At 35.3% G+C, this 72,089-nt stretch overlaps 1 pseudogene; it reads left to right on the forward strand.

Annotated features, from left to right (window-relative positions):
* Positions 1–16,623: 16,623 nt before the first annotated feature.
* LOC113352789 lies at positions 16,624–49,730 on the forward strand (annotated as a pseudogene).
* The last annotated feature ends 22,359 nt before the right edge of the window (positions 49,731–72,089 follow it).

The raw sequence follows: 72,089 nt of genomic DNA on the forward strand, positions 1-72,089 counted from the left end.
AAATAATATAAGATGAGATTCCTGCAAGTTAGTGGTTTTGTTTACATGTCCCCTTGCTATTACCACCCCTTAAAGTTTTTTCTTGGTGGCTGTATCTCTTTCCATTGAAGCATTTAGTATCGTTGTAGGGATGTTGTTCTCTTTAGTGGTTTTGTTTACATGTCCCCTTATGTCACAAGTCCGCAACACCCAATGTTACAGTATTGTAGTTTTGAAAGTGGTAGTAAAAGTTCGTTGCTCGGACTTGTAAAGATAATGGATTTTTAGATTTAAAAATATATATACAAAAATATTAACAATGGGTGCGAGAGGTAACCAAGACACTAGGTTCCACTATTAGGAAAAATTACTTGATAAATATTTCAAATCTCTATTCAATTCTTAAGTCCTCTTTTATCTTTAATTCACTATCAATCATACAGATTCTCAAACATTATTTGTAAACCTTAAGCATAGATTATCAAGATATTAAACCAAGCATAACCTATCAAACTGAATAACAAATAATTAAAACAATCATTCAAACAATTTAAAACTCTGCAAAAGCAGCGATTAGGTGAATTATATAATTAAATGAAATAGTTACCCATTTATGTTGCGTGGATAGCTTCCTCCATTGCCTTGATTACGAGGGAATTAACTCATCATAGTAAAAATGCTCTCAAAGAATTTCATTGATGCTCAAAAGTGTTTTACAATGAAGAGAAAGATAAGTAAATAGTATAAAACAGGATTCTGCGACCCACCGAAGGCGTCCAGAATCAACAACACAAATATAGTGTTGTTGGTACAACGACTCAGTCGCGGAAAGGAGTGGAAAAGTGTCGCAATAAAGCGACAGTTTTTAACGACTTTCCTGCCTCGTCCAGTGTTCTTCGTGTTCTTCAGTTCCAGCAGCAGCAGGAACTTCTTCACAGCGTCTGGTTCTTTGATTTTTACGTCTCTAACTCTCTCCGAACTCTCGACATCCTCTTCCCAATGACCGATACTTGTATTTATAGTGTTTTGGAGCAAGAAATCCGACCATTGATTGCGTATATTTTCTCTTTAATTCGATTATTTTTTGCTGCCCAAAAATGAGAATACTTACCATTTATAGAATTTCCACACGTTAACTCGCTCCCAAAACGCTCCAAATTGGTTTCTTCATGCCTCGGAAGCTTTCCCGCACCTCCACATCACTCCATGCACAGCAGAAACACACTTTAGCTCGCTTACAGTGCGTGTTGCTCTGTTTGGTTTGGTGAATCGAACCAGGAATTTTAGCCAAAATTGACCGATTCCGTCACCCATACTGTGTTCCTCAACCTATATCACATCTCTATACCAAAATTGAGCCATTGAATCGACCTAACACTACTTCATTTCTTCGATCGAAAATTCTCCTGTGCTGTGAACATTTTGCCCGCCAAAATCGATATTCAAATGAAGAAGAGGGGTGTCCCCCTATCCTGTCTTGGTGTCCCCTTAGTAATTTGGGATGAAATAGTAATTCTTGGGTTGAAATAGTAATTTTTCTTGTTTCCTCCGGGACATTTCTGGGACGTTTCCGGGACATTTCTGGGGTGCCTTTAGTACTTTTCTCCGGGGTGTAAATCATCACTTTTTGAGCAACTCTTTCCATACAAGGGTATTTTCTCCAAAAACACCTAAACAAACATAAAAACACCATAATGAGAACAAATGGGTACTAATAAAATACATAAAAGAGATCAAAATAGACACATAAATGCGTCTATCATAATCCAACCTTGATAATGACAATTATGCTCTGCAACACAATTTCAGCCAATTTGCGCTTAGCCAATACTTCAACTTCTTGATTAAAACTCTATTCAGCCCATACTAAATAGATGTTCTGTTCACAAATATTTCAAGCCTTCAACCAATTACACACACTCCTCTTGATGTATAAACAATAAGTCAAAACAAGGGACAAATACACCAATAGAACTTAGCTTTATATTAGGCCATGGACTTTTATTTATTGTACACTTAGCTAGGGTTACACACTCTTCTTGTTCCGAATTACCCAATTCCTTCACAAGATCAGGCTTATATAGCCTTACAAAAGCTATAGACAAGTAATTGACTGGAAGTTACGTTTTACTTTACACAAGACAATTAGTCAACTGTTGCTAACTTGCCAAACCGCTCTCCTAAAGCCAAACAGGCCCTACCTATCCTTTAAGAAAGCATAAAGTAACAAACTTCCGTGTAACCAACTTCTAACCGTCAAGGTCATGTTCCCGGCACATGTCATCAAGTCTTGTTGCATAACGATTGCGTCTGCCAGCCAAAGTCGCACAATCATTGCTGAGCATCATTCTCCCAATGATGCAAGTGTGCTAATAGAAGTCTGGATTGCATGCCTGCACGCCTCATACATACAATTTACTTTCCAAACTCATTTGGCATCTCTTGATGCTAATCTCGCATGATTGTCCATGACCAAACCCTATTTTGCACATGCCATTGCCTAGCTGCAACTCAGACATGCACTCCGCATATCTGAACTTGGTCAAGTCATTGATAATGCACTACTGTTGTGCATCATCACTTGTCCACTTGACAGACATGCACTCGGTCGAACTCGCATGCGTTGCTATCTCAAGCATGTTTTTCAATGTTAGTGATCAAAACTATAAGTCTTGATTTCTATCCTATTTATAGATGTCTCGGACTAGGACATAGATTGTGTAGTTGAGCTTAGACTTCACGGCGTTCATCATTTGAAGACGAAGAACTACTAAGGGGAGCTTGTGTAACTTCATCGACAAAAGGTATGTGGAGACTGAAACTCATCTATCACTTGGAAAGTCTATTTCTACTCTATCTCCTATATTGAGACATAAGTCGTATTACGATATAGTTTTCTATATACACATTTGAGATTTCGACCTGAGTTTATATCGCTTACATATTTCCTAAAATATGTGTTGGCAAGCTTTCGCTTCGACCAAGTTCAACTTGTATCATGTGAAAATTTCCGAATAAGATCTTACATGGTTTGTGTGATACAATCATTTGGTGTAGTCTTGGAATGTTTTGTTATGATTATTTTAATATTTTGAAAATTGCTTTGATGCTAATAGTGTGTGAAAACGGCTATTGTCATCATCTAAGAAAGTTTCAATAATTGAAAAAAAGAGCTAAGAATCATGTAACCATGTTTGGATATAAAAATAGTGTGTTCTCACATTTGTGTATAAGTCCAAAACCGGGAACCTGAAGTATGCGTACCCGTACGCGTACTAGCGGTTGTTGGATTCTGGGCAAGTATGCGTACCCGTACGCATACTGGCGGAAGTCTCACGTCCGGCTACTTAAGTATGCGTACCCGTTTTTCATATATACTTGAGTTGGTTACTTTTTAAAATCGGCTATGTATATGAACTTAAAAATTTATAAAATAAGGAATACAATCTTTGCAAACCGTGGCTATAATGTTCATGTACTGATTCGACTTCGAGTGGATCAAACCGATTTTGCTTCAATTGTGTTCTTGTATACTTCTATGAAAATATAACAGTTGAACGGTTCTTTAACTAGTTTCATTTGACTCATTTGAACTAGTTATGGTTAAGATGAATAAGGTTGATATGAGAGTAATCATATGGCTAACTTCGGTTAACTATTGTCGAGCCAACATGGTGTACACGTTTGGGTACGGTTACATAAACCTAAATGAGGGTACATTTCATTTGTGTGTAACAAGATAAGTTCGATCCAACGGTTAAAAGATATTAGCTTGGTTGAATCAGGTTTTTTATCTAACGGTGAATATTGAATGCTTTGTTACCAAAGTAACTTGGATTGTAAACCCTGATTTGAAAAACTATATAAAGGAGAACTCTAGAAACTGGGAAACCTAATTCCCACACCTCTCCTGTGTTACTAGTTGCATAAACTAGATTTTATTCTCCTTTAACCTTAGGTTTCTTTGGGACCCTGTAGGTTAACGAATTCAAAGACTTCATTGGGATTGTGAAGCCAGACCCAACTATTTTCTTTGTAGTTGCGTGTTTTGGTCTTGCCCGATTCTATTGTTTGAGTACTATCTTCTCTGAGATTTACTCGAGATTTAATTTCCAATAGGCAAGATAAAAAGTAATCACAAACAACTTCGTCTCATCGTTTGTGAATATCTAGTTTCGCCATCATACGTTTTAGATTTTTGTGAGGTGATTGATAATACTAGGATGTTCTACGGTAATATAAGTCTGGGTTATCAATTGGTTCTTGTTCACCTTGATTTATCAAAAGACGGAACAAAAACTCTTGGGTCTTTTTTTGGGAGACAGATTTATTCAATCTATAAACTTTTTTGTGTGATACATATTTGTTTATCAAGTCTTCGACTTTGGGTCGTAGCAACTCTTGGTTGTAGGTGAGATCATCTAAGGGAATCAAGTGCGTCGTATCCTACTAGGATCATAGACGTAAGGAAAAAAACTATACCTTGAATCAATGTGAGATTGATTAGGGTTCAACTATAGTCCAGTCCGAAGTTCATTGGTAGTAGGAAAGTGTCTGTAGCGGCTTAATACAGTGTGGTGTTCAAACTGGACTAGGTCCCGGGGTTTTTCTGCATTTGCGGTTTTCCTCGTTAACAAAATTATGGTGTCTGTGTTATTTCTTTTCCGCATTATATTTTGTTATGTAATTGAAATATCATAGGTTGTGCGTTAAGATCAATCAATCAGATAATCCAACCTTTGGTTGTTGATTTAAATTGATTGACACTTGAACGTTGGTCTTTGGTACCGTTCAAGTTGCTCCTCATATATTCAATCGGGCTCGCAAATTTCTATTTGCTAATTGCAGATTGAATTAAGAGTTAGAGATACAAACTCGTTGATATACTTTACTCTAGATTGAGTCCGACTATCTAGGTGATTCTCTAGAAAGTATATTGCAGTAAGTCCTCTCAGATTGCCAAACGAATTGTTGGATGTGGTTGTTAGACCCCCGTATTTTCAAAGCCAATCGGTTAGAGATTCTACCTATGTTATAATGCTAGCTCGTTCAAACACTGGTAAAAACATTTTCTAGCATCTATTCTTCGTTTAATATCTAAGACGTTATTTCTTCAAATAAACAAAATCTAAGACGTTAAGAAAACGAAAATCAAAGGTATATTTGCGGATTAAGAAGGAGAACAAAATCTAACGAAGATCACAGGATCTATTTGCGGAATATCCGAGACGTGAGTTGAAACAAATATAGGAATCTCTTTCAGGTTAGGAATCTATTTTTATCCAGAGATAGCGAGTGCTAGAAATTTCTCAAAGTTATCTAGGAATCTAGGTCTTTACTGAATTAGCGTCAACGGACGTTCGGATTTGTCCCACACCTTTTGGACGGCCGATCTGTCTCCAGACAGAGGCAACATTTTCTTATAATATATATATTAGAAAATAGAAAAAACATAACCTCTTCCATTAATAGTTTTTAAAACCAATGATTTTCCCCGTTCAGCATTATTAATACTTTGGTTATCACGTTCTTCAAACTCAAAGGATTGGTTGTTTTGAATCCGAAAAGGGTTTAACATTCTGTTATAATGTCTTCATAGTATGCGTTTGAAGATGGAGCATCCATTAAATTGGAGACAACAAGAAGGGGGAAGATAAGGAGCAGAGAATAGGTAGAAAAAATAATAACACACAGAAGAAAATAATGATAAAAGGCATAGAACCAACAATCCACCTGATAGAAGAAAAGAATAACCAACAACGGTGAGGGTAAGATTGAACCGGAAAGGTCAACAAATGATGATCCGGGTAAAAAAAAAATGACACTGTCAACTGATGGTTATGGTGTTTAGTTAAGAAATGACTAACTAACTAACTTACTTTTTTTTTTCTTTTCTCTTTTTCATTTCTTCGTGTGAAACCTATAATTCCTCGGAGCGTTGTTATGGCCGGTATATACAACAAAGGTTGGTTAACTATCCCATACCAAAACAAAATGTTCAGGAAACTCCTTACATTTTTTTTTTGACCAAGTGCCCCAGGAATATATTAGGCAATGTGAGGTTGTTCCATTAATTGGTAATCAGATATAATAAGGAAACTCTATATATATGCATATTTTTTTATTAAAAACTCCATCCACATACGATTCGTTAATACATAGAATTTGTTTTCGATTCCAATTAGGAAATTTTGTAACTACAATTATAAAATTTCTAACAAAGTGCAGAGTTTTTTATTCGTATTTTTGCATATAGCCAATGAGAAGGCTATTAATTGCAGGCTTTGCAAACAACATGACAAAACGAAAATCTACAACAATAAATTCAAAAAAAAAAAAGTTAACGAGAAATTATTCACCACCATGTTCTTCGACAAGATCAATTAATATATGTTCAGAGGGTGTATTGTATGAGATCTTTCTTGGTCTTCCGTTAAAATATCTATACATATTCTGGTGCGTTTCCAAGTTACGGATATTTCTTTTATGTGACCGGTCTTTCATGTACACGTTCCTCAAATACAATAAAACTACTCCTCCATGGACACTGGTTTATCATGAAAGTGAAAAAGGAAGAACCTCCTTTGACATTCCCACTTTCTCGAAATTCACAACAAATTCATAACCTATAACGATGGCTTTTCTTTTGACTTTCTTTTAGATTCAGACCCATTATTCAGAAAAAAAAAAAAGTAACTTATACCTTTTAGCTTCGTGCAACAATGTTTTAGTTCTTTATTCAAATCGTGGAAAAGATTCTAATCCGTATAGGTTCTTCGTATGCAAATAAAGGGATGCATAACTCAAATTCATGTTTTTTTGCCAAATTGTAGACACGTCTTCACAGGAACCAATAATATATTTCAAACATTGGGTTTAAAAGGAAGACATACAACTTATATCACCATTGATTTATTGATTTATTGTATGTTTAACACATAAGACATATTTTTATGATTAAGTTAGTATTATTGTATATAGTATTATTGCATAAGACATATTTTTATGATTAAGTTAGTATTATTGCATATAGTAGATACATCGTGGTAATATAAATTTATCCCAAAGTATTATTATTTTATGAAGTTTTATTTCGATATGTTTGTCCTTGTTAAATATATTTTTTGAGTTCATCTTTTGTTTATATTACACTTTCAATCATGATCCAATAAAATAAATTATTGCTTAGTTGTGTTAAGAAGATGGCCTAAAAAGAAAATTCTATTTTTTTTCTCTTCTTCCATATATAGCCTTATATAGGGACAACAAACAATATGTCTCACTCCCTTTTCGACCACTTCATATTCATGATTCTTCACTAATTCTTGGGATAGGTAGATTGGTAAGTGAATCATTCACGGATGGCTCAGTTAATAATTCTACATATAACTACAAGGTGATTTACAATTCTAATCCAAATCCATTAAAGAGTCCCTTCAATATACAAATATTCTCTTCTGAAATAGGAAAATGGGATACCTATGAAATTTCATGTAATACAGAAATTGGTCAATATTTTTATGTCATGTTTATCCACAATGGAGTCTTGTATTGGACTGATAAGAAAAGAAAAACTAGGAAAATGATCCTCATAGATTACACTCTCGAAAGCAATCGGTGCAGGTTAATCAACGTGCCATATCAAGTATACCTGAACCATTTTCGTGCGTTTTTAGGAGAGTCTGAAGGGTCAATCTACTATGGCCTTATCAATCAGGCAAAAGGCATGCCGACTTTCTTAAGTGTGTGGCTTCTGCTTGAGGACGGATATAGACGGTTTTGGAAATTGGTAAACAACAACATTGAATTAATGGTTACCAACTCATTCACTAATTTAGATAGTAGTTGGAAACGTTTTAATCCGATAGACCGAAATGTTGTCATCTTTATAAATGATAGTCGCTCTTTGGATTACAATTGTAACTGAGACATCTGAGCTTCTTCAAAGTTATTATGCCCCTTCGCTTATCAGACATACTAGCAATCCACCATTTCTGATTACACTAAAGCCAACAATAATTCCTCCATTGCCATCTGATCTTGAATATTAAGGGGTCATCGAGTTTCTCTCTATCTCTGGTTGACTCCAAACTACCTCGAGCAAGTACTCGGTCATCCTCAACTTCAAGGCACAAAAAGTTCAAATAAGTATTTATATGATATGATGAAAATTCAATACTTAACTTTGCACACGAATTCTTTTTAGGTGTGGTGTGGTCGTTTTTTTTTTTCTTTTGTGCAAGTTACGTAGAAATGTTGCCAATAAGGTTACCAATTTGCTTGGGGGTTTAGTAATATAATGCTGAGAGTTGTCTTGCATTATATGGATTTCGATACTGTGACGCCCCATTTACTAAACCTGCTTAGATAATAGGTTTACAACCTAATTGAAGCATCAATTTCACATCAAAGATTTTAGGAATAATAATTACATTAAATGAACTAAAGCCAAACCTTAACTGTTAAACCCAAAACACTCTGATATCAATATATGAAGAACTCTCGAATGATATAATATATTTGTGTGTTGTTTTGCAATAAATAAAGAAAACATTTATATAATAGATACATGATCATAACTTAGTTCGGTAACGCTTTAAAACTACGAAAACGGATATCTTCACTGCACCCTTTCTTCTCATAACTGAAAACTAGACTGGGAACAAGTGAGCACATCATCCCAAAAGGGTGCTCAATGTAAACACGTAATTCTCAAGTAATCACTAGTATGCTTAGCATTTCTAAGGGAATATAAATTAAAAGAATCAAGAAGAACTAATCTAGTTCAGCAATTCCTGAAACATGAAGCAAGTGTCACTCTAACCTCGCCAAACTCATTGGAGAAGACGACGTGAGAGCAAATCTAATCAATAATAATAACATCGTCCACACAGAGTTCCCATACAAAGCATGATTCAGAATATTACCATTAAGATCAGGAAGTTATACAAACAAGTATAATATGCACACGAGTGATTTCCCTTTAGTAAAATAGTGTATATAATATCAAGACAGATGGCGTACCGCCCTACTAGATACTATTGCCGACGGATGGCGTACCTCCCTACTTTCTTAATAAGCGATAATATTACAACTGATGGCATACTGATCTACTAAATGAAATAGTTATAATAATATTACAGACGGATGGCGTACAATCTACTAAATGAAATAGTTATAATAATATTACAGACGGATGGCGTACCGCCCTACTAGATACTATTGCCGACGGATGGCGTACCGCCCTACTTAACTTAGCTAAGAACCGTGGGGAAACACAGACACTCCTCACAGGGAAATCTTACAATGCATATCATAGATAAACACATCGTAGCAAACATCGTACATGCAGATATAACATACATTGCATACAAAAGTAACACATAAGTAATACATGAAGTACACACAATCATGCACACAGATAGTAAAGTCTCATCATGCTCGCAGATAAAGAAGAACTTAATGATTACAAGAAGGTTACATAGTTCCCACCTGTTTTTGATGACAAGCCATGCCTACCTCGAGATCCTCAATCCACTGGTTAATCCTTTGAATCGATCGTTGTTAATAAAGACTAACTGTTAATCAGACAATCACTTTACGAGTTTATCCAATATGCTCAAACAAGGTTCATAACATAATATCTTACAAGTCTCCAGTTATGGGTTAAGTCAAATAACTAATGGTTTTAGTTTTATTAATCGTTCTATAACAACATGGTATTTAATGTTCTTGACATGAATCAATATCTACTTATCCAAATAGGGTCAAATTGGGTGTCGTCGGTTTGCAGAAGAAACTGAAAACTAATTCGGACCTTAAGTGGTCCAAAAACTCAAAATAAGCTTTCTGGCCCTAAGCCCAACCCATGGGCCTAACCCGGCCCGACACACTGACCTGATCCGCCAACCATTCGGGTCAACACATGACTCGACCCAATAACCGGCCCATGACCCATACAGTATATCTCATGAGTTCTGTCAGACAATTCAACAAACAACTGATAGGCAGTTTTGTATACTTATTTTCAAGTTCTTACACCTGCTTGTACGCAGCAAAAGCACCCAACTTTGAGGGTCTTTATACTTCTCAATTTTGATCCAAAAAATGCTTAATGTCTCAATAGAAAGGTTACGATCTCCTCTACAACATTTTAGTTATAACCAGAAGCTAATTATGATCCGGAGATACCTAGAAAAGTGTATTTAGTCGCTAACTCACTGCTGTTTCCAGAAATTCAGTCGCATTTCTAGGATTATCCAAATCGAGCAAACTCAGTATCTATAAAAAGATAAGGGACTCACCTAAAAGTCTCATGTTATGATCGAATTCTAATTCATAACCTAAGTTGATCATTTTCATTGCACAAAACATGGCAGTGACCAAGATGTATTCACATAAACTCGTGATTTTCACCAAACATTCAAACATAAGATTATTTGTATTTCATCATATAGTGCCAACCCAAATCGTTAAAATCATATTGGAATCGATTAGAAACATTACCTGGACTATATATATATATATATATACAAGCTTCATCATCCTCATGAACAATTCCTATATCATCAAATTTACTTCATCATCAAGAACTTCAAGAACACTTCCTCCTACTTTCCTAATTTGTTTATTGTAGCTTCTAATCGCTCTAACAAATTACATACTCATTTTATCATAAACTTTGACATAACATCTAAATCAGCGGCGGAGCCAGGAAATTGGAAAGGGGCTAATTTTTTTTCTAATCTTTTAGCCGATTTAGCACCTAGGCAACAAATTCTTTCATCTTTTAGGCTGCTAATGACTAGTTAGTAAACATTTTAACTTGTAAGCACCAAATTGACAATTAACGATATGAAATACTTACTTAGATTACCAAATATTGCAATTATACTTCCCTTGATTGTTGATTATATTGAAGTAGAGAAGGGAAAAATAGTTAAACACGTAGTTGGGCTAGGACGCTGGGCTTGGAGAGTTGGGAACTTGTTCTCTTGACAGATTTGGTGGACTAAATTGATTGAGGTGGTGGACTAAATTGGTCTGGCAGGTGGACTAAATACAAATTTTTTCAAGACTAAAGGGTAAAATTGAGTACCTGTGATGATTTTATCAGAAAAAGGGGGGCTACAGCGAGGGTTAGCCCCCCTTTGCTTCCGCCCATGCATCTAATCCAATTAACTACCTCTTTATTGATTTCTCTCTTATTTTCCATCTTACCCTAGTTATCTATCTCTTTTTTTCTTAGAACTATGAATGGAGTCATATAAGAAGAGGACTAAGATAGATTTCTAACATAATTCCTATTTTAGAAACTTAGCTGTAGGTGTCCTGTTTTCTCTCTCTCAAATACACCTCCTGATATTAAAAGGATGAGAATGAAATCTATATGTATATCATATTCCATTAAAATTTACATTAAAATAATTTACTATCCGATATATAGAAAACTCCTAAGGGATGACCTTTTACAAACTAGAGGTTCGCTCAAATTTAAAGGCATGGTCAACTGTCCAGTCCTGTCAAGTCAAAGGAACGGTGCCGGTCAACAGTGAATGGTCAACGATCGAGTCAACTCCGGTCGACTTTGGTCAAACCTTGACATCCAGATTTCCGAGTGCCATATTTTCTTCGTCCGGTATCCGATTTGCACATTATTGCAGTACGCACAACTTTACGAGACCTATTTAATGGTACTAATTGTTTGTCCAAATTATTATTTAATTAATTTATTATTCATATTTAATTAATTATATCATTATCGGCTAAATCGTCTCTTGACCGATCAAATAGGGGTGAACCAACCTGAGAGAGATCCCCAAATGATACCTTCAGGATCATAGGGATTTTATTAGATTTGTTTGAAGTTGAAATTAGAGCTTTATTGATTAGAAAATAAAAGGGTGTTTAAATAACATTTAAAAAAATTCGAAAAGTTATAAGTTGGTTTGGTTATAGAATTTCAGAATGACATTTAGAAGTAACAATTTTTTTTGTGACGCAAACAGTGTAGTCGATTTCGGCCATCTCGGCCGAGATCTCGGCGAAATTTCGCATTTCGTCCCAAGACCGAGACGATTCTTAATATATCGTCGATAAGATATTTTCCAGGAAATCTCGGACGGAACCGGGTTGACCGGTAAAAACCGGTGTGTCTGGGACGATATTTCTTTCTTTTTTGTTCTTCATTAGGATAACTACTCTGACATTCATATACAATAATTAAAGAGAACCAGTTTTGTTGATTTCACATACAAAGATTAAAGGAACCATTTCTATTAATCCATCCTACATGTAGAACCCAAAAAGTCCACGAAAAGATCTAGTCAACCAATACTGATTAACAAGCTAAGAAAATCAATCACAAAAAAATGGGTTTGTGAAAAAAACATGATTATACTTGAGGAGGCAGAGGAACTACTAGATCAGGAAAAATATAACTTGTCGGTGTTGAAGAACGCCATGCATCAGTTGTTGTTGTTGAAGAGCTCGTTGCATAATGGCTGTTGTTGCCCATCCTCTGGTGATGTTGAATCATTTGAAATTTGGGGATTAAGTTAGAGTTCCCAAACTATACAAGAAAAATAGAGTAACAAAAGATGGTGACATTATGGAGTATATTTATCCAAAATTAAACATGCAGCAGACAGATTTGAAAAACGGAGACAATGAGAAAGAGACCGGCGAAGAAACAGAGACATTATGGAGTATATTCCACGTTTCTTTACCCTTCTTAAGTATAACATATTTACTCGTGTCCAGTGACTCCAGTCCACACCATTAACTCGTGTCCACAACATTATATTCCATGTTATATTATATTTAATTGTTAATGACCATTTACTTATGTACATGTACGCACCTAGGCTTTTCAAAGATTCATCAGTGATGCATTGAGTTCGCGTTGTCGAGTCCTTGTTGGTGCCATGTATCCACGAAGAAATGTCAAGTGTACGTGGTATTTTAAAAATTTAAGTATTTTGCGTGGAGAAATGTTTACTATAAAAATATATTTATAAAATTTGGAACCGATATTACAACGATAATATCCCAATATAAAATTGTATCGGTGTATCGGTCTTGGCCGAGATAAACCGATATCCGATATTAACTACATTTAACACAAATCTGTTTTTAAACACCAATTAATAAGTCACTTTCCCACCAAAATCGAAAAGCCAGAAATTAATTTAGAAGTATAAAATTCCAGCACGTTTTACACCTCCAGGAGTGGGTGGTTCTAGAATGAGGATTTCAAGATCATTCCGTTTGTAAAAGGTTTCCAGTCATCTTTCTACTCTGCGAGAGTATACTTACGCATTGAAGTTTGGAGTCCCTACATGTTGTTGATAGCCATTACATAGTCCATCAAAGTTAATCATCCAATCAGCATTGCAGATTCAAAATTCAAAATACAAAGAAAAAGAAGTCTCAGCAACAATTAAGTGATTCATAAGTAAACCCATCAGAATTGCAATTCGTTGAGAGTGATTAATCGGATAACAAAAGCATGCAGATATCGCGACAAAGTGACCCGAATAGATGACCAAAGCAAGCACTTGCTCATTAATTCCAAAACACCGAAACAGAATCGAGCACCACTTGTATTTCGTCATGGGGTTTCCGTCCTTTAGATATGTAGCTGAAACATATATGGAGCACCAAGATACCTTGTTTATGGTTACTTAGCGTTTGCAAGTCAGTATTCTTCACAGATAAATTCAACCTCTCTCCTGCGCTTTACTCAAATCTTTTCATCTCAAATCCACAGATCATAACGCCGGTCTTTTTCTTTGAATTCTTCCAAAATGTAGTGAAGGTAGTAGCGTATAGTAGCAGGATCCTCAAGATCAGAAGACTTCCATCCACCCTGCTGTATGAACGTTTCCGGGGAATCTACTATGCCTTTCAATATGGATCTCCAGTATGGTTTTTCAGCATTGACATAGTACTTCACTTCCTTAGAGTCAAGGCATTCTTTTATGCCATCGAGTAAGTGCAAGGGAATTGAGTTGATTTAAAGCAGGTCATGCTTGAAGTCCTTAAAAACGACAGTGATATTTTTAGTTCATGAATATGCAGTACGTATATGGTGTACTGATAGAAATTTCTTTTGATTCTGTTTTATTCAGTTTTGCCACTTTTTTATTTCTTTGATCCATGAGTACGTATGTGAAATACTGAAATATGTGCTAATTTTGTATAGCTTTTTCTGTGTTTACAGTGCATATAAAGGTTTTCTTTTATTTTTCCTATGATTTAATATTATATTAAAGAAATATTAGAGATTAATTGGTATGATCCTACAATATATGTAAAACATTTTCTAATTCATAAATCATTGATTCTAATAAACATGTACTTTTCCTGTAAGCAGTGCAGCAGGTACATACTTGAATTTGTAAGCAGCAGATATATACTCGAACTTGTAAGTAGTTTAGCGGATACGTGTTCTATTTGTAAGCATTGCGGCAGATATGTACTCAGATTTATAAGTAGTGTAGAAGATATGTACTCGAATTAATAAGCAGTGTAGCAGATATGTACTCGAATTTATAATCAGTGTAATAGATATGTACTCGATATAATGAACGCGTAAACACACACGTTCGGTAACAATGGGTATTATAGTCATTTCAATGTTTTAATTAATTTTGGACCTCAAGATAAAAAAAACGGTTGGGCCCTAATATAAATAACCTTATGGGCATAGGACAAAACAAGAAATTTTCCAATGGTAAATCCTTGTGCTTAGGATTTTGGTCTCTTTTGTGGGGAGGATCGTGTGTTACCGTGAAGGTCAATATTGGTGTGAGAAAAAAAAACTTATAGAGAGGAGATTTTGGTATTCTAGTGTTTAGGATTTGGGTCTTTGTCGTAAAACAAGTTTCTAGTGGTTCCATGTTTCTCATCTGTTACAGGAAACTATGAAGATGGTGTAGAAGAGAAGACATGATGCTGGTTTGAGAAATTGTTAGACAATTGATTTTTATGGTTTCTTCGATGGTGTTCTCGAGTATGTCTTGTTAAATCTTGATCTTGTCTTAGGTTGCTGAAAGAGCATGTAATGGTCTTTGTTTAATAGAAGTTTTTCTGGTGGTTTTGGCCGTGGATGTAGCTTGTAAAGGTGAACGACGCATATAGTGTATTGTGGTTGTGTGCGCTTCTTTATTTTTTGTCACTCTTATTATTTCTCCCTTATTTGGCTCAAATCACCAATTGCCCTTTGTGATCCTGCGTTCATCTACGCTCGGGGTGCCTATTTCCCCACACTTACAAATTTGCAATACACATGACACTCTTCAAGAAGGGCTATTATAATCAAGGTAAATTTTAGCTTCCCATTGAGCCACCGCATTTTGAAATAACAAACCAGCAAACACTTTTGTTGGTATTCCCGGTGATACACTAGGGCCTTGACTGCTGTAATTGTATCTCCTACGCTTTGCAACTTGTTATGAAAACAACTTTGGTTTCTCTCCAGCCAAATATCCCACCATATAGCATGAGGTAGATGTTTGTACCATGAGTAAAAATACCACATAGTGGGCCAGAATATTGTTTTGGGCCACCATTCAGCTTCCACCAGTCAACAGAAGCAGCCCACCAGCTTTCCCAATATTACGATGACCGGTCAATGGTCAAAGTCAACAGTCGGTCAACAGTCAAAGTCAACCATTGGTCAACTGTCAAAGTCAGGTTGCACGTCGCACCTCCAGCCAATTTTTAGTCTTGTTGCCAACAGTGATGCCAACCAATTCCCATCCAAGTGCTCTGCCTCACTGCCATCCAGTTTCTAGCCATGCTGCCAGATGTGCTGCCAGCCAGTCTCTACCCATGCAGTCAGTTATGCTGCCAGCCAGCGTCCACCCATACTGCCATCCATTATTCATGCAAAATTTAGTCAAAGAAGCATGCAAACAGTTTCATGCAGAATTGAAGATGGAGGCATGCAGAGTTAATTCCAGCAGTTTCATGCAGAATTCATCATGGACACATAATTGAGCAGTTTCATGCAGAATTCGTCATGGAGGCGTGAATGAGCAGTTTCATGCAGAATTCATCATCGAGGCATGAATGAGAAGTTTCATGCAGAATTCATCATTGAGGCATGAATGAGCAGTTTCATGCATAACTCATCATGGAGGCATGAATGAGAAGTTAATGCCATTTAATGTATATTGAAATTAGAAATTCAACTGTATAAATAGGGAGGTAGCAAAGAGAAAAGGGGGAGGCCAAGAGAGAGAAAAAGACTGTAATTTCATTATTAATGAAACACTACTCCCCAAGGGGATTCACCTGTGGATGTAGGCAAACCATGACGAACCACGTAAAAACCTGTGTCTCTTTTATTTCTTCTTCAATCCGCCTCCAACCCTAAATACACACTAAATCATCAATTCAATCATGTTTCGTGCCCAAATGTAATTTTGGGTACAAACAGTAGAGAATTCAACATGAAGTTGTGAAGAATATTAGGCCATTTTCTCTTCCACCCACCGAGACACAAGCCTGTCGTATAGGGCCTTACTCTGCGGTCTCACACACTTTAATCGAAATGAAATCGAACTTTCGAATCACCTCCCCTAATCTTTTTTTCGTCTTTTCTCTTCTCCCATCCCCATTTTGTATTTCTATTCGATTGGTCGATTGAGAAAGGCAATCAAGTTGGCTTCACTTTTTGCGAAGTTGTGTATGGTCAAAGGAGATTCCAGGACATCACCAGAAGCTGAGGTGCATACTTTTTAAGTCCTTTATGCCTTTATTTTATTGAACTTGTGTTAATTTCACCTCTTCTTGTTGGAAATTGCATCCCTATGCATCTTTTATGAAGGGTACTTTTCTCTTTGAACTCGAACAAAATCGGGAAACAACATTGATGAGCAACTTGGCAAGTACGGTGGCATAGAAAACCAAGTCTTATGCCGTGAGCTTGTTCTAGAGCTGGATCCCAACATCAATTACTGCTCAATCAAAGCTGGTAAATAGAACATAAAGACTACTGAACTCGCAGATATGGGCCAGATGGAAGGACCTGCGTTGGACCTCTTCAAAGGTAAGATCGAGGTAATATTAGTTTTACCAACAGTAAACTAATCATGTTACTGGATGTTCCTACAAGATTTGTGCTCCAATGAGAATACACATGTGTTTCGTTTTTTCCTTGTTTCTTGGTCTCCAGGCCGTTATGGATGAGGCTCGGTCCCAACAGGCAGCATCCATGACCGAGTTTAATTGGCTTGGTCACCGATTTCCATTGCAAATGCCAAGACTCGGGTCTCGATTTTGGAAGGTGAGTGATAGTTGGATTATATGCAACTTGTATTCTCTGCTCAGTGATGTTTCCTAACAAGAGAAATTTGATCAGCCCAGGAGCTGGAGAAAGATTTGCATGGTTCTGCAAAAGTTACTGCTGAGAAAAAAGTAGTCATGTATGACAATTTTTGCTGCATATCATGAAGCTAGGTTCTGCATTCGCAAAGACTTGGTATAACCTTTATATTTTCTGGATCTGTAGCATGCTTCTACATTGTGAGGTTTTTTTGACAACTCGTACATCGTTGTTTTAACACTTCACCGTTTTTAGGTTAATGTTGGTGATACAGAAAATGTAAAAGACGATTTAAGTGGCTTAGACAAAGCTGTTTCTGCTGTCTTAGGACAACGAACGATTGAGCGAGATAAATTGCTGGTTAGTATTGCAAAAAGCAAGTTTGCAAGAAATTGTGATGACAAGGTTGAAAAAGCCACAAAGCCTGAGGGACTTGTTCGCTTATTCGATCTTTTAATACAGGTAAATGGGGTCTTCTAATCCTTGATGAAGGATGTTTTTGTTACAGTGTTTGCACTGGATCTTGTGTTTTAATAGTAATAAAATTTGGTTGTATCACTGTGGTTTGTTGTAAATAACCCTGTACATGGTATAACATGGTGATTGTTTTTGATGTTATCTTCTTTCGTTATTTTTTTATTGGCAGAATACCAGTGATCTGTCTGACTTAGTAACCTCTAGGAGAGATACAACTCCAGAAGAAGTGGCATTTGCTGAAGAATTTGCACTAAAAAATCAGGTGGTTCGGGAAGAGAGGTTTGTTTTCTTTAGTAGATGTTTTCTTTGTGGACTTTAGTTGCATGATTCAACCATGTTAGCATTGTATGAATTTTCTAACGTCGAGTGACACTTGGAGTTCAATTTGAGGTCTCAACTTTATTTTATTTTTTATGCATGTTTGCGGGTGCTTATACTTGGCAAAGTCTTATAGCTTGGATGGAAAGAGGGCAGAATCATATGTTTCGTACAGCCGTGCTCGATCCCTTGCTGAAAGCACCCTCCTGAAATTTAAAGCCACGAGTAGCTTCGATAAGGTTTGCACTATATACTCTAGCTGAACTTCTGTTCAAGTTTGTAATTAACCATTCATATTACGATTTTCGAAAGTGCTTCTTTCAGTTTGTTGCTAACTTTCTAGTTTCGTCTGACAGGACATGATCCAAGACCTGGAAGTATTGTACAACAACAGCAGATCAAACATTTGCATAGAGCACGCTGCATGGAATTATGGAGGAGGAGAAGGCTCCAAAGAAAATCACAAAAGGAGTCTCTAGCATATCGCTGGCTGAAGGTGGCAACAAGGTAGAATCAACAACTATTTGGTTAGTTTGGGATCTTACCAAGATTGAGTTTAAATCTTATTTGACATGTCTCACTTTTCACTATCAAACTTGTAGGCCGAGGTATTACTTCTAGAGAAACTTGATGTTGCTGATCCTAACACCAAAACAGTTCCACATATTGAACCCTTCTCTCACTGAAAGTACCTTTTTTTCTGAAACAATATTGCAGATGGCATCATCACTGTAATTCTATTGGTTTTGCAGTTGATGTTGTCTAATTAAGCGATGGCATCCTCACTATGTTATCTAAGCAGTTGATATTGTAAAGGCAAGTATAACCATCTTTCATTTTCCCTTCATTCTCTTTATGAGAATAGTGAACTTCTTTACTTTTCTTGGTTCCCAATATGATTCATTTGCTGACCGTGTACTTCTTTGAGTACTGGTGGCTATGACAAAAACCCAAAACTACTGTTTGAATCTTGGTTGAGATTATTTCTCTTGCTTGAAGACAATGCCTCCCAGTTGTTGATTGTTGAGCTAAAAATTGACATGTTAGTTTTTTTTGCTTGCAGGTATGCGGAACCATCCTCAAGGAGTTGTTCTGGCAATATTTAAAGATACATATGATGGTCACAAGTGTACAGAGCTAATGAATGGAAGATGGTAAGTGTTGCAACACATTTGCATCCAAAATTGTTTTTATTGTTGTGGTTGTTAGAGTTCGACACTAAACTAAGTTAGCCTTATTGAAATCAAGAGTACCTCATATGTATACCTTGTGCAGATGCTCAAATAGTTGTTTACTTCTCTTCTTCTGTGATTATCTTAAATGTTTTTCATATGTATGATTGAAAATATTCAGTAAGGAATAGTGCATATGAGTATTTGCATAATATGGTTGCTCTTCTAGTTTTTCTTAAAGAGTTATTTGCATAATTGACTGATGGATTGAATCTCTGGGTCATAGGTAATCGCAAGATAAAATAGAATGGGGGGAAATTTTGGTGACCAGGTCAACAAAGACCTGCCTATTTTTTTTGTTGCAAAACATTAGCAACGGATAATGGCTGTTGCTAATTTTGTACGAAGTCGGTCATGGTTGACTTAGTCCAACACTTTCGCAACTGCACTGAAAATTCGCAACTGCTGAACTCTGTTGCCATTTCTTTACCGCGACTTTATTTGGTCAGTCTTAGTTGACTTAGTCAATATTTATCAGCTAAAAGTAAAAAATTAGCAATTGCTCTATTGCTGTTGCGAATTTTTTCCTCGCAACTGCGAATCGAATTTCAAACCAGCTACATTTCCGTAGCGAAAATTGGCGTCGCCCCTGTTCGCAACAGCTGCTGCGGTTTCGACCCCAATTTGCAACAGCGGTATACAATTGCAAAACGCTCGAAATGGTGTAGTGAATTGGTTATGGTGTGTTCTTAAGAAAAGGAGATATTGAACAATTAACCGCATTCACAGATTCTGATTGGGGGAATTTTCCTGAGACTTCAAGATCAACAGGGGGTTATGCTATATTTTTGGGTAATTCATTAATTTCTTGGTCAAGTAAAAAGCAACCAACTGTCTCAAAATCTACAGCTTAAGCAGAGTACAAATGTTTCAGTGAACTGCATATTTCCTTAAAACTGTCAATTACTTTGTATTGTGATAATACAAGTGCAATTTATTTATCTGCTAATCATGTTTCTCATTACAGGACAAAACATATAAAGATACATTACCATGATGTGAGAGAATTGATTGCTGATAGATTTCTAAATGTTCAACATATAGCTATTGAATATCAGCTGGCAGATTTATTTACAAAAAGATTGTGTGCTCCTGTGTTACTTCTCTTCTTCAACAGTTACTTGGTTTTTCTTTGTCTACAACAAGTAGTGATGATGATTCTACTGGAAAATGTACTACAGATGGTGTTTCTACTGAAATATGCAATTCAACTCTCTCTGCAAATCTGTCAGTTTGTTGTGTCTTACAATTTATTTCTTCACCAAATATTGTTTTTCAGTTTCTACTTCTGTTTGTATTCTTTTGGTTTATTGTCAAACATATTCAAACATTATTTGTAAACTTCAGACTGATTGAGTCTGTGACTATCAGTTTGAGGGGGTATTAGGAATAGTGAGGTCAAAGGCAATCAGTCGATTGACTTTAACTATTAGAGGTCAATAGTCTTATTTCTTATACACATTAAATATGTCTGAATAGTTCTGGTTTCTTTAAACAATGATATCTTCTTGGTTTTCTTTCTCATCTTCTTTAAACACTATAATAATCTTTAATCTTTCAATACTGTGAGAACATATCAATTCTCAGCTGCGTCGTGTTAGATCCGTACTTTGTTATCACCTAGGCTTTCATTTTTTGGAGGCTGGCAGTCTATGTTCAAATTGCAACCGTGACATGGACATCTTTCGTGATCATGCTCCGAAGTTCAAAGAATGCAGTTTCATCATTTTGAGGCTGATTGCGTATTCAGAGCAAAACGTCTCAAGTTGTGAGACTAAGACAGTGTTGGAAATTAGAAAGTTTGATCATCTTTACTGCGACTCTTTTAAACATATTGCTCCATTATAACTTGCTAGAAATTGAAGTAATCTTCGTGAATAATTGAATCCTGGCTAGAGTGTTGGTATATCAATTCTCTTTCGTTGATGAAAAGTTGGACTATAACAAATAGGGGTGAGCATGGGCCGATATGGACCGGTTTTGCCTCATCCGCATCCAATCCATTGCACTACGTATTTCAAATTTGGCATCCGCATCCAATCCATATCCAACGGATTTGCATCCAATGGATGGACGGATTGGACGCGGATAATCCAATGGATTGGTTTTAGTTAAAATTTATAGTAAAGAAAATAAACTGACACAAATGACTCCTTATAAAACTTACACATTCTATATATGTATACAAATATAAATATGCCATGTACAACAACCCAAGCAAACATCTTAAAAATTCCTAAATGATCTATAGTATTTTTTTAACTATATAAATGCCCTCAATTTAACGGATATGGATGTCCAATAGATTTTCAAGATTGCATCCGGGCCCGATCCCTTGTCGAATGGATTTCAAAATTCCATCCACATCCAACCCATTAATGAACGGCCCGGTCATCCATCCACAAATGAACGGTTGTTCCCGGTTAAATCCGCGGATTACGGGACAAATGCTCACCCCTAATTACAAACGTCTGGACTTTTGTATTCATGTAGTCATGTTTTTAGTTTGGTGGCTGGACCAACACGGCCCACTTTAATGAGCCTCATTGTAGACTTTCAGGAAGTAATTAATTTCTTAGCAAAAGAAAAGAAAATGTTACATTTCAAAACACTCCAAAAGAAAGAAAAAATAAATACTCCAAAGAAACTAAAACGAAAAAAAACGAAAAACCATCTTCCTTATTTTCATCCTGAAACGAGCCTTTAACAACATCTATTTACTCATCATAGTCAATATCGATGTTGCTCCTGCATGAGCCTGTTAGTTTTGGTTTTTTTTTTTCTTTCTTTTCTTTTTTTTGCAACTTTGGTGTTACTCTACTATTGGTGGCATTTTTGTGTTTCTAATCAAATTTGTTCCTTTGGTGTTAAGAAAAATATTTTTATTCAATAAAGATTATCCTTTCCTTATTACGAATTTCTTGTTTTATAGTATAGAAGATGCATGGGAAATTATAACACTTATTCACTGTATGTAACACATGGAACAAGAGGTGTAAATCGGGCTGTGCCAGCACGAGCACAGTCCCAGTACAACACGCTAAAATTTAAGCACAACCCAATCCAGCACGTGACTTAGTTCAGCAAGGCACATCACGTTAATTAAATGGGACGTGCTGGGTTTGACTTATTAGCATAGTAGAACAACACAACACGCAGCACAGATAAGCAGCGGCCCAGCCCAGCAGAGCACGTTAAGAAAGCACGTCATAACATGTACAAATACACCATATAAAAAGGCATACTACATCATATTTTTTGTATATTTCACAAAAGAGTCACTATTCTAGCTAGTTTTTAGCATTTTATGCTGGCTTATTCATAACAACACATATAATACCTTAATATTTGGAAAATATATTTCAATATCGTTGTTATAATGTCGTCACCTATATTTAACTAAAACATTAATTTACATGACAATAATCCAATTTTATATTTGATTGGTTATTTCTTTTTATTGACTAAATTTGTTAATTTTATTTGAAATAATTTCAAATGGTATGTTGTCTAATTAAATTTTGGTGATAATGTCTAACTTAATGTATACATAAGTGATTTCAAATTGTTTATACCACGTGTGCCAGCACCGCACAACACGAAACGTTTATTCGTGTGTTGTGCCCGTGAGCTGTGTTGTGCCTAGCTTTTGACTGGTAAAGCACAACACGACACAACATGTTTAAATTGTTGGCACAGCACAGCACAACACATGGCACGTGAAGCACGCGATTTCGTGTGTCGGGATGTGCTGGACCGACACGTTTTACACCTCTACATGGAACGAACTAACGTTAAATAAGACCGGGGTCAATTGAGATGTACAATATGCAGTTATTTTTCAAGCATTTGGAAATGAGATGTTGGGTGAAAACTAATTGGAGCAAATGGAAAATGTTGGAACAATTTGATGCTAAGCATATATGAAAGGATTGGAAAAATTGAACCAGATGTTGAAATGCTAGTTAAATAGCGAGAAGCTAAAGTTTGGGTAAGAGTAGTACAGTCGGAAAACAAGTTTCATTTAGTCTTTACTTTGGTGTAATACCGCAGCATCATCCATGATTAGTCTTATTCTGTTGCAAGAAGTATCTAATTTCTGGTTTAGTAACGACTTAATTAAGTGAAGCTTGTACCTAAAAATGTAAATTATCTACGGAAAATGGGTCATTTGTCCAAAAATTTTAAAACATGGTTCAAATGGACGAGTAAAAATTAGTATGGGTGAAACGGACAAAAAAAAAATAACAAGGATGAAACTGGATTCATCCTTACTTAAACTTAAAAAATAACAAGGATGAAATTGGACGCATCCTGATATAAATTAAAAATAAGAAAAAATATTTGAAAATGGGTAGGATAAAACTGGTTACATCCTAGCTATTTTTATATTTTTGTCCATTTGAATAGTATTTTTTTAATTTGTGTCCATTTAAACAGTATCAAAATGTACAAGTCTTTTTCACCCAAGAATTATTGATTTTGGTCTTTTTAACCAATTTTGTGAATTATCTACTAGTATTTTTTATTTTTCACAAAATTGGTTAAAAAGACCAAAATCAACAATTCCTAGGTGAAAAAGACTTGTACATTTTGATACTGTTTAAATGGACAAAAATTAAAAAGATATTGTTCAAATGGACAAAAATATAAAAATAGTTTCATCCTACCCATTTTCAAATATTTTTTCTTCTTTTTAATTTATATCAGGATGCATCCAGTTTCATCTTTGCTATTTTTTAAGTTTATGCCGCGATGAATCCAGTTTCATCCTTGTTATTTTTTTTGTCCATTTCACCCATACTAATTTTTACTCGTCCATTTGAACCATGTTTTAAATTTTTTTGGACAAATGACCCATTTTCCGTTTAATATTTTTATTTTGGAGATATATTCTGTAATTAAGAGATGGAATATAAGTACTATAACTATTTTTTATTTTATTTTGGATTACCCTATAAATGAATTCTCCCAACCAAACTTATTTGTTTCTTTGATGTCATGTTAATGTGGATCTCCTTCTTTCATCTTGTTTTTTTTTTCTTTTCCTTCTGTTCGTCTCTTCATCTAGCTTGTTCTTCTTCGATAAGTCTAGGTATATCGGGATGAAAATCCAGCATTACAAACCGAGTGAGAGTAAAAAGGTGTAGGCCCCACCTTTGCAGCACCCCCTGCAAATCTGCACAGTAGTCCCCATCTATTTTTTCTTTCACTCGGGATATAACGCGGTGTTATATCGCGGTGAGCGTAGCATTGCTCGTTCTTCTTGGACGGTGTGAAAGCCTAGCTGTTGTGCCCATTTTCCTATAAAAAGTTTCCATAAGTAATGGAAATAAATAAAAATCTTGTTGGAATTTTTGAATAGAAATATGAATAGGTGTGTCAACTCATTTGAGTCTTTTCAACATTAGTGTCTTATCTCAAGGGATGTGACTCTCCACTAAGGATTGTGACTCTTCATGAAAGGAATTCTCCAAGAGTCACTTCTAAACCTATATAAATCCCATTGTTTCTCCATTGCATGTGTATGTTTTTAGAGTCATAAATCTAATACTAGAAATTTAAGAGTTTGCTTGTGTCTTCAAGAGTTAAAGAAGAGTTTGTGCTACATCCATTCGCGTCCGCTGTTCGGTGTTATCGAAGTGCTGCGAAAAACATCGATATATTGCTGAATGTTGGAGACATGTGCCGCTAAATCTGTAATAACATTATATACATGGCATCAAATGTCTTAAGCAAAGATATTACTCGCTTCAATACACCCAAGTAAATCTGTTTAAGTTTTGTGATTGATCATCTCTTTTCTATCATTCTTTTCTTGTTTTGTTGTTGGTATTACGAAATGTAATACATAAGTGAAAACCGTGTTACAAAGAGTTGTAACGGATCGGTGGATAATACACGAGTTGTATTATTGAAGAATCGGTAACAAAGATAATTATCCAACAAATCTCCCGACTAAAAACATGCTCCTACATGAAAAGAATATAGTTCCATGATTCCATCATTTCGAGGCTGGATGATTCAGAGTCGAGCGAGCGTCTTGAGTTGTGACCAATGTAGTCGATTTCGGCCATTTCGGCCGGAATCTTGTCGATATTTCCGGTTTCGGCCACAGAGGAGCCGATATCAATGTTCCTGCTGAGACGGTATTTTACCGGAAAACTCTCCGGAACAATTAAATCTCAACTGAAATTTCGGTCGCAATCTCGTTATTTTTTTTATTACTGTTCATTAATTTTTTTTATGGTCTCCCTGTGATTCAATTGAAGCTCTTTGATTTTCACCGGCTGCATGAATCCCGTTTTTTTGTTTTGATTAAAACTCACATAATACTGATTAGAACTTGAATGAATCAAACAAAAAGATTAACAATTGATAAATCAATTTAATTACAATATATGATTCAATCCCATCATAAATAAATAAAAAACATCCTAAATTTGTATAAACTCATATAAATTATTGTACATCATATACCCCAGAAGAAGAACTAAACCCTAACTAAACCCTAACTTGTACACCATATATGAAGAAGAAGAAAATAAACCCTAACTAATTATCTATATTCATGAGAAACTTTCCATAATACCCAAATCAGAGAGTACATGGTGTACTGTATACCCACAGACACGAAGAAGAAATAAGCTCTCTGTTGAGAGTGTTTGAGTTTGAGTGGAAGACAAATCCAATTCTTCCTGATACCTTTTTTTTACTCGGTACAAGAGACGAGAGTTAACAGTACATTCCCTCAAAGGGTATACAAGTGTTGCCCGATACATGTGTTAAGTGCACAAGCTTGACATGTAATTATACACGTCTCTACTTCTAATTATGTACGCGTCTCCTCCCTCTGTATAATTTTACAAGTAGAAATGTGTACCGGTTTTCCGGACGGTTATCTCGGTGTCTCGGACAGAGCCGAGACAATCCGGGACACGAGATTGACCACATTGGTTGTGACACTAAGACAGTGTTGTAAAGAAAGTTTGCACTCTTTCAAACCAAACTAAAGAATACTTATTATTAAGCTGACAAATGTTCGGCCATTCGAACCAATTAAAAGTCAAAACAAATTGCTCCATATAACTTGCTAGAAATTGAAGCAACCTGGGGCCGACCCAAGAAGTTTTAATTTTTTCTCAGCCTAGGCTAATAGTCTTGGTCCAGTATAACATTTCAATTTTTAGGTTGTTGGGCTGTGGCGACTACCTGGACTAAAACCCGGGTTAGCCCAGCTGTAGATCTGTCAGTGGAAGCAACCATCATGAATTCTGATTACAGAGTTGGTATATCAATTCTCCTTCGTTAATGAAAAGTTGGTTGTAAATTTTATTACAGACGGCCGGATTTTTGTACTCGTGTTATTAGTTTGGTTGCTGCCCCAACACCTCACGGTAATAGGTCGTATTGTGAACTTTTAGTTTGTGTATGCGGAAGTAATTAATTTATTAGAAAAAGAAGATGTTGCACTTCCGAACATAAGTTACAATGAAACTACTTACAGTCATCCATAAAAAAAAAGTCACCTATCAAAATCCTCATTTTCATTATGAAACTAGCATTTGACAACATCAGTTTGTTCATCATAATTAATTTCGATATTGCTCTTACATGAGCTCGCCAGTGTTCTTTCTTCTTCTTCTTTTTTGTTATTCTTTTTCTTTTTATCTTTTTTGTTACCTTCGAGTCATTATTTGGCATCTTTGTTTTCCTAATTAAACTTGTTATTTTCGCGCCAAGAAAAAAGAAAAACTTCCGCGCATAACTTTATTTCAATCAAGGTTATCCTTTCCTTGTTACCAATTGCTTGTTTTATAGTAAAGAAGATGCATGGGAAACTAGAACATTATTCACTGTATGTAACTCATGGAAAGTTTGGAACATTTTTTTCCCGGTAGTATGGGAAATAACAGGCTCGAATACGAATCATTTTTAGAGTTTGCTTTTCCAGACATTCATCAAGGTAAAAGAAGTTATATCTAGAGTATGATAGGAGCTCGAGGTCATTTGGAGGAAGAGCAGTAGAGCTAGAGGTGTAAATTGGGTTGTGCCGGCACGAGCACAGCCCATCCAAGCATGCTAAAATCTGAGCCCAGCACGACCCATCACGTTAGTTTCGTGGGCTGTGCTGGGTTAGCAAAATTGGCACAGTAGCACAACACAACACTCAACACGGATAAGTACGTGGCCCATCCCAGCACAGCACGATAAGAAAGCACGTCATAGAATGCGCAGGTACACCATATAACAAGGCATAATACATCACATTTTGTGTATATTTCACAAAAGAGTCACTATTCTAGCTAATTCTTGACATTTTATGCTGACTTATTTTTATAAGAACACATGTAATACCTTAATATTTGGAAAATATATTTCAATATCGTTGTTGTTGTTACCTGTATTTGACCGGAACATTAATTTACGTGGCAATGATCCAATTTTATATTTGACGGGCTATTTATTTTTATTGAATAAACTTGTTAATTTTACTTGAAATAATTTAAAATGATATGTTGTCTATTTAAATTCTCGTGATCCGACTTAATGTATACATTATGTGATTTCAAATTGGTTATAGCACGTGTGCCAGCACGGCACAGCACAACACGTTTATTCGTGTGTTGTGTCCCTGGGCTGTGTTGTGCCTAGTTTTTGTCTAGTAAAACACAGCACGGCACAACACATTTAAATATTTGGCACAACACAACATGGCACGTGAAGCACGCGACTTCATGTGACGGGCTGTGCCGGACCGACACGTTTTACACCTCTAAGTAGAGTAACGCAACTAGCTAATTTAATAAGGGAAAAGGTTAATACTTCTTTGAATTTGACGAGTAATCTTCTTAAGAGATCTCATTCATTCAAATGCGTTATCACTGGAAAACAGTGTCACTGGAAAAAAAAAAAAAAAAAAAAGAGTTGGAACCCAGCTTGTTGCTAGGTTAACAACCAAAACCTTTGTTTGATTGTTCTAGTTTTGTAAATTTCAGAAAGTTATTATTATTTATTTTATTAAGTTTCTGTTATAAAAAAAAATGAAGAAAAAAAAAAAAAAAAAGCACACCGAGTGCATGAGTCACATAAAGCATCATTTGACATACCATTTCAATGAAATCGTTTTCTCTTTGCATGATATTATTTTGCTTTCTTGAAGGCATTTTATTGATTCCTTGAAAATAAGTTCTGGGAAAAATATGCAGTGCTGAGCTATATCTTATCCTTTTCGGCCATATTCTATAATATGATATGATAGTGTCTTCCCTTTTCTTTTTCACAAAATTGGTTAAAAAGACCAAATCAACAATTCCTGGGTGAAGTGGACAGTTAGATTTTGATACTGTTTAAATGGACAAAAATATAAAAATAGGCAGGATGTAACCAGTTTCATCGTCCTCATTTTTAAATATTTTTTCTTATTTTTAATTTACACAGGATGTATCCAGTTTCATCCTTGCTATTTTGTATATTTAAGATAGGATGAAACCAGTTTCATCCTTACTATTTTTTTTTGGCCATTTCAACAAAACTATTTTTTACTCGTCCATTTGAATCGTGATTTAAAAATATTTAGACAAATGACCCATTTTCCGTTTCTTTTTCCTCGGCAAACGAATGAATTAGATTAAGAGAGCTTACACGAAGTAAGCACCTTACAATATCCAAGAACACAGGGGGTTGCGTTACAAATGAATGACACTGGGCTCGAGATGTATATATGCTGTTAATTTTTTAAGAACGAATTTTTAGGGACCATGGTTTTTTTGAGGAGACCATGATTTTATTAGGCCACCTTCCCTATAGTTATAAGGGGTGTTCTAAAGCATTGAAATGACTAACCTATGCTTAACATAATTTAATTTAAAACCAACCCAATAACCACCTATATATATATGACCACCACCTCCCACCATCGCCGATTACCACCACCACCACCTCCGATTGCCACCACCACCACCGCCCACCACCGCCGATTATCACCACCACCACCTCCGATTATCACCACCACCAACCACCGATTACCACCACCACCACCATATATATATATATATATATATATATATATAACTTAATTTAAAACATTAACAAAGATATTCTCACAAACCCATTACTTGTCATTCGTTTTTGGTTGAATAAATGAGAAGTAATCATTAAAATGAGTTGAAAATGGAAGTTGCAGAGAGGTTTAATGGAGCTTTTTTTTCAGAGAAAAGTTCGGTTATCAAGAATTAATTTTTTCTTAACCGAACTCAGAGTTCGGTTGATTCGCAAAAAATATTTTTCAACCGAACTCCTTGTATTAGAACAACACAAGTCCATAAGTTCGGTTCCTTCGCAAAATAAGGATATCACCGAACTTTAGTTTACGAAAATAATGAGAAGTCCACAAGTTCGGTTCGTTCGCAAAAATGTTAAGTTTTCTTTGTAACCGAACTCTACCTAATTCGCCAAGAAATAAATTTCGTAGTAACCGAACGTTTGCCTAATTGCATATATGCATATATAAGCCCAGTTCGGTTGATTCGCAAAATATGTTGAAGTTTGCGAACCAACCGAACTTCTAACACTAGGTTACTTTTAACCTGCAGTTCGGTTAGGAACTTGGTTGCGTTGAAGTTTGCGAACTAACCAAACACACAAGATGTACCCAAATAAATTGTTAAGTTCAAAGTTCGATTACCTACCATTTTATCCTAGTTTTCTTTGTAACCGAACTCTACCTAATTCGCCAAGAAATAAATTTCGTAGTAACCGAACGTTTGCCTAATTGCATATATGCATATATAAGCCCAGTTCGGTTGATTCGCAAAATATGTTGAAGTTTGCGAACCAACCGAACTTCTAACACTAGGTTACTTTTAACCTGCAGTTCGGTTAGGAACTTGGTTGCGTTGAAGTTTGCGAACTAACCAAACACACAAGATGTACCCAAATAAATTGTTAAGTTCAAAGTTCGATTACCTACCATTTTATCCTAGGTAACCGAACATTACACTGTACGACCAAAACCTCCATTAACGAGCGAGTTCGGTAACCTGCGTGTTTGGAAAACGTAACCGAACTACACTTTCAGGTGTGTTCGGTTACATGTTCTTGACATATGGTAACCGAACTGGCCCAAATCTACATAAAAAATTTCATTTTTTTTTTGAAAGTTTGGAGCAATTCAACCAACATTATCTAAGTTTGAAGCCTACCTGGGTACCCAAATACCCTTCCTCCGGTTGTGGTTGGTAAAATCCATCGTTTTTCATGTTTCCCTTCTTCATCTTCTCTAACTTTAATCTCTCAATAATTCTACTTCTTTAAAAAAAAAACCATCTGATTTTTTAATCTCACTAATTATCTTTAACTTAATCATCTCACTAATCATTACACTAACTAATCATCACCCAAAATTAATCAGGAGGGTAATTTAGGTATTAATATAAATATTTAGATAAGGGGTGATATAGATTTACTTCTAATGTCTTTACCCAAAATAAAACCATGGTCCCCAAAAAACCATGGTCCCCAAAAAATCGTTCTTTTTTAAACCCGTGCAGATGATATGTTGGCGAAAACTAATCGATAAAATGAACAATCAAGAAAAGTGCCTTAATATTAAACATCTAAGAGGATCTGATAAATTACACGGGTTGCATCTCCAAAGTCACAAGTGCAAGATAAACAGGGAAAAGCTTGAGTTCGAATTTAATAAAATTCAAGGGACTAGTCCACGCTTTGATGTAGTGATGTCTTTGAGAAGCATTATTAGTCTAATTCCCAACCAAACTTTCCTTAATGGTCTGCTATGTTCGTCTTGTTTGTTTACTTTTCCTTTTGTTGCTAGGGTGAGAAATAATCTACTCCGATCGCAAGTAAAATCCAATCAAACGCTTAGACTTGTGAGGCTAAGTGTTGGAGAGAAAGTTTGCACATATTTAATGACTCGTATATTAAACAGATAATGCTTAAACGATCGCTTAACGTAACAGACCGAGTGTATGAGTCACATAAAAAATCACCCCGACACATCATTTCCATGAAAATCTGATCAATTTTGAAATTATGTTGTCTTCTTGAGAGCATTCCGTCGATTTCTTGAAAATAACTTCTAGCGAAAACCGTAATCAAGCAGCAGTTATCAGCTATTACATCCTCTTTAACCGCATTCTATATGTATATATATGATTTTATCTTGCCCATTCCACTATTTGAAACTCCAATAAATTACTAGCAAGTTACGTAGCAAACTGATTTTAATGGGCTCGAGCGGCCGGGTATTTGTCACTAAATAATGCTTATGAACGACTTTTTGGGACCATGGATTTTTTGGGGGACCGTGGTTTTATTTTGGGTAAAGACATTAGAAGTAATTCTAGATCACCCCATATCTAGTTATTTATTTAATATCTAATCTACCCTCTTAATCAGTTTGCTAGTAATTTATAGGAGTTTCATTAGTGTTGTTATTAGGGTTTTGGTATATTAATTCTCTTTCTTAACGAAACCATGTTTGTAAAATTCTATTCACAAACGTCCGGATTTTGGTACTCGCGCGTGTTCTTAATTTGGTAGCTGCAGCAACGCCTCACCATAATGGGCCGTATTGTAAAGGCTTTCTTTGAAAGAACGGTTTTTTTGGGGACCGGTCTTTTTTTTTTTGGACCATTGTTTTATTTTGGGTAAGACATTAGAAGCAAATCTAGGTCGCCCCTTATTTAAATAGTTACATTCATACAAAAATTATCCATTTCAATTAAGTTAGTGTAATGATTAGTTGTATCATTAGGTTAACATAATTAGTGATTAGTGCAAGATTAAATAAAAAAAATTAAACTAAAAAGAAATTAAACTCAACTAAATGATTAGTGCAAGATTAAATCAAGAATAATTTAAAAAAATTGAACAAAGGTTTGGTTGGGAAATATTTTTTGCGACGTAACCGAACCTTAGTTCGCTTGGGAAAATGTTTTTCGCGACGTAACCGAACTATGGTTCGGTTGGGAAATATTTTGCGAAATAACCGAACTAAGGTTCGGTTGGGAAATGCCTTGTGTTTTGCTACTAACCTAACTATTAGGGTTCGGTTGAGAAATATTTTTTGCGACTTTATCGAACCCTTAGTTCGGTTAGGAAATATTTTTTGCAACGTAAAGGGACTGTTATTATGTTGGGAAATATCTTTGCAAAATAACCGAACTAAGGCTCGGTTGGGAAATGATTTTGCAACTAACCGAACTATTAGGGTTCCATTGGAAAATGTTTTTTGCTACTAACCGAACTATTAGGGTTCGGTTGGGAATTTTTTTTTGCGACTTTACCGAACCCTTAGTTCGGTTAGGAAATGTTTTTTGCAACATAAATGGACTGTTATTATGTTGGGAAATATCTTTGCGAAATAACCGAACTAAAGTTCGGTTGAGAAATGTTTTTGCAACTAACCGAACTATTAGGTTTCAGTTGGAAAATGTTTTTTGCTACTAAACGAACTATTAGGGTTCGGTTGAGAAATGTTTTTTGCGACATAACCGAACTAAGGTTCGGTTGGGAATTTTTTTTTTGCGAAGTAGCCAAACTGTTCTTCATGTTCATCATTTTCATTAGGTTCGGTTAGTTCGACAAAGTTTTCACATAATTCCTAGTCGAACTTCTCTCTGCAACTTCCATTTTCAACTCATTTGATGGTTAATACTCATTTTTTCAATCGAACGAGGAACGTCGAGGAAAAAGAGAAGAAGAAGAGCAATTTTTTTTTCAAAACTAAAAAATTTCGATTCCCCACTGTTTTTGTTTTTGATTTTGATTTTGATTTTGGTTAATAGATCCATTTAGGTTAGATATATATGATTAGATTTATATAGTTATTAGGTTAGTATTAGTTTAAATTAAACTAAAAAGTAAATGTGTATTTACTTAAATTTAGGACACCCCTTATAAATATAGGGAGGTTGGCCTAATAAGACCATGGTCCCCAGAGAAAACCATGGTCCCTAAAAAAATGGTTCCTTTGAAAAGGTTGAATGTCCCCAAAACGCTCATTTCCAAATATTTGCTATTTTCCCCGAAAGTTTGTTGTTACCATTTTTGCAAATGGTTTTTATATGGACTGAGAAGCGATTGGAATAGAGCTGTAATAGAGCGCATGATCCTACAAACTAAGATACCTTAATCGCCTATAATAAAAGTAAATAGTCTTCAGTACATGTGAATTGATACTGAAATGAAGAGTCGAGAATGAAAAGTTGAAATCACGTCACGTGGTCGTATGCAAATGGCAAACAAGTGGTTGTCTCTTTTATCATTTTTACTAAAATAATGACATCGAATTTTTTTCAGGATAACAAGTATAAAATCAAAATAACGAACACAATAATTTTCATTCACTAAAACTATACACTGAGGAAACGAGTCACAAAAAAGATCACTGGACATGTTATTGCAATGAAATTTGGCCGTTCTGTTTTTTAATTGTATGCGAAGTTAAAAGAGATAAAATGTTTGTTGCGTGGCACATGCACAAATTTAGTTTCTTTTTTAAAGTAATAAAATAAAACTAAGATGATTGATTTATTAAAGAGAAGTATTTACAAAGTTTTTTTCCTCTTGCAACCGAGCTAGAGTATTACTGGGAGGAACGACAACCACACTTCACATAGTCTATAAATTCTAGCATATTTGACAGAATATCTGCAATCTTATTTTTCTCTTTTGGGGTATAGTTACATTTCCAAAATACAACTCACTAAATAGAGATTTTATGGCTAAAATTAAATTTCGAATTCTCCGGTCAATGTTGAAGAGACTTTTTCACTACATCAACAATTATTTTTGAGTCCATCTCAAACTCCACCCTTTCCAGATTCAATTTCTTAGCCCATTGACGTGCCTCTTATATTCCTCTACATTCAGCTTGATCTGGACCTCTTTGGAACGTTTGGTAGATGCACTTTGAACCCTTGTGGGTACCTGCAAAATCACGAATCATTAAACCAATACCTCCAGTGTTATTTGTATGCAAAACAATAACCATCATAGTTAATTTTATAAGTTCCTCTCGGTGGGGGGCACCAATGAAGGTTAAAAAGTGAATGCACATGAGATAAAATTCGAAAAGGTGGAGGTTTGCTTTCAAACTCAGATATCTATTTCTTGCAACAATATATAATTTTGTGTGGGGTTATGTTGTTGCATTTGAAGACCTTGTCACATATTTCGGTCCTATATAACCATGCCACAATGATCATTTTACAAACAACATTTTCTTGAATCTGATCATTACAGATCTTGCAGACTCATACATGTTTTTGCTTCTCCATCTTGGTAACCTAGAAACCATCTTGTGTACATGAGAATAAAAAGGTTTTTTTTTTCTTCCCACAAATAAAGGTAAACTTAGGTATTTTTCATTTTTGATGTCAAGTTGTCTAACTCGAAGAATACCAATGATATTCTGGAAAGACGATAGGCTCATATTATTTGAGAAATAAACTTTTGATTTATGGAAATTGATGAGGTGACATGAGAAAAAACTGAAATCCTCAATGACTTGAAACATCTTGTTATTTTTAACTTGAAATGCATTGCAGAAAAGAAGACAATCATCTGCAGACATGAGATGATTAATTTTTGGTGCTGATCTTAAAATCTTCATACATGTTAACTAGTTTGTATACTCATAGTGGTATAGTTTTCTTGAAAAATCTTCCATTTCCAAGATAAATAGATAAGGAGGAAGAGGATATCCTTTGCTAATTCCCTTAGTGGGTATGAAATATTTATAAGGAGATCCGTTTATCATGATTTCAATTTGAGTTGTGCTGATACATTGATGTATTAGATGACACAACTTATCACTAAACCAAAACTTCTTTAGAACCTCAATGAGAAAATCCCACATTCCAATCTGTCAAATGCTTTTGACATATTCATTTTTAGAGCTAGATGACTTGTCCTTCCACCCTTTTTCTTCTTGGCTTTTACTATATCTTAAATTAAACAAATATTCTCAAAGATCATCCAACCAGGAACATAGGCTGACTGCATTGAGGAAATGATGTTGGTCATATGCTTTTCAGTCTTAAAGCAATAATCTTAGAGAGATCGGTTTGCACACAGTATTGCATAATGCAATAGGCCTGTAATCTTCAGGTTTATGAGTTGTAGATGATTTTGGCATTAAAGTAACTCTGATGTTGTTAATCTTCTTGAGGAGATAACCATAGTTGAAGAAAAACTTTACCATCTTGCATACATCTTCTTTAACCAGTTGTCATTGTTTTTGATGAAAGCCATGTAGGAATCTATCAGGACCAGGGGATGTCCATGGTTCCATGCACATTAAAGCACTATAAATTTCCGCTTCTGAATGTATGGAGGTCATCTCTCTATTTTCTTGATCAGAAATAATTGTTGGTACATGTTGGAGAAAATGAAAACTGTCTGCTGGATTTGATGTTGAGCTAATTTTCTTAAAGTGATCAACAAGGAGGTCATCCATAGAATCTCTGTCTTGACACCATGTTCCATCTGTAGATTGGAGAGAATCAATTGATCTTATTTCTTGACCTTCTCTGGTTTGCTCTAATATGGAAATATTTTAAGTTTCTATCTATATCATTATAAAAATAAGCTATCGATTTTTGCCTATTAAAACTTGCTTGGACTTCATTTAGAGAATCAATTTCCTTCTCAATCCTCAAAACCTCAGAAGTATTAGATCCTTGTGAGTTTGTGGCTTGCAGGTGAGTTAATTGTTGTTGGAGATCATTAATTCTAGGTTTGATGTGGCCAAAAGTTTTTCTTGCTCTAGATAGATAATATATGTCTAGTGTTAGACAACTTATAAGTAAGAACATACTTAGCAGACCCCGTACGGTTAGACTTCCAAGCATTTGATATTTCATTTAACCATTATTATCTTGCAGCAATGTTCAAAAAATTTCTAGTTTCTCCCCGTGGTAATATAGGTATTATACAAGGATGACATGATGGGAGTATGATCAGACCCTAGTTGGGGCAGGTGAACTAGTTTGGCATGCGGAAAGCTTAAAGTCCATTCACTATCAATCAATGCTCTAGTCCATATATTTATTTTCCAATACCATAAATCTAGTTTTTCTAAAGCACATAAGCTCTTTTTAAGTAGTGTGTGATTCTTGAGCTGAACACACGGATTAAATTACATGCATATATTGTACAATGTCTTACTTTAGACGGGTTAGTATTTGATACAAGTCAACAACCTAAACCCCCGACCACATCTCCCACTCCAGGCTGAGACTTGCGCTAACCTCCTCTCCCATTGGTCGGTCAACAGAACCCTCCTCCTGATTGGTTTAAAAACAAGTTAACCCCTTTACATTTCGTGACCGTTAATTTTTAATCAAACTGATTTGATCCGATGCTCCAAATTGATTCTGCATTTACGTTATATTTTTAGAATCTTAACTGTGAAATTTGCTTCATATATTTTAGGTATGTATTCCATAATTTTATCGAGAAAAAAATCTAATTGGAGAAAAAAATCTATCTTATTCCTAATTTAGCGACAAAAGATAAAGTATTTTCGAAAAAACTATATTATTTCAATTTATGCTATTCAATAATAGCGTACGTTTGGATTTTGAGAAACAAATATAAAACTCCAAAATCAACATAGGTACTTACCATTCCGGTAAAATCTAATTCAAAAAACAACTCTATCTTATGACAAATTTAGAGATAAAAAAATTAAATATTTTTAGAAAAAAATATTTATGGGAGTTTTCTTGATGATTACGAGCCACGGGTTCCACGGATTTTGATTACAGTAACACACAAGGATTACATCATAATTATATATCATCTCTTCTGCTTCTTTTTCTTTTACATGATAATCAACATCTCTTTTAAATTACGTTCTGATATTCTTTCTATGCTTATTTCAGTGTTTATTCTCTGTTTCCAAGCCCTAATTTTCGAACAACACCAGCAGAGTAGGTAAATCCTTTAATTTATTCGTCCTCTTTTCTTTTTCTCTGTTTCCCTTATTTTCTCCCTCCCTTTCATCAATCCGATTACAAAGTAGAATCATAATTTGTTATCATTCCCAACCTTCATAACTGACCTGAAGTTCTAAATTCTATTTATTCGTTTAGGGTTTCCTTTTTATTTTTCTGATTTGGGTTCGGTTGGTTAGTACTGATTATAATTTGTTTTGTTGATTTGATGATTATTATATTTTATCGTGGAGCTGATACTAGGTTAAAGTGATTAAGGTTTTCTCCCGTAACACATATCACAGTCAAAGGTAGGTGTTTTTTATTATTTCAAGCTAGGATTTTTGCTGCAATTTCTATATGATGTTGATTTTGTTTTGTGATATGTTAATGTAATCTTAGGTAATGATTTTGTGGGAGAGTAGGATAAACCTTTGCAGCAGTCTGTCGGTGTCATATCATGGGTAAACAAATTATTTAGCCTTCTATGAAATCATGTTTCATATTTAATCCTGTTTGACATCTTTTTTTTTAATACAATTTTAGTTTTAAATCTTGGTTTCGTTTGTGTTTTTAAATTGCAGTTTGATCCGAATGTGGATGAGGGATAAATTTTGTTTTTAACAGACGACAGATTCTGACAATTCAATAGTCATTGAATCAGGACACCTAAAACGATATTTTATGGTCTTTTGTTTACCCATTGAATCAGGTTTAGGATATAGGCTCTCCATTTCAGCGATAATTTCTTTTGCCCTGTATGAAATAATGTTTAATATGTCCTAGTTTTTGACTTTATTTTTAATTTTATATAATTTCAGTTTTAAATCTTGGTTTGGTTTTGTATTTTTAATCTGCAGTCCGAATGTAGATTAGAGCTAATCTTTGTTTGTAAGAAATGGCAAATCAATACTCAAGGGGGCTCAGTTGAGGTATTCTGTTGTTCACTTCATAAGGAATCTTCTTTTACTCATATGATTCCTACATATTTGTTGATATTATTTTTCGTGTAGTATTTAATTCTAGGTTTTCAGTTTACTGCGTATTTATTTTTCTGGGTTTTATGCAATCTGAGCTGACCATAGCGAAATAATCTCATAGGAATTGAAATTCTGAATTGATTTGGAGGAACACCTAGGGTTTCAAATATATGGACAAACAATGACAATTAATCACCATGATGGTTTGATAAAGGCTGGGATAGTTCCGTCTTTATGGAGTTCGGAAACATCGTATTAAAGCCTTATCTTTTTTGCTCCACCTTTTCGGACCGCTAATTACCACTGCTGATGTAAGGTTATCACTTAACTTTTGGAGATTTCTTTATTAGCATTTTCAATTTTTATCACTTTTGCTCCGTATTAGTTTGGATTTGTCAATTAATATTATTGTTTTGTTGAGAAATATGCATCCACATTTATAATTACAATTACCATTAGCTAGGATTGTCTTTACATGTTTGTTGAATATAATGTTATGAATTTGTTTCACCTTCACCCTTTTTCTTATTTCCAATTTAACATTCTTGAGTTAATATCATATTTTTTGTTATCTATATATAATTTTTAAATTTTTATATTTTCTCATTGCACAATTACCTTATTATATGATGAAAAAAAAGATAAACTGTAGCTTTAGGAATCTCATAAATATTTTTATTATGTCATGAATTAGGCTACATAAAAAATATGTTAATAAAGTAATGCATTTTTCACATCTCCGTGTGCAGGAATTTCTTTAGTCAGAGCGTTAACATCAAGGAAACAATACAACCAGTATTCAGGTATGAACGTACTTACTTACCAGTGCTACCATTAACAATTGATAGAATCCACAAAACTTAGACTCCACGAAATTTCTAACCTTTTCCGTGAACGTTTGAGGTTTACCCGTTTAGGGAACAACAATTTTGATGATCTGATTCCTTCTCATATGGTTTACCCGAGAAGAGAGAACTTATCATACGGTTTACCCGAGAAGAGAGAAGCGAGACGCAATATACGGTTTAGAATTCAAAGGAAAATCCCTAATTAGTTTTGTACTACCATGAACTCTATGTTGTTAGTAATGTTATTTTTGATACTTGATCGTGGTATGTACTTAGTCCAATGCAACATTTCACATTATGCCCGTTACTTATTAATTGGATGCATGGAACTATTCTCTCTTTGAAAAATTTTATCCCATTTTTGATTGAATGCTTCTGTGCTATGTATTCCAAAAAAGTTCCTTAGGAAAATTTTGGAATGCCATCTCAGGAACTTATTGCATTTCTCTGACCAGTTCACCTTTCCAAGGATTCCATTCGGAATACTCACGTCTCAAGCTCTATAGTTTTCAGTATCGTCATCAGGTATGTGATAGACACATTTTTGTGTCTAATTTGATCTCAATACTATATATTGTTGGCACTCGATTTTGTACTAATTTTGTTATTTTATGTATTTGTAGGTATTTTTTGGAAATAAATATTTTTGGAAAATTCGGCTCGATAAGTTGATTTTGGCACCCGGAGGACACGTGTTATTCGGACTCCCAAGTTTGGATAAGGAGTAACCTAATTACTAAGGGGCACCCCCAGGTCACCCCCAAGGCATCTGTTATTGGCACCCCAGAACTGGATAGGGGGACACCCTTCTTCAAAATTCAAATTCTGAAAATTGGCGGGAAAATGTTCACAGTTCTGGAGAGATTTCGATCGAGAAAATGAAGGAGTTGTAGGTCGATTCAATGGCTGAAATTTGATAGAGAGATGTGATATAGGTTAAGGAACACATTTTGGGAAGTGGGTTTGATCGTAATTGGCTGGAAAACGCGTGATGATTCACACACCCAAAACAGAGCACGTGTATTGTAACACGAGCAAAATTGAAGTTCTTGTGTGCATGGAGGAGTTCTAATAGCATTGGACGAGTTCTGAGGCGTGGAGAAGGCAATTGGGAGTGTGCAGGAAGAAAGAGTACATAAGAATCTTCTATTTTTGGCAATTATTCCCTATTTTTGGACAGCGGCAATAATGAAGATTATCTCGAGTTATGGCGAGATTAAACGCACCTGTAGGGTATAAAAGGGCCCCTTGGGTTTAGTAGATAGGCTGTCGAGAGTTTGGGGTGGAAAGGAGGTCCAGAGAAGAAGAAATTCGAGTTTTCCCAAACTCGGTTTCTGCTGCTGCTGATGAACACGAAAAACACGAAGAACGGACTCGCAGCAGCAGTCGTTTATCAACAGTGAAAGAGACTCTCCGGCGTGGGTCGTAGGTGTGGGTCTTAGAGATTCAGTAACAATAGCACCTCTTCTTGTCGTTTATTTTGGACGCCTTTGGTGGGTCGCAGAATCCTGTTTAATACTATTTACTTATCTTTCTCTTCATTGTAAAACACTTTTGAGCATCAATGAAATTCTTTGAGAGGTTTTCCAACATGATGAGCTAAACCCAACACTGGGACGACGAAGGAGGCCATTTTTCATTTTCAAGTGGTTCAGAATTTAATTCTAGGCGATTACAGTTCAAAAAAAAACAAATATTAACTCTAGTTTATTGCCAAGATAGATTTTATAAAATATTAGTTGTATTTCTTAAGCATGGCATATCAAAAATCCCTAGGATTAAGCATACTCCATCAAATGAAATCACGAGTAATTAATTTAAAATCTTATTTCAATTAAAATTGGTGCAAAAAGTAAATAAAGAATTAATTTAAATTACCACATGGATGAAACACGGCCTCCTCCGTCGTCCCAGTGTTGGGTTTAGCTCATCATGTTGGAAAACCTCTCAAAGAATTTCATTGATGCTCAAAAGTGTTTTACAATGAAGAGAAAGATAAGTAAATAGTATTAAATAGGATTCTGCGACCCACAAAAGGCGTCCAAATTAAACGACTTAGAAGAGGTGCTATTGTTACTGAATCTCTAAGACCCACACCTACGACCCACGACTCAGAAGAGGTGCTATTGTTACTGAATCTGCTATTGTTAATACTTATTCTGATTGGTCTAACTGGTCCGGTCTTTTTTTTTTTTTTCCTTTTTTTTTTTTGGGTAACTCAGTCACTCTATTTCACCCTAGCAAAGGTAATAACTTGAATCGTGTGCCCCACCAAATCACTTGAAACAAAAGAAAACTAAAAATAGAAAGTGAAAAGGACTCGACGAGATATGGCGAAACTATCATGTTATTTTTAACACCTGAGCTCTGTGCTTTTATGAATAGACTCTATAGATGTTTCCATCTAGTCAGATTGGTTCCTCAGCTCCTAAAACAAAAATGTTTCCATCCACTTGGATTGGTTAGTGCTATCCTTAATAGGCGTAAATTTCTAGGCTCTGGAGTTTATTTATTGCAACTAAAAAGTTTCTCCTATACCCCCAAACTTAAATCTAACATTGTCCTCAATGTTCTAAAGATGAAACTAAAAGCATGAACAAGGAGAAACTGTTACCATTTGAAGCGAAAGAGTTAAGGAAAGATATTACCGTGTTGCATGAGATTGGGTTACCTCCCAAGAAGTGCTAAGTTTAAAGTCTTCAGCCAGACGTAGGAAAGGTTTAGTCAACTCGAACCGTATAACATAGCCGGAATAACTGTGGGTCTTTAAAACCAAAAAGAGCTGAAAAAAGGAAACTACAGTGAACCAACGAAATGAACAACACTAGCATGCCCTTACCTAGTTTCCTGATAACTATCGCTAATTGTGGTTCAGGTTCAGGTTCTATGAAAGGGTCTAAATAGAATATTTTCATTGGTTGCGTTTCTTCATAGGTTGGATCCAAATTATTAGGTCCTAGAGTCTGGAAAAACTCAAATAAGAACTTGGAATCACAAAGTAATAACCTAAATAATTGCGGATCCTCTAAGTCAATCAGATATGACTTACAAAATTGACCACAGTGAGAATAGTGGTCATTCTTAAGAAAATGTATCGATTCTAATTTCCTAAGGCATTTAGGTTTAGTCTCACAACTTAATATTCGACACATTTGGAATATAAACGTTCCCACAGTTGGAAGAAAACTATTTGGTGGGAAAACAAAGTCAATATGGGGATCATAGCCTGGGCAAACCACATCAACCAGAGGATGGGTTTCTAACGACTGAACTTCTTCCTGGACATCATTAGGTTCGGGAAAACGAGTATGAAGGTAATCTTGTAAAATGGTTGAGGCACATATGTCAAGTCCCAAGTGAGGGACCTTTATAAGAGTTAAAGGTAAGGCACTAGGAAGGTGATAATCACCCCCAAACTTAGAGTTTTCAGTGTCTCTAGCTAGACTAGTCACAATCTCCCTAATTTCTGGATCATTAGATTCTTGAAAATGGTCAATTGATTCTTCTAAGTTATTATCAGGTGGTGCATCTTTACTCATGTTTAAAATCTCTACGAGTTCATGTTCTTCGTCTAAGACTAATGTTTCTAAATCGCTAGACTCTAAAACAATATTCTCAGAATAAACTCGTTCCTCTAGACCATTATCGGCTTCGTAATCCTCGTCTAAAACTGTGGTATCTCTAGTCAAATCCTCGTCCTTTTGAATAGGTGAATAATTATTAAAATTATTTGGATTTGAACTAGAAATAACATTATCATTATAAGGCTCAATTGGAGAAACAAATTCCTGATTACTCAGCCTACATATTTCAGATTCTTCATCATCACTATCCTCATCATCATGATACAATTTTCGAAATATAAGAATTCTCAATATTTGTTCCAAACTACATGGTCTATGTTTATAATATTTCTCATAGATCATTAGATGTGATTCCTTAATAAAAGTTGGAGTATCCATATATCGCTGCCCACGCATATATTCACCAAGAGTCATTTCCGAAGACGTCTCTTGATAACGAGAATTTCTAGACATATATTCTCGCAACGTCATCGCAGGTGGCGTCTCCTCAAAAGGATTCATCACCGAAGAAATATAAACTACAGAGGGATTCTATACAATCACAAACAAGGCCGACTCGACTCCACCAAAACAAACCTAAAGATTTCTAGCAAACAAAAAGCATGATGGCTCCACTTAGATTGTTTCTAGACCATCTTCTATCTTTCGAAATGGAATTCGTTGCAATTTGAGCAAACCCCTCTGGAATCAATCCGAGTCAAAGTAAGTTGAATTGAGGCGAGGGAAGCTCAATGGAGCTTTGATACCCAAGGCCTCACCGCTATCACAAGGCGGCGCAGTCACGCATTCAACTCACAGAAACCATCATGAACTTTGGAGTGTGCTTAAAGAGCAACCAATATTTTTCGAACGAGTTTCCTATTAAGCTCGTTACCCTATAGGTCTCGTTCTATTCCAAATTTTAAGCTCGGGTTCGCGTTAGGTTTCGTTTTCCTAAGGCGGGCAAGAAGGGAACGGTGATAAAATCCGAACCCTTATCTTGTATTGGCCAGGCCTTTCCCTTTACTAGGAATTTAAAACAGTCCAAATTCGTCCTCAATCAATGAATCACCTTAAGGAATACAGTAACTCGCTTACAGGAGATTCGCGAGTGTTTCGATGAACTTACCTCCCGTACCAGACGGGGGATGAACCGTTGAAGTCGACTCGGGCCACGACTCCTATGTCATGTACGAACCCGAGGGGCCGAGACGATATAGTAATCGTCGTCCTTCCCTGCACACAGTTTATATAATATTTTTTTTTTAATAAACTAGAGTTAATATTTGTTTTGTTTTGAACTATAATCTCCTAGAATTAAATTCTGAACCACTTGAAAATGAAAAATAGCCGAATCTTTAGTCCCAGTACTCTCGCCCATTGTGACAAATATTGTGTATATATTTTTATTTTTAAATCTTTACAAGTCCGAGCAACGAACTTTTACCACCACTTTCAAAACAACAATAGTATGTAGACTACATTGTGTAGCTCTCATTCATCAGGTATATCCCTACCATGTTGTAGTCAAACTTTACAGAATAGAAATTTGTAATAGAGCGCATGATCATACAAAATGAGATACCCTAATCGCCTATAATCAAAGTAAATAGTCTTCACTACATGTGAATTGATACTGAAATGAAGAGTCGAGAATGAAAAGTTGAAATCATGTCACGTGGTCGTATGCCAATGGCAAACAAGTGGTTGTCTCTTTTATCATTTTTACTAAAATAATGACATCGAATTTTTTTTAGGATAACAAGTATAAAGTCAAAATAACAAACACGATAATTTTCATTCACTAAAATTATACACTGAGGAAACGAGTCACAAAAAATATCACTCGACATGTTATTCCAATGAAATTTGGCAGTTCTGTTTTTTAATTGTATGCGAAGTTAAAAGAGATAAAATGTTTGTTGTGTAGCACATGCAGAAATCTAGTTTTTTTTTTTTTAAAAAAAAATTAAATAAAACTGAGATGATTGATTTATTAAAGAGAAGTGTTTACAAAGTTTTTGTCCTCCTGCAACCGAGCTAGAGTATTACTAGGAGGAACGACAACCACACTTCACATAGTCTATCAGTTCTAGCAGATTTTGACCGGATATCGACAACCTTATTTTTCTCTTTTGGAGTATAGTTACATTTCCAAAATACAACTCACTAAATAGAGATTTTATGTCTAAAATTAAATTGTGAATTCTCCAGTCAATGTTGAAGAGACTTTTTTCACTACATCAACAATTATTTTTGAGTCCATCTCAAACTCCACCCTTTACAGATTCAATTCCTTAGCCCATTTACGTGCCTCTCATATTCCTCTACATTCAGCTTGATCTGGACCTCTTTGGAACATTTGGTCGATGCACTGAACCCATGTGGGTACCTGCAATATCACGAATATTAAACCAATACCTCCAGTGTTATTTGTATGCAAAAAAAGAACCACCATAGTTAATTTTATAAGTTTATCTCTGTGGGGGGCACCAATGAAGTTTAATACGTGAATGCACATGAGATAAAATTCGAGAAGGTTGAGGCTTGATTTCAAACTCAGATATCTATTTCTTGCAACAATATATAATTTTGTGTGGGGTTATGTTGTTGCATTTGAAGACCTTGTCACATATTTCGGTCCATATACACCAAGCCACAATGATCATTTTACAAACAACATTTTCTTGAATATGATTTGCAAGAAGTCTTTCCAACAAGCCGTAAATCCAATCCTGCAAGCTCATACCATTCCCAAATAGACAAACCAAACTCTTCTAGCTATATCACACTCTAGAATGCAGTGAGAAGACGTTTCATCACATTGAGAACAAAAAGGACAGTTGAAATCTCTAGAATGGATGACATGATTTAACTTATCTCTAGTAGGGAGAATGTTCTTCACACATTTTCACGCGAATTGATTAATTCTTGGCACAAGCGGCAATCTCCAAAGTCTTTTGAATATAGATATCATTTGTTGATCTACTGGGTTATTGATGTTTTTTTCTTCAAACATTCCGGTATGTAGACTTGACTGAGAAGAAACCATTATTTTCAAGCGTCCAAATTATTCTTTCCTCATGATGTAGATGAATAGATAAGCTAAGGATGAGTCTTGGTGTATCTGAATCAAACGGGTTGAAGATCAGATTATAATCCGAACCTCCTGCATTCTGAGAAAAACGTTGATGGACATGGACATAGTTAAAATGGTTAGTGATTCCATCTTTGGGCATTGGAGGACCATCTAGTTGAGCTATCCATTTTTGTTTCTATATTAAAATCTTTTGACTATTTCCGAAACTCCAGCAACTGCATCTTTCGATGAAGTCAAAATCACTGTTGATGCTTCTCCAGGACCAAGTTGAATTTTTTTTTTCTTCTGAAGATTGAATACCTTTCCATTTGAGTAATATTTTGCTTGCAGTAACTTTAAACAAATTGAAGTATTATCAGTGCATAATTTCCAAGTAGATTTGGCTAAAATACCTTTGTTGAACAACTCTATATCTCCAAAACCTAAACCTCCTTCCTCTTTGGGTATATTAACACCACTCTATGAGATAAAATGTTTGCCCTTATAAGTTTTCTTGTTTCTCCAACATTTTTGTTGAGCTGAGTTTAATTCTTTGACTTGAAGGATGTCATATGATGGACTGGGATGTCATTTATAATATTCCGTATCATTACATATCTTGCAGACTTATACATGTTTTTCTTTCTCCATCTTGGTAACCTAGAAACCATCTTGTGTACATGAGAATAAAAGGGATTTTTTTTTTTCTGCCCACAAAGAAAGGTAGACTTAGGTATTTTTCATCTTTGATGTCAAGTTGTCTAACTTGAAGAATACCAATGATATTCTGGCAAGACGATGGGCTCATATTATTTGAGAAATAAACTGTTGATTTATGGAAATTGATGAGGTGACATGAGAAAACACTGAAATCGTCAATGACTTGAAGCATCTTGTTATTTTAAACTTGACATGCCTTGCATAAAAGAAGACAATCATCTGCAGACATGAGATGATTAATTTTTGTTGCTGATCTTAAAATCTTCATACATGTTAACTGGTTTGTAGACTCATAATTGGTATAGTTGTCTTGAAAAATCTTCCATTGCCAAGATGAATAGATAAGGAGGAAGAGGATCTCCTTTCCTAATTCCCTAGTGGGTATGAAATATTTATAAGGAAATCCGTTTATCATGATTTCAATTTGAGTTGTGCTGATCCATTGATGTATTAGATGACACAGCTTATCACTAAACCCAAACTTCTTTAGAACCTCAATGAGAAAATCCCACATTCCAATCTGTCAAATGCTTTTGACATATCCATTTTTAGAGCTAGATGACATGTCCTTCCACCCTTTTCTTTGTTGCTTTTACTATTTCTTAAATTAAACAAATATTCTCAAAGATCATCCAACCAGGAACACAGGCTGACTGCATAGGAGAAATGATGTTGGTCATATGCTTTTCGGTCTTAAAGCAATAATCTTAGAGAGATCGTTTTGTACACAGTATTGCATAATGCAATAGGCCTGTAATCTTCAGGTTTATGAGTTGTAGATGATTTTGGTATTAAAGTAACTCTAGTGTTGTTAAACTTCTTGAGGAGATAACCATAATTGAAGAAAAACTTTACCATCTTGGATACATCTTCTTTAACCAGTAGTCATTGTTTTTGATGAAAGCCATGTATGAATCTATCAGGACCAGGGGATGCCCATGGTTCCATTCACATTAAAGCACTATAAATTTCCTCTTCTGAAGGTATGGAGGTCATATCTCCATTTTCTTGATCAGAAATAATTGTTGGTACATGTTGGAGAAAATGAAAACTGTCTGCTGGATTTGATGTTGAGCTAATTTTCTTAAAGTGATCAACAAGGAGGTCTTCCATAGAATCCTTTCTTGACACCATGTTCCATCTGTAGATTGGAGAGAATCAATCGATCTTATTTCTTGACCTTATCTGTTTGCTCTAATATGGAAATATTTTAAGTTTCTATCTATATCATTATAAAAATAATCTCTCGATTTTTGCCTATTAGAACTTGATTGGACTTCATTTACAGAATCAATTTCCTTCTCAATCCTCAAAAACTTAGAAGTATTAGATCCTTGTGAGTTTGTGGCTTGCAGGTGAGTTAATTGTTGTTGGAGATCATTAATTCTAGGTTTGATGAGACCAAAAGTTTTTCTTGCTCCAGATAGATAATATATGTCTATTGTTAGACAACTTATAGGTAAGAACATAAGTAGCAGACCCAGTACGGTTAGACTTCCAAGCATTTGATATTTCATTTAACCATTATTATCTTGCAGCAATGTTCAAAAAATTTCTAGTTTTTCCCCGTGGTAATATAGGTATTATACAAGGATGACATGATGGGAGTATGATCAGACCCTAGTTGGGGCATGTGAACTAGTTTGGCATGCGTAAAGCTTAAAGTCCATTCACTATCAATCAATGCTCTAGTCTAGATTTTATTTTCCAATACAATATCTAGTTTTAAAGCACATAGGCTCTTTTTAAGTAGTGCGTGATTCTTGAGCTGAACACATGGATTAAATTGATAAAACTTACATGCATATATTGTACAATGTCATGCTTTAGATGGGTTAGTATTTGATACAAATCAACAACATAAACACCCAACCACATCTCTCACTCCACGCCGAGAATTGCGCTAACCTCCTCTCCCGTTGGTCGGTCAACGGATCCCTCGCTCCTGATTGGTTTTAAAACAAGTTAGCCCCTTTACATTTCGTGACCGTAAATTTTTAATCAAACTGATTTGATCCGATGCTCCAAATTGATTCCACGTTTACGTTATATTTTTAGAATCTTAACCGTGAAATTTGCTTCATATATTTTAGGTATGTATTCCATAATTTTATCGAGAATTAAAAAAATCTAATTGGAGAAAAAAATCTATCTTATGCCTAATTTAGAGACAAAAGATAAAGTATTTTCGGAAAAACTATATCACTCCAATTTATGCTATTTAATAATAGTGTACGTTTGTATTTTGAGAAACAAATCTAAAACTTCAAAATCAACATAGGTACTTATCATTCCGGTAAAATCTAATTCAAGAAACAACTCTATCTTATGACATATTTAGCGATAAAAAAATTAAGTATTTTTTATAAAAAATATTTATGGGAGTTTTCTTGATGATTATGAGGCACGGGTTGCACGGATTTTGATTACAGTAACACACAAGGATTACATCATAATTATATATCATCTCTTTCTTCAACTCCATTTCTCTATTCTTCTTCTTTTTTTTACATGATAATCATCATCTCTTTTAAATTACGTTCTGATATTCTTTCTATGCTTATTTCAGTGTTTCTTCTCTGTTTCCAAGCCCTAATGTTCGAACAACACCAGCAGAGTAGGTAAATCCTTTAATTTATTCGTCCTCTTTTATTCTTCTCTGTTTCTCTTATTTTCTCCCTCCCTTTCATCAATCCGATTACAAAGTAGAATCATAATTTGTTATCATTCCCAACCTTCATAACTGACCTGAAGTTCTAAAATCTATTTATTCATATGGGGTTTCCTTTTTATTTTTCTGATTTGGGTTCGGTTGGTTAGTACTGATTATAAATTGTTTTGTTGATTTTATGATTATTATATTTTATCGTGGAGCTGATACTAGGTTATAGCGATTGAGCTTTTTTCCCGTAACACATATCACAGTCAAAGGTGGGTGTTTTTTATTATTTCAAGCTAGGGTTTTTGCTGCAATTTCTATATGATGTTGATTTTGTTTTGTGATATGTTAATGTAATCTTAGGTAATGATTTTGTGGCAGAGAAGGAGAAACCTTTGCAGCAGTATGTCGGTGTCATATCATGGGTAAACAAATTATTTAGCCTTCTACGAAATCATGTTTCATATTTAATCCTGTTTGACATCTTTTTTTTAATACAATTTTAATTTTAAATCTTGGTTTCGTTTGTGTTTTTAAATTGCAGTTTGATCCGAATGTGGATGAGGGATAAACTTTGTTTTTAACAGACGACAGATTCTGACAATTCAATAGTCATTGAATCAGGACGCCTAAACCTATATTTTATGGTCTTTTGTTTACCCATTGAATCAGGTTTAGGATATAGGCTCTCTATTTCAGCGATAATTTCTCTTGCCCTGTAGGAAATAATGTTTAACATGTCTTAGTTTTTGACTTTATTTTTAATTTTATACAATTTCAGTTTTAAATCTTTGTTTGGTTTTGTATTTTTAATCTGCAGTCCGAATGTAGATTAGAGATAATCTTTGTTTGTAAGAAATTGCAAATCAATACTCAAGGGGCCTCAATTGAGGTATTCTGTTGTTCACTTCATAAGGCATCTTCTTTTACTCGATATGATTCCTATATATTTGTTGACATTATTTTTTGTGTAGTATATAATTCTAGGAATTCAGTTTACTGCGTATTTATTTTTTCTGGGTTTTATGCAATCTGAGCTGACCATAGCGAAATAATCGCATAGGAATTGAAATTCTGAATTGATTTGGAGGAACACCTAGGGTTTCAAATATATGGACAAACAATGACAACTAATCACCATGATGGTTTGATAAAGGCTGGGATAGTTCCGTCTTTATGGAGTTCGGAAACATCGTATTAAAGTCCTTATCTTTTTTGCTCCACCTTTTCGGACCGCTAATTACCACTGCTGATGTAAGGTTATCACTTAACTCTCGGAGATATTTTTATTAGCATTTTCAATCTTTATCACTTTTGATGCGTATTAGTTTGGATTTTTCAGTTAATATTATTGTTTTGTTGAGAAACATCCACATTTATAATTACATTTACCATTAGCTAGGATTGTCCTTACGTGTTTGTTGAATATAATGTCATGAATTTGTTTCACCTTCACCCTTTTTCTTATTTCTAATTTAACATTCTTGAGTTAATATCAGATTTTTTGTTATCTATATATAATTTTCAAATTTTTATATTTTCTCATTGCACAATTACCTTATTATATGAAGAAAAAGAAGATAAACCAGCTTTAGGAATCTCATAAACATTTTTATTATGTCATGAATTAGGCTACATAAAAAATATGTTAATAAAGTAATACATTTTTCACATCTGCGTGTGCAGGAATTTCTTTAGTCAGAGTGTTAACATCAAGGAAAAATACAATCAATATTCAGGTATAAACGTACTTACTTACCAGTGTTACCATTAACAATTGATAGAATCCACAAAACTTAGACTCCACGAAATTTCTAACCTTTTCCGTGAACGTTTGAGGTTTACCCGTTTAGGGAACAACAATTTTGATGATCCGATTCCTTCTCATACGGTTTACCAGAGAAGAGAGAACTTCTCATACGATTTACCCGAGAAGAGAGAAGCGAGACGCAATATACGGTTTAGAATCCAAAGAAAAACCCCTAAATTAGTTTTGTACTACCATGAACTCTATGTTGTTAGTAATGTTATTTTTGATACTTGATCGTGGTATGTACTTAGTCCAATGCAACATTTCACATTATGCCCGTTACTTATTAATTGGACGCATGAAACTATTCTCTCTTTGAAAATGTTTATCCCATTTTTGATTGAATGCTTCTGTGTTATGTATTCCAAAAAAGTTCCTTAGGAAAATTTTGGAATTCCATCTCAGGAACTTATTGCATTTCTGTGACCATCTCCCCTTTCCAAGGAGTCCATTTGGAATACCCACGTCTCAAGCTCTATAGTTTTCAGTATCTTCATCAGGTATGTAGACTACATTGTGTATCTGTCATTCATCAGGTATAGCCCTACCATGTTGTAGTCAAACTTTACAGAATAGAAATTTGTATGTTTTATTTTCGTGAGATTAACTAATTCAATCGAGGAAGTATACTTTCCCAACATAACGAAGTGAATATGAATAGTCGTATTATCTACAAACATTTACATGAATTGAAACAAGGAACGACAAGAGGAGGCCTCTGAACTTTGTTTCATATACCCAAAAAGATCATTTATAACGTTTACTTTTTGTTCAACGAATTCATTTAATTTATTGATTTCATCCATGCACTTTTTAGTCATCCATTGCGCATGCATATGGATCTAGCAATATTGGTTTAATACTTAGATCAAAAGATAATTTCAGTTAAAAGGAAATAATCTTTTGTTTATACTATATACCCTTGAATTCGAATAGTGTTTCTTTTTGCAGATCATCACAAGAAGTGCACATCACAAATGCAGCACACTGATAGCGAGGGAGGCTGGGAGAGAAGTAATGGCTGACTAAAGTAATTTTATTTCCATAGAATATGAAAAATTGTTACTGAAAAACACGACTACAAATAATGGAGGAGAGGTAAACAACAATGGTATATGGGACTAGAAATCGCCACATTGTACTCGACTGCAGATGTTTTTTGGTATGCATATATGTTTTTATGGCATGGGGTTGCCACTATGTGGCGCAATGGCAGTGTATCCGACATCCAGGTTAGAATGTTGCCTATTTGATTCGTCTCCTTCTCCCACATAATAATTGTCTACACTACAGAATTTAGTTGTTAGTTATACTAATCATTATGCTTGCAATTCGACTCTGTTAATATGTGTAATTCTTTATGTATCTTCCTAAAAGTCAGCAAATTAACTCGATGTTGTCTCATTGTATGGTCAACAAAGGAGGCGTTTGGTATTTTCAGCTCAATTAATTGTAGTATATCTATATGACGGCCTCCACCACAACCTTCCACCTTCGTCGTCATTGTAGTATTTCTACATGTCGTAACCCTTGTTTATTATACTTATTAGATTTGAATTTTTCTTAAACCTTAGGTAATCATCCATACGAGCCATATATAGTTGTAGTGCATGAAATTAAATCAAGAAGTAAACTGGGACATGTCAGTCTAGAACTAGGAAATTTCTGAACTGGATTTCTAAATAACTAGTTACGTAGATAAATAGTAATAATTGTTTTATATAAATATCATGATAATATAAACTATAGTGACATATTAAATCTGTTATAATAACATAGTTATATAGTAACAGTTGGTCTAAAAAATGTTACGATAATGTCAACTATGGTGACACATTAAATCTGTTAGAGTAACATAGGTATATGGTAACAGTTTGTCTAAATAAATGTCACGATAATGTCAACTATGGTAACGTATTATATATGTTACAATAACAAGGGTATATAGTAACACTTATCACAAAAACTGTTACAATATACAATCTAGATGACAATATGTAATAGTTTTTACGAAAACTGTTACCATTATTTAGCAATCTAACAATTAGTGACAGACACTCTACGAACTGTTACCTTATAAAAGCTTGAACTGTTACTAAATGTCACTTTTCTACTAGTGATTGGTGTTATCTTTACAAGCATAATCAGGCATAATCAACTCAATTTGTTTTTTTATAGTCCTTATCTACCAAATATTTGTATTCCGTTGACATGTGAGCAAGACCCATCCTATTTATTGACTTTAGGCAGTTTGAAGCTTCTTGGCATGGAACGTTAAAATATTCTCAATGGTGTGAACTCTAGAAAATTATTTCTTGCAAGTCATTGCTTCTGAATCCAGTGATCATCTATTGTAGGGAGCTCTAATACTAACTCATTTCATGTTTGTGAACATTGAATTAAATTGTAGAAGAACACCAAAAAATTAGAGAAAATGTAATATAGTTGGGGAGTTCATTCTTTCATCCCTGGAGATGCCGAGTCTTTTTCGTATCTATGGGGAGATTTCATACTTTCAATATTTCAAAATCATCAATTTTGTGCAAATTTAACTCTTTTGTTTATATGGGTAAATGTAAATGTTGATATGCAGGAAAATACAGTATTTTAGTTGTTGTTTCATAGTTGTTGAGGTCTTTACAAACCAATATGATTAAGTAAGAAGTTCGGGACATGTTCAATTGTGTATATGGAATCTTTATATATTTTCCCATTTCTTTCCAATATTTTTTCAATCTTTATGTAAAGGTCATCAATTTGATTGGCTCAGTGCAGGTCTGCTGGTCGAATTACTTGAGTGGTTATTAAGTTGTCTCGGTGATTCTGCTCCCTAGTATCTTTTCGTGGAACTATATTCCAAGGATTTGTTGAATGGGAATTGCTAAGTAAAATCATCTTGAGCTTGGCCGCAGGATACCTTAGGATCTATGAAATACCCCTGCTATTTTTGGTGGTACACATCTCTCCTAAACCTAAAGGTTAGGTATTAATAATCCCAATAACCACGGAGAGTTCCCAATTTTATTGAAAGTACGAAGAGTTCCCAATTCTTTCTTTGATGATTAGCCTTTTACTTAAAAGGTTAAGGAAACCCCAACAATAACGGAGATAATTCCCAATAATATTAGAGGGATTTTCTTATTATTTAGGTTAGATTTGCTCTCTTCATATTTGTTGCCAATTTGGCGCTATCTGGTTGTTCATGTATGTGCTAAATATATGGTAGTAAGTTTATTTTGAAATCATCCTGTATGTTCTTCTTTTTAAATGCAGGCCATGCAAAATTACTATTACTAGAAAATATTATCAGAGTTTACGGCCAATCCACAATAGGTATCAGATTCCAAAAAGGTTGTTTGATTTTTTCTAAGTCCATATTTTATGATGTCTTGGTGTAGAGATGTTGATCAAAGTCGGTGATCCGAAGTACTTAAAAATAAATCTGTCGAGGTGGTTAATAGATATGTAGGCTCCCTAAATATTTGCATGGTTTATTTTATGCATATTGTGAGTGCGGTGGATATTAATTTACTGTCAGACATGATACTTTCCTTCTTTAAACAGGTCGTCTGATGATAAACGCATGCGTTTTCATTGCATGTAGCCTAACCAGATTTTTCTACGCATCTTTGTGAACAATTAAGTTCAACATGGATGTCTTTCATTAACTAATGCTACAGACATCTCCATTGACTTTGCGGTTGCACCTGTCGGTGTGTATATGGAGATGTTTCTAGCATTAGATTGTGCAGTCCTTCCAGTGTATACTGTCAGCAAAACTGAGGAGTCAGAATTTCACAGCTTCTAAATTAACCTATAATTTTTTGAATATTAAGACACAATACTTCCCATTCGGATGCAAGCGATGTCTCCATCCACTTTGCAGTCCAACCTGTTCAGATGTTTTCAACGTATGTTTTTCAAAAAATTAAGGCCATGCTAAAGATTCGTTAGTTGGATATTTAGAAGTACCCACTCTTGCACCTGAAGAAGAATGTGATTATTTTCATCTAGGAGTTGCGTTTGTTTGAAATTTTTGTACACATTATAGTTCTCCATGTGTGTGTGTTTTGTTTGGATTTCTGATGGACCTCCTATTGGTCCCGCTGCAGCTGGATTAGGAATCTCATGGCTTTTTGGCTGAAAATATGGCCATCGTATGTTAGCTTTATAGTGAGCTTAAGACTATCGATGATATAATGTGATTTTTAGGTGAAGCTCCTTATAGATAAAGGCAATCTATTGGGATTATAGCTGAAGCTGATCGGATCACATCCCCATCATATATATATTATAAGGTCATTACCTTTTCATGTTCTTATCCTATCCTGAATCTTTCTGATCCTACCAATGTTATTTTAGTTTTTTACATACTTAGACTTTAAAATGAAGGTGTATATTCTATTATGTTATATGAATTACAAGATGCAACATCACTGACAATAGCAATTTCTGAAAAAAAAGAAAAGCCTTTTTATCTTGGTTTGCTATATTTTTATTTTCAGTATGTCCTATTTGAAGAGAGAGAGATTAGTTGTAATTTTAAAGCACTTTTGTAATTTTTTTTACTCGGTCAATAAAATAGAATAAAAAAGCGAAACTGTACAGGGACTAGGCTATGTTAGCGCTAAGCCAAAAGGCCGCACGCTAAAAATAACCTAAAAACGATAGTAAACCTCTCCAGGCCATTCAACAGATTGAATAAAACCTGGCCTCCCATCATAAAACTCATAATGTTCCTCAGCCAACAAACATGCTTGTTTGGCCGAGATATCAGCTGAAAAATTAGCCTCCCAGTAGCTATGAACATAGCTAATATTGTTGTAAAAAGTCTTCGCTATTCTCCACCTATGCATTAGTTGCCATGGTAATTCATCTTTTTGAAGAGCAAAGAGGCAACTCATCGAATCCGATCTGACACATAGGTTCTTAACATTCCATCTTTGAGCAACGACAACACCATAGATAACCGCACAAACTTCAGCATAGAAGTTAGTCTGCCAACCAAGACCAACACACAGAACTCCCAAAACCACAGAGTTGGAATCACGGAATACAACACCAGAACCAGCTTACCCCGGGTTTCCAAGTGATGCACCATCACAACAGATCATAAGCTCACCAGGATTAGGAGGCATCCAAGTAACTTCAATTGGATCCGAGTGATCGCAAGATCTATGCTTCACTCTAAAGAAATTCACAATACGCAAACCATCCAAAGTATTATGCATATGGCCCTTCATTCTAATAGAGTTATCACGAATTACCTGATGAACCCTACCTTTAAATTCCATCCAACGAACCCGCATGTTCTCAAAATAAGCTTTGTTACGCAACTTCCATAACTCCGTAACTATTGCAAGATTTGCAACAAGCCACAGGTCTTTAATCATTCGACTCCGCCCCTTTGCCACCTTGTAAGAGGTCACGAGATCCTCATTCGGCTTTAGATTGAAAATAACAGCTGCCCAATTCCAAATCCTCTTAGCAATTTTGCAATGCCAAGTAATATGGCTAACATATTCACAATCTTCCTTGCATAATCGACACATAGAAGGCACCTCCCTACCTGTCTTCTTCATAACATTATCATCAGTAGCACAACATTGTCTATGAAATAGCTTCCAGTACTGAACACTCAATGTAGGATGCACAATACTTCTAGAGAAAAGAGCTGCAGCTGGCGAAACTTCTGTAGGCCCACGGATGGCATCCTTGGCCGACTTGACAGAGAAAACACCCTTATTGTCCAAGTCCCAAATTTTATAGTCATCTCCACCACCAATAAGAGGAAAATTATCAACATCAATATTGCATCGTAACATCAATTCTTTAGTCTTTGGAGGAATAACCCAAGAGCCATCAACAATAATATCACTAACCTTGGCCTTAAAATCGTTAGGGCCCTTTGTTGTGATGCCAAGACGTTGCGCAATTGAAAAATAAGCACACCAATTATCAAAAAATAAGGAAGTATTAACACCGTTACCTATAATTGAGTGTGTATGTCTTTGCACAAAGTTATGCACCAATCTGATTCCTGGAAAAACCGAAGAACCAAACTTATAATCAATCAAGTTGCCACTAACCTTGAAATATTTTTCCTTCAAAAATCTTGCCCAAGTCTTATTAGAGTCCCGAATCGAAATCCACAACTTCATAAGCATGGCCTTATTAACATCAATCAACTTCTTTATACCAAGCCCACCTTCACGCCTAGAACGACATAAATCATCATAAAGAACCGTGAAATGTTCGCGCTTCTCCGCATCGCCAGACCACAAAAAATTGTGAATGGCCCTCTCAACTGTCTTGATGGCCGTGCATGTCCATTTATACACAGCCATTGAATGAAGCAAATAACTAGAGATCACTGATTTGATCAAAACTAGCCGAGCCTGAAAATACAAAAGCTTACCCTTCCAACCTGCTAGCTTGACGAACATGAATATGACACACAATACCAGGTTTCAATTGGATTCCCAAATATTTATCCGGGAATAGCGCCCTCTCCATGCCCATAAAGTTTGCAATAGCAACAACACGAGAATGTCTATCTCCACCATAATAGAATTTGCTTTTGGCATAACTAACATACTGCCCGGAAGCACGTTGATACATCCCAAGCATCTCCTTCAAATTTTGCAAACTATGAAGATTGCCTTTACAGAAAATAAGAATATCATCCGCAAAAAGTAAATGGGTTGGAGCCACACCTTTCTTACTCACCATGTGATGCATACTTCTTGCAGCAAACAACTTAGATAGATTGCGGCTCAGAACATCTTCAATAAGAACAAAAATCAGAGGTGAAAGAGGATCACCTTGACGAAGACCTCGTGTGATACTGAAAAAACCTTCAGGGCTACCATTAATCATAATAGATATACGGGCAGAGTTGAGAATACTAAGCAGCCACGAACACCATGTATCAGAAAAACCATATTGACGAAAAACTTCAACAACAAACTCCCAACTCACCGTGTCAAAAGCTTGGGCTATATCCAATTTAAGGCCAACATTACCATGTTTCCGTTCAACGCCAATCTCATTGATCAGCTCCGAAGCCAAAGCTATATTTTCGTGAATGTTTCTTCCTTTCATAAACGCCACTTGCTCTTCAGAAATCAACTTATTCAAAACCGTACCAAGTCTGGTCGCCATAATCTTTGTAATGATTTTGAAGAAGAAGTTGCTTAAACCGATTGGCCTATAGTCTTTAATAGCATCAGACTTATTAATTTTTGGGATTAGAACAATAAAACTAGAGTTAATTCCATTAGGAATTTTCGCCCAACAGTTTGCAATAGCATTATAAAGATCTCTAGAAATAATGTTCCAACAGATTCGAAAAAAAGAACCTGTAAATCCATCAGGGCCAGGCGCAGAATCCGCTCCCAAATCAAAAACAGCTTCCTTAACTTCATCCAAGGACGGAATAGCATCCATAAAAGCACTCTAAACAGCTGAGATGCTCTCGTGCTCATAATCAAACAAGCTTGGATCAATATGAACAGCTCCACCATTGAACTTTGCACGATAGTGATCAAAAATGTAATCTTTTATTTCATCCTGCAAAAACAAAGTAGATTTAGTAGAAATATTCAGTTCAGAGATTGTGTTTTGGATTCTCCTCATTCGAATGTCATTGTGAAAAAAACGAGTGTTTTGATCACCATCCTCCAACCAACTAGTTCTCGATTTGTGCTTGAGCATAGTGGCCAGCTCAGAACGAACTTCATCAACAGCTTTCCTGGCATCAGCAACCTTCAAAAATTGTAGCTCACAACTAACATTATGATCCAAAATATCATTCTCCTTATCAAGATTCAATTCCGCTTGTTTTAAGCGAAACTGAACATCCCCAAACACCGTTCTATTCCAAATCTTCAAGGCATCCTTCAATCTCTTCAACTTAGACGTAAAAACAAAAGGAGGCGCACCATCCAACCTAAAACTCCAATTGTCCTTAAAGAAATCCAAAAAAGACGGATGAGAAAGCCACATCTTCTGAATTCTAAAAGGAGCCCTCTTCGGCCTTGGACTATGAAAAGCAAAGCCTCAAAGAGGGGAATGATCGGAGCAGATCCTTGGCATAGCTTTGCACCTCCAGTTAGCAAACTTATCATTCCAATCACCATTAATAACAACCCTATCATGTTTAGAAACAATTCTATGAACTCCACTCCGACAATTAGACCAAGTATATTTCTTCCCAATAGCATCTGCTTCCACCAAACCATTGTCAGAGATCCAGCTTCGAAACTCATTCATATAAATTTCTTTGATCGACCTACCACCCTTCTTCTCATCTAAACGCAAAACACAATTGAAATCTCCCAACACCAGCCACGGAATAGAAATATATCCCATCCCCAGTTGACGCCAAAGAGATCTCCTTGACACCGCATCAGACGAAGCATGCACAGCCGTGATAAAATTACCAGAAAAATCCAAAGTGATAGCCTGTTTAGAAGAAGATAAAACAATCGGCCTTGCAAGAGTATTCCTCCAAAAGACCCAAATGTTACCTCTTTGACCATGCACCTCATTAGTGATAACATCTTCACAAAAATCAAGCAAATTAAGTTTCCTAATAAAACGAGTAGTGCAACGAACCTGAGGCTCCGCAATACAAATAACATCAGGATTGTGCAAGCGATAAAGCTCACCCAACTTGGCCCTTGCACCCTCTTTAGCCAAGCCTTGAGCATTCCAATAAAAGACACGCATTAATTAACTCTAATCTTTGAAGGGCTTGCCGAACCCTGTCTAGAAGACTTTCCACCTCGTGTTTGAACTTGACTAACAGCTACCACAGCAACTGTCTTCTTCTTAGGAGCTTTCGGTTTTTTCTTCTTGTCAGCCAACTCCTTCTCATGATCAGCTAACTCCTTATCAACAAGGATCTCCAAATTTCTTGCGTCCTCTTCAACTATTTTTGAAGTGTTAGTTGCAACCTCATCTTCAATCACTACAACAAAACACACGTTTAGTGGCAAAAAAGTTTGTCCGGAAATCCCCTTTTTTTGTCTCAAAATATTTTCTGAGATGAATTTTTTTTTGTCGCGAAGTTGTCTCAAATACCCCGTCTGGGAAAGTATTTTGCGACAAAATTATGAACGGTCACGAGAAAACTTAATTAACAACTAAAAATTTATTGTCAATAAAAGTCTCTTTCACCAACGAAATAAAATTTTCTGCGAAAGATATTTTAATGACCAAAAATTGGTCACCGAAAAGCAATTTTTGGCGGGCAATTTTTTGGTCGCAAAAATGTAAATTCAAGGACAAACTAATTTGTCTTTAATGATTACTATTTAAGACCAATTAAATTGTCTCAAAATCGAAAGTTTTGTGTCAATTTAATTTGTCCCTAATGATAACTGTTTAAGATCAATAAAATTGTCTCAAAAAAGGAAGTTTTGTGTCAATTTAATTTGTCTTTAATGATAACTATTTAAGACCAAAAAAATCGTCTCAAAGGTGAAATTTTGTGTCAATTTAATTTGTCTTTAATAGTTATTATCAAAAACCAAAAAAATTGTCTCTAATTAATTTAGTTAGAGACAATATAAATAGCCCCTGAATATCAAATTTTTGGAGACTAACTTGTTTGTCTCCAACAAAACAAATTTAGTGACCAAATTTTTTGCCTTAAAAAGAATTTTCGGAGACAAATTCCTCTTCTCCAAAACTTTTTATTTTTCTCTAAATTATTTATTAAAGACGATTCATTTTTTCTTTAAAGCGAACTTTCAAATACATTTTTTTTGCCTCCAAAAGCAACATGTTTTGTCCCAAAATATTCCATAAATGACAACTCAAGTTTTCCTCGAAATGCTTTATTCAAAGACAAATACTTTCCGTCCAAAAAATCGCCTCTAAATATTATAAAAAATGACAATTAATTTTGCCTTAGAAAATGAATTTCTCAAACAATTTTATTCTTCGTCCCTGAGTACTTTATTAAGGACTACTTGTTTTGCTTAGAAGAGAATTTCAACGACAAAATTATTCGTCTCTACAACCTAAAATAATTATTGAATTTAAGTTTTATTAAACCATATATTTAAATATGAGATTACCATTACTATGGAAAACAACCTAAAAACAAAACAAAAAGAAAAACAGCAAAAATTGAAATTCATCTAGAAATTAAATCTCTTGTGTATTATTCTGAACACTAAAAAAATTAAAATACTATATTCATAACTTGAAACCCTTCATCCAGGTCCATTTGATTCAACATTTGAATCCATATCTCTTGTTGGATACCAAATCTGCTTGCATCTTCCGGATTCCAAATCTGCTTGCATCTTCCGGATTCTCTTCTTTTAAAAACTATGATATACCTCTGCGCATTGCAGGAACATCTTAAAGCCAATTCCGGAGCTGGGACAAGTAATAGAGCCCTATTGTATGATATGCACTAACAAATTGACCGATTATTAAATGTACAAAGAATGAATATTAAGTGCACTAAAAATCTGTCAGAGTCAATCAGACCTCATACAAGTCTGATATGCATAGTCAATTGTTATCCAGAGCTGGGGCACAAGGATCAACATATCATCCTGAGACAACCAAGAAAACTTGCAAGGCTCATAAGAGAACAATTACCTGATGCTTCATCCATATTCTGGAACTCAAAGAGCACGGTTTAGGATATTAGTTGCTTCACGTTTTTATTTCTAACTCTCAATGCAGGGCTAAATAGATCATCAGAAGTATTAAAAGGTTCGGATAGCTAAATAGTACATATGATACTCACATTTGTTCAACTGAACTTAAGTTATTACACAACTTAGTTCCATAACTTGGGTTTCAGTCATCATTCTGGTCTCAGTTTCTTTTCTTTCCACTTTGGGTTCATTCTTCTCGGTTGTGAAGACCTGAGCCTGATGAGGTTGTACTGTCTTACTGTTTGGAGTAATTTTCCTTTGCATTGTAGGAATGCACTTGTGCAAAATCTATAAGTGCAACACTTTTATAGATGAACTCACGTCCATCACCAGTGGATTTTTCCTTCGGAGGGGGTGAATGGTCCTTTCCTTCATCCACAACCGAGGTATTCCCGGTTACTAATGAAAATTTTCCATCTACAATCATGAAAAAAATTGGATATTAGAATGAACCTAAAATAGAAAATAGAAAGGGAACTTGGATAACAATAGACAAATTTGGTACCAGCAATAGCTTTACCGTTAGCACTCATCCACATATCCTCCATCATTAGCTTCCAGGGACTGCTTTTCTTCAAGAAGAATAAGAATAGGAGAACAACACTCTTGCATACTTATCTTTTTTTCTTTTTCTTGGATAGGGACTGGATGTGGGTGCTTGCTGAAATCTGGATTCCTTGTTTGCGTAATCGAGCGAGGAAATAATTCTTGCAAGAGAAATAAAGTGGGTAAATTGACAAGGAACAAAGAACAGAAAGATGAAATAAAAAAGTGTGCTTTTGAAATTCATATAATGATGCACATTTGACTGCACAATGATCACCAAACATTTACGAAATCTGGAACAGTTATTGCTGAAGTACCTAGGTGAATGAGACTAGATACCTTCCCACCCATCTGATAATAAAAAAAAAGCCTAACAGGTGCAGTGAACAATGAACATTGATATAAATAGGGACGTTAACAAACCGATGATGCCGATGTAGAGTTACATGCTTTAACAGGGACAACTGTCATACTAAAATACAAATAGCTCACCTAGTTGTGCTGAAGTTGACATAAGCTTTGAATGCCTTAGCCGCATCTCACACACAAAACTACATTAAAGGCTTCCATTAGATTGTTGCAACAGCTTAACGATAACACCAACTCTTCTCCAACTACATCCCCATTCCGATCTCGCAGCCACCTAACCAACTACAATCAGTTGAATTTTTGATCAAGTCTACAAAGAAAAGCATGTCTAAGGAAACCAGAAATGTATAACACCCAACTCTCATGAAGGATAAATTTTAGAAATAATAACTATCTGGCACACATGAGTATATTTCAATATATTACCTGAAATCCACTACCAGATTTAGCTGGCTTTGAAGATGGTCGTGGAGCTTTCTCCTTCTTTGGTGCCTGAATTAAAAAAAAATATACACAAAATCAGTAAAACAAAACCAATAAAACAAACAAATTGAAAAGATGAACAAACGCAAATATACCAACCATCGAATTGCAGTGATGAAGTCATGTACTCTGAAAACCTAACCCCGAGGAAGAAATCAAAACCCTTATTAGAAATCGGCATCCTAATTAGAAATAAAAACCCTAATTATAAATCAAATCCCTAAGGAAGAGTCGACGGTTCGAAATCAAAACCCTGATTATAAATCAAATCCCTAAGGAAGAATCGATAGAAGATGAGACAACTGGTAGAAATAAAAACCCTTATTAGAGATTAATACAGACTAAAAGATGAGATTTGACGAAATTTATGGAAAATATACCATTGATTAAGAAACTTGAACACGCTAAGCATCTAATGAAAGTTGTGAATCACCTAATTTGCTATTAGTGTGCTCTACTAGAACTCTTCCCTCTAATTTTTTTTTCTATTTTTGTTTCTTACGATTGATGAAGAAATACCAGACCAAAGATTGAGAAAGAGATACCAAAACAAGAGAGAAGTGAGAGGAAGAAAAAAGGTTTGCATAAAAATTATCGATAGCGGATCTCGGTCAAATGTGTAGTCCGATATTTACTGAGCGGTGGATATTTCTCTTGGACTTCTCCTATCGAAATGATTTACATTGGGCGGGCTCAATCCCGCAGGTTGTACAGAAAGACACAGGGGAAGACAGCCACACCAAACCCACCCCTGCAAGTACGCCGGGTTACAAGGGGACCACCCCTCTTTATCTCCTGTGATAAAATTTGCGGGATTGAATCCATGGGATGTGTATCACTTTCGTTTCTCCTATGGATTAAGACATGTAACATCATTTTTATTTTTCTTAATCCGACTAGTTAAGATCTGACAAAAATTATCTGATTTATATGGATCAGCTCGTGTGTTTGTTGTATTGAGTCAAAACTGACTTATCAGACTCAAAAATACGTGAGTTAATGGTTGGTCTAATGAATTAAGGACGTGTCATTTCATGGCTCAAATGGGTATGAATTAGGGGTTAGATCTGACTCAGGCCGCGAGTCAACAAACTGTACATGTACGCGCGAGAAGCACAAGGTTCAAATGAGATCAAACGATTTCATAATAATCTTGGAGTTAGACTTATATAAATCATTAAGTTAATTTTTATAGACAAAGAGCAGTTAAAGGTTTTCACAATAAAATATGCATAACGTCAGTATTATCATTTTGAGTAGATATAACACACTCCCAATTGTGTTTCAGGTAAAATGTATGATCTTTTTTAATGTGCATTTTCAAAAATTATTGAACATATATATCTCTAGATAAACCTTAGGACACAACAGATGAATATGATCCTTTCTTAAGTTAAAAACAACTATAACGTAATGTCTTTGGACAAAATTAAGGGTCTCTTTTAATATTTAAAAACTTCAAAACTCATTTAAAGTATCCGATCTTTTTTGTTCCAATACGAAAATAAGACATGAAGGTATCCGCATCCAACGTATACGTATCCAAAATTGTATGAATATATATTTTAGACCTACAAAAGTGTATATCAAACATAATCCTTTTTTATTTCCACTACATATGTATTTCAAAAAACTTGTACGTATGTTCATCCTGGCTCATCATATCATATCAATCAATTATTCATATAAAAATATAAGCATTTTATTATATTTTTTCTTCTAATGGCTACGGGTTGGGCATCCGTTCATACCAAATAGACGAACTTTATATTATCGAGAACATAAAATAACTTCCAAAATGGTGAAGGTATCTACAAGCCTCTTGTTTTTTTTGAGATATTGTTTGCCGTTTGCTATTGGTGGGTTGAGTGGTTAGAAAGCAACGACATTTTAATTACTAAGAAAAAAGTGAGTAAGCCTGTTAGCTCTCTTATCATACATATCAAAGTGTTGCTTCTTAGTTTGTCCGTTAATATTGTTTCTTTTAAAAATATAAAACTTAATGATTTTATTTTTGATTGGAAAAATATGTTTTAGAGAGTAGTTTTGTTGTAAGTTCTTAGCTCTTTTCTTCCTGTACCTCTTGAGGGTGCCATCTTGGCACCCTTTCTTATTTATATTATATTTGCCTCTTTAAAAAAGAAAAAGAATCCAAAATGTTATAAAAAACTGCTTCCTGATCAGGAAAGATCTTGCTTCGTAGCTCTTTCAACATTTTGGCTTGTCTTTTCCCCTGACCCATTCCTTTAAGCAGTGATAATACCTTGATATCCCTTGCTCAAATGCTAGTGCTTGCAAAAGGATTCACAATTAGGCCATTTGTGAAATCGAGATGTCAGGATCTTGCTCAAGCTAGCTAGTATTTAACTTGTATACTTCTGTGAATTTTGCATCTTGTATTGGTATATTTCCTAAACGTGTAACTACTTAATTTTTCAGACTACGACAGATATTCAAGTTCAACAGTTGACAGAGCGTATCAATGATCTGGAGTTTGAATTGCTGTTTATTTCAGGCGCTAAAGCATCTTCTTAGATTGGACCCGGATAGCCCTGATACGCATCTTTGTTTGGTATGCCTTCGAAGCTAGTTCCCTTGTTTGATGTTCAATACTGTAGAGTACAGAATATGCAACCTTATACTGCAGAGCTCTATTTTTATTCCAGTTCATAAATATATTTTGCTATTTTTGTGGCAGATTCGGTTTTTTCATAAAGTGGATAGCTGCAGTCAATTACATGATTTTGGGTAATTTTTTGGCTAAATCTGGATGAGAAAGGTTTGATATTTGTGTAAGAAATTTAGTATTTTTCGGCTTCATTTTTGTGGTGGCAAGGGTGATTGGAGATTAAGGATAGGCTAACATTGTTGAGGAAGTTGAGCAAACACAATACATGGATTTAGTTGGATGCCCATCTGAAGCTTTAGTTTGCTGGTGTGGTACATTGTTTTCTTATTTGTGCCGGGAGATTGTGCTACAGTAACACGTCTTGCTAATCATATGATTCTGGCGTCATTGCTCTTTTGTGAAATCCTGTAAAGTATTTGTTTTACCAACACAATCTCTAGGAATTTAGCTTATCTTTCGAGAAACTGATACTTTTTGCTAGGAAACGTGAGCCTTGCCTCTAGATTTTAGAAATAAGATAGTGGCAATATGGAAGAAAAGCGTCAATGATGTATAAAACTTTCAATGCGATCGTTAATTGTGTACTTGGTTCCGCGCTGTCTGTCATTTTTTACAAACTTGTAACAAACTCAAAAGATATTGAACTTGATTTTGCTTAGTGGGTTAGGGGAATTCTTGAACCCTTGATGCTTGATTTCAGACTAGTGCAGATGAGAAATATTTGTATGGACCTCAATGCTTTAATTCTGTAAACGGGAACTTAGAAAAATTCAATAACCTTATCATCTGGCCTTGCTCTGCACGTCTTCTTTTTCATTTAGTCAAGAGTTCAAAGTCATCCGCCGAAAAAAGTAAGGAGAACAGAAGTCTGTGGAATGCTGAGACTGATTTCAACAAATGTACCAAAATTATCTTTGAGTTGAAGAGGAAAAGAGGTGAAAGAAGATGATGGGAGGTGGCTCAAGCTTGTGATGATTACCGAGATTTTGTCAGCACAATTGCATTAAGCATTTAGCTGGTTCTCTGAGATTTTACTTTAGTTTATTTTTTCTAGATTTCCGCCGTTTTTATTCTGACCAGTTCCAGAAGTGAATACTAATCCAAGATGTGTATAATTAGTTCCTTTATATTGTTTTTGTTATATTTCCATGGAGGGGTTCCTTGCAATAATAAGCCAATATTCTTATTTGGTGGATTCAATGAGGATAGTTGGTGTGCAAGTTCAACTGTGGACTGTTATTCACCTCTTAGTGACACAAGGAAACCTTTAAGGATGATGAACTTTGCCTGTTTGGGTGATGCAGCTGCTGTCCTGTCTCTTGTTTCTGGTTTTAATCTCCCTTCTTATAGATTTATACTCACAGAATGATATTCCCCTATTGATATTAGTATAATATGAGGGATATTGGGTTGTTCTTGAGGTTCATGTCCATTGTTTGAGATCTAGGTGGAGCTTCTGGTGATTGAGGTTCACGTGATGCCTGTGAGGAGTGTCCTTGCAAAAACTATCCTAGTCATACTCAAGCAACAACACCACATCAATTCCTCCGAGCAGACTAAATCACAAGCAGTCACCGAATATTTGGATTTTGTGACCATAATTTGTCCTGCCACTACAAAGTTTTAACGGCAAAATTTCAGATTTGCTTCGCATTCATTTAGATGACGAATCAATTTTTGTCTGCATAAACAGATATAAGGACAAAAGCTACATGGTGTCACCAATAGTGTTTTCGGAGACAATTTTTTTTCCGTCGGTAGAAAACAATCCATTTGCGACAACAATTTTTTAGATACTAATAGTTCTAACGGCAAAATCTTTTATTTGACGGGCATTCATTTCGGCAACAAACTAATTTTGTCAGTGTAAGATATATTTAGGGACAAAAGTCTTGGATAGTTAGCAATAATATGTTTGGAGACTATAATTTTTCTTTATCGCTAGAAATCAATTTCGTGACTGAAATAATTTGTCACAAAGAAATATTTAGAGGCGGAGACAGGATTGGTCACTATATTAGGTCACAAAAAAAAATTTAGAGACGGAGACAGGATTGGTCACCATATTTGGTCACAAAAATTTTCAATGACAACTTTAAAGACTAAATTTACCGTTTGTCGCGAAAAAAATATATACGACGACCAAAAAAATATTCATCCCTAAACACTAGATTTGTAGACAAAATTTTATTGGTCACATAAAATTTTATCACTAGACGTGTGTTTTGTTGTAGTGAATTACGTCATCAGTCTCAATAACCACCTTATCAATTTCTTCGGTCTTAGTTTCAAACCTATTAGAAAGCGTTAAGTTCTCTAAAGATTTAGCTGGTGTAGATCTTCTTGAAGTCTTAGTGGCCTCACTAAAACTAGCTTCCTCATGAGCATCCATAGTAATTGGAGTATTAACCGGAGAATGATGCAAATCTAAAACCTTCTTCCTCAAATTCTCTAACCTTGTTTTTGGCAACTTCGGCATCAGCCTCACGTTTCCTAGCTGTCTCTTTCATGGCCTCATAATTCCTATAAGAATCCATCTCTTGCATCTCCAGATTGATATCATCTTCCTTTTTTAAATTATCATGCACAATCTCCGCAAGTGCTGCACCAACACTCCGAAAAACCAATTCCGCATCGTCATTGCGGACAGATTCCGCATCTTCCTTATGTAACCCAGGTGAAACTTCACCACCATCGTTTGCATCATCTCCGCATTGATTAGATAGGCCTTCCATGAGCTGCACGGACTGTACAACACTCTCATTGTGAGCTTCAGCTAGCGAAGAATCAACATTATGCGGCATAGACAAAGCTTCATCATCATTATGCACCTCCAATTCTTTACCATCATCTTCTAATGGACCACCAGAACTATCACTGTTCTCAGGAAAGATTGTACGTTTACCAGTGGCCATCTCAAGAATTGAATGTTTCTTCTTCAAAGATATGGGATCATCACCAGGTTTAGATTGGTCCTTTTCCAAGATCAGAGCATCGGACGACAAATTCTTCTTACCTTTAGGAATTCGTTCTTTTTGCCAGAAATTCTTAAGATCATCCATATCAGCTTCAATTGCTTTTTTAATCTCAGGGTCAGTTTCTACATCAGCCTTGTCTTTCAAATCATCAAACTTTTTTGTTCTACAATCAGATTTTTATGGCCGATAAATTTACAATAATCGCAAAATCTTGGCCTGTTTAAAATTTCATAATCTTGAACAAAAATTTCGTCATTCTCTTCACCATCAATTAAAATCCTTCCCAAAGGTTGAGAAAAATCTATGTCAATCAAAGCTGCAGCAAAGTAACCATATTCATGGCGCAAAGTACGCGGCTCAACCGAAACCGGCTTACCAAGCCCTCTTGCCATCCTAAAAATCGTCTCTTCATCCCAAAACTCCACCGGCAAAGCCGTGAAACGAACCCAAACTGCAGCTCTAGTAATCTTATCTTTCCCAGGATCAAACATAGGCGTCCATGGATGAATTTTAAGCTGTTGAAATCCGGTTGCAGATTTAATCTTCCATGGACCATCATAGCTTACACGTTTTCGATCATCTTCATTGTCTATCTTAATAACAAAGTATCCCTTCTTCCATGGAATAAATTGAACCGAACCAGATAGCTTCCATTGATTCAATAATTCTCTTTTCACATCTTCAAATTTTAGGGTTTTGAAAAAAAACAAACGACCAACCAAACTAAATCTCCACACAGCCTTAATCCTTGCATGAGTCTCGCGTGGGATCTTAATCAAAACATCATTATTAGTTGTAGAACGAATTGGAGGATGGGAGAGAGTTTCAGCATCAATTCGTGATAAAACATGAGTTCTCCTCCTTAATATAGCCGCATAAGATCCTTCCATATGCACGCCATGATTTCCATCTTCATGTGGTTTCCTAAACGCGCCATGATTGCCGTCTTCAATCCTAGACGCGTCATGATTGCCGTTCTCCATCTGATTCCTAAACGCGTTAGGGTTTGATTCTTCATGCTGCCTCCCAAACTCGGATGAATTAGGGTTCATAACATTAGGGTTTGCGGGGTTATTCCTAGGGATATAGATACTTTTCGATCTTGATTGATTCCATATCATTTTTGATTGATTATCATAACGATTGCCAAAAACTGGCGGATTATTGTCTTGATTTTGCGCCATTAGAGCGCAAAATCAAAAGAAACCTAAAAAACGCAAAGAGAAAAGAGGGGGAGAAAAAACCGGAGCTACACCACGTGAAACCCTAGAGTTTTCGCTTTTTTTTTTAAAGCACTTTTGTAGGTGAACTCAAAAAAGCAAGGAATCCGTTACTTTGATTGTTTCGAAGCTGCTTCTGCAATAAAAGATAGTGCAAAAGGAATTCGAGGAACTGTATTTTACACTGATAATGGTTTTTAGTTCCATTTTTTAGCGTAGGTGCTTTTCTTTCCTAAGTAGGTATGCACTTCAACCAAAAATCTACTGTATGAAAATGAAATTAGAATTAACTGTGGAGCTTATTGATGTGGTGCGTTAATTTTAATGGTACGGTAAGTGTTTACCCTTTGGTTTTGTTTTGTTTTGTTTCCATTCACCACTAAAGAATTGAAGTTATGGGTAAAGCCGGAAATCAGGGAGGTAAACATATCTCGGATCAATTGCAGCAACCAACATCACCAACAACAAAATTCTTATGGACTCAGTAATTATGTCCATCAAACGTACAACTTTTCTTGTAAAAAGTACTCGTCGAAGGTCTATGGACCCTTGACAACTTCATCCAGATCCACCCCATCGGCTACATCTACCCAGCTGCAATTCTAATCTGGATATTAATACTTGTCTTTTGCTTCATTATCATGTTATTGTTATTTCTCGGCATTCTGATCCATCTGGATTCGAATCTTAGGGTATCAAATACCCTCTTGTAATGCCCCTATAGTAGTTTAATGAATTTTATACTTAAAAAATAAAATAAAAATAATAATAATTCTAACCATAGTCCACAGTGGTCACCGTCACACACAGTCTAAGGAAGGACTAAGACATACTTGTTCTGCTTATTGATCTTATATTCCGACTCCTTTGTTAACTGAAACTTTTTTCTCCGTAGTAATTCCATCATTTTTATGCGAAACGGAAATTTTAATGATATAATGTAGTTATGGAGAAAAATATGAACATTGTGAAGCATTTCAATTTCTTCGTAAACAAAACAAAAGCCAAAATAACCCGAAATTTCTTTTGGGGGCCGGATCTACGTGATGACAAATTATTTGTGGTATTGATGACCTTTGAAGAAGGTATAGATGACCTTTGAAGAATGTAGGGATCAATCCTGGTTGTAATCGGATGACCAGGAGGATCGGATCCCTATTATCATCTTTTTGAAAGCCACCAAACACAGGCTGGTCCCTGCCACTCAAAAGAGAAAGAAGCTTTAATATTCATGTAGCTGGGGGCTTAATTAAGTGGAGATCCAAAAAAAAAGTGGAGATCTACAACCACCCTCAGCTGAACAAGGTTATTTGCACTTTTCAAGTAAGATTTGCTGAACCCAGAAATTTATTATTAAAACATTCGAAATCTATTGTGGGTTAGTTGGGGTCACTAGCATATGTTGAGGCATCCTATACTAGGAAACCCAATTTTTTTTTTTTTTTTTTTTGATCGGACAAAACTTATAGGAAAGATAAGAACTGGTTTTCGACAAGGAATCTATTGCTATTAGCCAGAAGTTATGTAATACCAATTGATGAGAATTTAGAGGTCTATACTTTGAAGACTTGGTGTTTAAAAGGAAGGAAGAAATTTACCACATGTAATCGCATCTAGTAATTGAGTGCTTTTTAGTTTTTGCTTTGGTGTCTGTTATTTTTTCAACTGTCCGACGACATTGTCGTCGTGGATAACTTGGTGTTTTGTTTCTGTTGTACCTTGCATCTCCTTGGCACTTTGATATCTATTTTAAACTCTCTTTTCTTGTCCGACAAGAATCCTTTTGATTAATGTATTCCAAAATAAAATTAACAAAAGAAAAAAAAACATTTTTTTCCTTTCCTTACAAAAATAAAAAAAAATAAAAAATAAAAAAACATGGAGCCGTTCTTTTGTATCGAAAACAAAAAAGGAATATGCTACCCACACTTCAACATACATTTGTATACTAAATTGCTTACACTGAGTGAATTGGTGTTTGGACATCACACCCTCTTAGAATAACGAGGAAATTAGGGATAGAATACCACGCTTAGCTCCATTGTTCTCCCAATGATATTATTAATGATTGATAGCCATTATCCTTTCATTTTTAATAATACTGTAAGAGTAGTATTGGAATCCATGTCAGGTTTCATCACCAGTGCTTAATTATTGTTGGTAAATCGTTGTTATGTGATTTTCTCATTATATATTATTTTAACTTGTTC

The sequence above is a fragment of the Papaver somniferum genome, chromosome 2 (genome assembly GCF_003573695.1).
Source record: "Papaver somniferum cultivar HN1 chromosome 2, ASM357369v1, whole genome shotgun sequence".
Lineage (NCBI taxonomy): Eukaryota > Viridiplantae > Streptophyta > Magnoliopsida > Ranunculales > Papaveraceae > Papaver > Papaver somniferum.